Source organism: Drosophila hydei, unplaced genomic scaffold (assembly GCF_003285905.1).
Source record: "Drosophila hydei strain 15085-1641.00,03,60 unplaced genomic scaffold, DhydRS2 tig00000090-arrow-arrow-pilon, whole genome shotgun sequence".
Lineage (NCBI taxonomy): Eukaryota > Metazoa > Arthropoda > Insecta > Diptera > Drosophilidae > Drosophila > Drosophila hydei.
In genome coordinates this window covers 856,616-927,632 of record NW_022045662.1, presented here as the reverse complement: position 1 = coordinate 927,632, position 71,017 = coordinate 856,616, and the positions used below count along the sequence as shown (strand labels likewise).

General features: G+C 42.5%; 4 protein-coding genes across 8 annotated transcripts in view; 2 read left to right on the top strand and 2 right to left on the bottom strand.

Moving 5' to 3' along the window:
- LOC111598117 (nose resistant to fluoxetine protein 6) overlaps positions 1-7,278 on the top strand; it is a 10,443-nt gene extending 3,165 nt beyond the window's left edge. Inside the window, exons 2-9 of one of the 3 annotated variants that reach the window (XM_023313171.2) lie at positions 2,834-2,980; positions 3,719-3,972; positions 4,850-5,138; positions 5,203-5,548; positions 5,714-6,076; positions 6,160-6,476; positions 6,543-6,691; positions 6,765-7,278. In XM_023313171.2, coding sequence (XP_023168939.1) covers positions 2,834-2,980; positions 3,719-3,972; positions 4,850-5,138; positions 5,203-5,548; positions 5,714-6,076; positions 6,160-6,476; positions 6,543-6,691; positions 6,765-6,995 — 2,096 coding nt within the window. In that variant the 3' untranslated portion in view covers positions 6,996-7,278. Of the gene's footprint in view, positions 1-2,833; positions 2,981-3,498; positions 3,652-3,718; positions 3,973-4,369; positions 4,485-4,849; positions 5,139-5,202; positions 5,549-5,713; positions 6,077-6,159; positions 6,477-6,542; positions 6,692-6,764 lie in introns of those variants that run through there. The other 2 variants (XM_023313173.2, XM_023313174.2) reach the window with 2 other exon arrangements.
- Positions 7,279-8,952: 1,674 nt separating this feature from the next.
- Positions 8,953-9,641, bottom strand: LOC111598130 (probable 60S ribosomal protein L37-A). Its single transcript, XM_023313191.1, has 3 exons — positions 9,556-9,641; positions 9,219-9,354; positions 8,953-9,147 (listed from the first exon to the last, which is right to left on the bottom strand). The coding sequence occupies exons 1-3, from the start codon at positions 9,556-9,558 to the stop codon at positions 9,005-9,007; spliced, it is 282 nt and encodes a 93-aa protein (XP_023168959.1). The 5' UTR covers positions 9,559-9,641; the 3' UTR covers positions 8,953-9,004.
- A 1,144-nt stretch (positions 9,642-10,785) lies between these two features.
- Positions 10,786-38,640, bottom strand: LOC111598148. Of its 2 annotated transcripts, XM_030223021.1 has the most exons (10): positions 38,450-38,640; positions 22,569-22,745; positions 17,935-18,147; positions 15,967-16,785; positions 15,702-15,881; positions 15,249-15,641; positions 14,705-15,191; positions 11,770-11,871; positions 11,539-11,697; positions 10,786-11,237 (listed from the first exon to the last, which is right to left on the bottom strand). In XM_030223021.1, exons 1-10 carry the CDS (start codon positions 38,541-38,543, stop codon positions 11,024-11,026), a joined length of 2,838 nt encoding a protein of 945 aa, XP_030078881.1. In that variant the 5' UTR covers positions 38,544-38,640; the 3' UTR covers positions 10,786-11,023. The 2 variants fall into 2 exon arrangements, with proteins under 2 accessions (XP_030078881.1, XP_030078880.1); XM_030223020.1 differs by having other exon boundaries at positions 15,249-15,881.
- Positions 38,641-57,355: 18,715 nt separating this feature from the next.
- LOC111598145 overlaps positions 57,356-71,017 on the top strand; it is a 14,478-nt gene continuing 816 nt past the window's right edge. The window contains exons 1-6 of one of the 2 annotated variants that reach the window (XM_023313216.2): positions 57,356-57,678; positions 58,473-58,625; positions 60,751-64,148; positions 64,221-64,308; positions 67,255-67,336; positions 70,272-71,017. The exon at positions 70,272-71,017 is cut by the window's right edge and continues 816 nt beyond it. In XM_023313216.2, coding sequence (XP_023168984.2) covers positions 61,571-64,148; positions 64,221-64,308; positions 67,255-67,336; positions 70,272-71,017 — 3,494 coding nt within the window. In that variant the 5' untranslated portion in view covers positions 57,356-57,678; positions 58,473-58,625; positions 60,751-61,570. Of the gene's footprint in view, positions 57,679-58,472; positions 58,626-60,747; positions 64,149-64,220; positions 64,309-67,254; positions 67,337-70,271 lie in introns of both variants that reach the window. The other variant, XM_023313217.2, reaches the window with a different exon arrangement.

Below are 71,017 nucleotides of genomic sequence, written 5' to 3'. Positions count from 1 at the left end.
ATGTGCACGATGATGATGGCAATGATGATGTTGCAGAATGGTTACCCAACACTCAGGAGCTCATCAACTGAGGCGGTTATTGGCCATATCAATCAGCATTTAGATAGTGCAAATAGAGTACTCAGAATGTGCATTCACAGTGAATGGAAATTGGATGTATTAGCTTATATATACCCTGTATACTTACTTAGGTTTTCAGTTATGTATTGGATCATTCAGAAACTGAGAAACTTGTTCAGTTAAGCGTATACGAAATTATGACTGAATTGCTCTCATAACTTATATTATTCATATTCTATCCATTTACACAGATTTACAGGGTATCTCAGCAGCTTAAGACTAACTGAAAATTAGTTTAGCAAATATTCTGCACAAATATGAAATTGTGTTTAGGGGTAATGCTAATTGGCAGCCAGAATAACAAAAACACAAGAAAAGAACAAAAAAAAAACAAAATTCATTCATTCGATAAGTCGAAGATCGATAAACAACCAAAAATGCGGCGTCATGATCAGTTGGCTCAAATGCTGAAGAGAACTTGCAATTCTTGTATAATAAATTGTATAATGTGGGATAGAATAGATGATAATCTTGAAGAAAGAGAGAGTTAGTGAGAGCGAGAGAGGCTGAGACAATAGCACACAGAGGTGGACAGAGGGAGAAAGACTGACAGCGTGAGTGCGATTGCTTTTTAGGTGACGTTTTAAATTGAGACTGGATATTTATGGAAAGTTGAACTATATCCATAAGCATTTGCATATATTTGCAAATAAATATATATATTTATTTATTTATTGTTAAAAATGATGCAAATTTCTTAAAATAATAATAATATGCCATCGATAATAATCGATCTATGCTATATTACGCAAGCTCTGCTATGCTCATCTCATTAGCATTTCTTTAAGTACTTTTGTTTCGCCTAAAGTTTCAATTGACTAGACGGCAGTGGAAGAAGCAGAAAAGCTGCTTTCAAATGTTGCTGCGATCGTCGCGATCGCCATTTGTCATGCGAGGCACATCGTTTAGGTTAGCCCAAACTAAAGATTTACGAGTACCGACTGGCCATAGAATGCTGAATTCTTCCTTGTCTATATATATAATATATATATATATATAAATATATATATGTATGTGTGTGTACATATTATATATATACTGTTCACATAGTGCCAAGGGCAAAGAAAAATAGAATTAAAATCGATATATAATATATTTAAATATCGACTGATGTCGCCAATTGAAAATTGGAGCAATCTGATATAGATTCATATATATATATATATATATATATATATATATATATATATATATATATATATATATATATATATATATATATATATAGGAGCGAGCATCCGATGTAAGCTCCTTATAATTAGTATAGCTATTTATCGATAACTCTTATATTTATCGATCACTCTTAGTTTCATAACCACTTGGTAGTCACAGCAATGAGATACAAAATAATAAAATATTTTTCAATCAGTTCTACATTTACCTATTTATCGATAACTTTCACAGTTTGACATCCACAATCTGAGCATAATTTGAAGAGAACTTAATTTATTTGCCGACTTAAAATCTATAACATTTCATCGGTTAAACTCCAAGAAACTATTTCGATATATTTATCGATAACTAGCAGCTTGAGAGCAACTGCATTTTTTTGTTATTCTCTGCAGCTTTCCACTTGTGCCTTTGACAAGGTATCTTGCAGTTGTGTACTCCCGTTTGGTACTCGTCTGTCCGCCTCTCTACGTGGCAGCTGCTATTTTAGATTCCGTTGCGGACTATCGCATATATGCATATAGAATATGACGACAGGGGCTAAATGGCATTCAGCAGTCTGCGCTTGTCGTCGCGTGTCTGACGCATGTTCACTGTTTGGGGACTGCCCAGTTGAGCAACAACGTCACCGCCCCCTGCCCCATGTCGCGGTCTCCTTTAGCTGCCACGCCTGGCGACATCGATAGCCCCAAGACGGATGCAGGCGGGCAAAATAGCTGACAGATTTGTCGAAGCGACTCGCATGGAATGGCAAATGAGTAGATCGCCGCAGATTTTAAGCTTGTAGCATAAAAGCTAAGCAACAACAGCAACAACTGTGCTGAATGAGAAGAAGCAACAGCAGGCGACAGTTCAACAATGATAATGATAATGCTAATAAGAACAAAGCTCAATAATTGCATTCTGCATGCTGATCGAGATCCAACTGGAAGGCGAATTCGGATTCGAATTCGAATTGGAATAAAAATTGGGCTGGGGTCTCTATTTAGCTTTGGCACGCACGCAATGCCATAGACATATATAGAAAAATGAAAACATACAAAATGAATGAAGGCAGTCGCTAGCAACAAAGCAGAGCCGGAGCAGAAGAAGAAGAAGAAGCTTACTGGCATCAAATGTTCGTGGCGCCTCATTAGAAACCATTTCTATGCAGTCAACAGCTGTTGGCCTGCAGTGACTGCGTCGCGTTGGCAACTGATGCTGACATCAGATCGCTTCCTGTTTGCGGGCACGCGTGGCTTTGACCAAAAAGGCTAGCAACGATCAATCAATCAATCAATTTATCAATGAACTAAGCGTTACGCATATAAAAGTAGAATATAAAGAGATCTTAATATTAGTTTTTCAATTTATTCATTCACTTAACTTTCAATTGAAATTTCAACTCCTTGGCGCGCTGTGAGAAAGTTGGCAGCGCCAAGAATTGGCAGTTCCAATGCCTGCCAGTAGAGGGTGCTTGCTAAAATTCGGCTGCATATTTGAATTTGCTTTGAATTTATCTTAAAGTTGGCTTTTTGCTTTATATATTTTATATATTTCACAGTTTATTTGTACAACATTGGCAAACGGTTCTTGGCCATATCGCAGCCTTTTGATGCCGCCCGTAATCCGAATGCCTCGCCGCTCTGCCGCGCCCACATGCGACGCTATTTGAAGGCGTTAAACAATTTTGATCTGTGGGCCTTGAAAAGTGAGTATCCAAGTGCAATGTGAATGCGCGCGTGTGCGTGTGTGTCTGTGTCTGTGGCAGCTCGCCTCAGAATTCGAGTCATTGCCAACCGGGCCAAGAGGCTGGCGAGAATCGCAGACGCGACGACATGAATTGAAAGAGTGCAAAGTCAAATGAATCAAATAATCAAGTTCTGAAATTGCAAACACACACACATACATACATATGTGCATGTGTGTGTGTGTGTGTCGTGCGGCTAAAGTGAAGGTCAAGCGTCGAACTTTACCCACATTTGCGCGAATCAAGCAGCGACTGCCGCCCCAATGCCAAACGCAACAGCTGAATTTAAGCCAACTGCAGCAAATTGCAGCAGCAACAACAACGACTGCAACATAACAACAACAAAGACTGTGCGAACTTGGCCCCAAACTGCGACCAGCTGGCTGCTTAGAACTAGAGCTGAGCGCGTGACACGTGAAAGGCACGAGTGATCATTAAACGACAGAAAAATATGTGCGAAACATAATAATGATTTACAAATTCTATCTGTTAATATTGATTCTAAATAAACATTCATATATTTCATACAAATTACTGCATTGCTTCGAGACTTTCGTGTCAACGGTTCGTGCTGTTGTTCATCTCTAATCAGAACGCGATGCGCGCGCGCTCTCATTGAAATCACAGTCAAGGTTCCAGCTTTGTTGTTGCGGCTGTTGTTTGTGATGGGGCAGTCAACTAATAAGCTATTTCTTGCAGTGCACGATGCTAGCGGCAAATTGAACTCGGGCATTCTCAATGGCAACATCAACCAACCGGGCGACTTCGATCAGTGTATGGGCATACAGCAGGCGTTCGATGACGGCACAGACGACAGCCAGGCGAATTCGCCGCTGCGCGGCCAATACTGTTTAGCCTATGCACAGCCCGTGCTGCCACACAAATCGAAACGTCTGCAGGCGTTTTTCAAGCTGCTCCAATCGCACGGGCCATTCCGAAGCGAATTCAATGACGTAAGTAGAGCGAGCGGGAGAAATATACATACATATGTATGTATGTAAGCGGCAAGCAGTTGAGCGAGTGAAAGCGAGATATGACTGAAGTCGAGCGCGCGTTTTAATTTAATAATAACATGGCTGTCATTTACAGAATCCTATCTTATCTCAAGCTTAACCTAGGTTTTTATAAGTACTTATAAATGTATTTTATGCCTTTTATGTGCAGTGTTCAAGTTCGTTGGCCAATTGCTCGCTTTATGCACTCGAAATGGCGCGCTAAGCACGTGACTGCGATTGCAATTGGATTAAAGCCATAAATGGCGTGTATATACATATGTATACATTTGCATGTATGTATGTATGTACATATATGTGCTTAAGTGCGGCGACATTAATAGAAATTACATCAGGAAAGTTAGCTGCGCTTTCGTTCACCCAATTTCGCCGCGTCGTCTAGTCGCGTTGGCGTGAGTGAGATGGCGTAACCTTTGCGGCTAGTTCGACATTGAACTTGGCGAAAAATGCGGGTAAAACGAACTATTTGATTTGATTTCGATATAAAAAATCAAAATAGAAAATAGTGGAGAAAAAGCTGATTGGCATAATATGCTAATTATTCACCAGTCAAACGGGTTAGGTTCACTGAACCTATCAAAGCGGTTGTTTTTACTATTGCTAATTTGCTGATGCTTTGATTTTGTTAGAAAGATTTTTTGTAAATTTAGCACGAATTCAAAAAAGGCTTATTCAACAAACTTGACAATGCGTAAGACACGCTCTATTTATGTGTCTCACTCGTTCATTCTTATCTTATCATCGAATTGCAAGCGAGATTCTTATGTCAAACAGGATTTCATTTTCTTACTTTTGTCTTTCTTTTACACACTCTTAGCCTGGTCACCGCGTTCCTCGATATTCATTGGTCAATTGGGGCATCTGCGTGCCATCGGGTTGCACACATCGGGACGTTGAGTACAGTGTGGCCGAGTATCTGCGCAACCAGACCGCCGCCACGGGCATCACGTTCAATGTGCGTGTTGAACCGCAGATGTGCCAGGTGCGCGATCCTCAGCCCTGGGACCGCAACACCACCTGGGCGGTGCGCTTCTTCGTGCTGGTCCTCTGCGTGGCCATTCTCTCCACGGTGTACGATCGCAGCACCAAGACGCAGCCAAAGCAGAGTAAGTGCAGCAAACTGCACTTAATTTTGCATAGATACCATATTCTTCTTTGTATACTCTGTAGATGATTGGTGTACGGCCTTCTCGCTGGATAAGAACCTGCGCTGGCTATTCAGCACCCGCAGTTCGCCGGGCGACATTCAGGCCGTGCATGGCATTCGATTCCTGAATGCCGTTATGCTCATTTTCTCGCACAAATCGATGGCCATGTTCTTCAATCCGTACAACAATCGTACGGCCATGTCGGAGAGCCTGGGTCAGCCCTGGACGGTCATCGGACGCGCCGCTTCCCTCTACACGGATCCATTCTTGCTCTTCAGCGGCATGTTGACATCGTATTCGCTGTTTGGACGACTGATGAAGCAGCAGCCCATACGCTTAAAGAACGAGTACATCAGCCGTCTTATGCGGTAAGTTGCGAAAGATAGGGTATTTCACAGTCGACTACTTTGATTCATTTGGCAAAAAATGTATTATTTGTTAGATTTCTCAGTATTTCAGGGTATTTAATGGTCGACTACCCGCTTTTGTTTTCACATATCGTAATTGTTTCCCCCATTTGTATATCCCTTCAGCATTGTGCCGCCTCTGGCTGCTTTGATACTCTTCTGCACCTATGTATTGCCCCTCTGGGGCTCAGGTCCACAGTGGAATCTGGTGGTGGGACATCATGCGGATATTTGCAAGCAGCATTGGTGGCGCAACCTGCTCTTCATCCACAACTACTTTGGGTTCAGCGAGATGTGTCTCACCCACACCCACCATCTGGGCATCGACACGGAACTGTTCGCCGTGGCGCCGCTCTTCATCTTCGTCCTCTGGCGCTGGCCGCGTCGCGGCCTATTCGCCCTGCTGCTCCTCTGCACGGTGGGCACGGCGGCACGATACTATACGACCATTGTGAATCAGCTCTCCAACTATATATACTTTGGCACCAAGTGAGTAACGGCTGGACTCCTTTCCTATACCCTATATATATTGACGATGAACTCCATTCATAATCTCTGTCTCTCTCGTTCAGCATTCAGCGTCTGTTTCGTACCGCCGACTACATGTATTCGTTCCCTCCGCACCGATCGACGGTCTATATCATGGGCATCTTATTGGGCTATGCGCTGCGCAAGTACCAAGGCGCCCAGCTGAGTCGTCTGCAGTTGCGCTTGGGTTGGCTGGCAGCGACGGTCTGTGTGCTCGCTTCCCTGTTGGGGCCCGCTCCGATGGGCCACATTAGCTACGTCTACAACTCGACCCATGCGGCGATCTATGCAGCCTTTGCGCCGATCGCCTGGTGCCTGTTCTTCTCCTGGATCGTCTTCGTTTCACACAATGGCTACACGAGTGAGTGAATAGAAATGCAGCCACTCCACTTGCGCGACTAAACAATACACTGTTTCCTCATTACAGATAAACTAACCAGACTATTCAGCTGGCGCGGCTTTCAGGTATCCACGAAGCTGTCCTACGCCATTTACCTCACGCAATTCCCCGTCTTCTTCTTCAACGTCGGACGAAGGCGTCACATACATCACTATTACAACTTTATCTCGATTATTGTGAGTACATTGGATATACATATATATCCTCTTACGTAATATAACTGTTTTGTTGTCCTCTTCTCTCTTTCAGCTCGATACAAACGAATTTATTTCGATCTTTTTGGCCTCCGTGGCACTAACGGTGCTCTTCGATGCGCCCTTCCAGAACCTCAAAAAGCTGCTTATAAAGCGTCCCGCCAGCCCGGCGATCAAGTCAAAAGCGCCAGCGACGACGCCCAGCACTGCCTCCCAGCTAACGGATACCTTAAAATCACCGGAGCAGCCGCCAACAGATCCGCATTCGCATCCGCATGCCGACTAGCCGGCTGCTGACTGCGTGTATTTGTACTTTGTAAATTTGTCTTAGCATTTAGTCGCAATGTATTTAATTCGCCTAAGCCGACGCCCGTACACCCAACCGCCCATTCCTGTGCGCAAATACCCACTGCCCGAATATCCTACCCTTAGTCGTAGTGAAACGCTTTATACATTGTAAATTGTACTTTTAGTCATTCCGAAAAGAGAGAGAGCGAGAGAGATAGCAATAGCTTGTTGTTCTTTTTCATAGTCATAAATTAACCGATCGCTGCTTTTTTATTGTTTTATCATGCTTTGCTATAGTCTATATATATGCATATATATATATAAATATATATATATATGTACGATATATCTAATTGTAAGACAGGTCGAAAGCGCTTTATTTTAATTTTATGTTAACTTTTACTTATTTGTTTCTCCTACTCTAATAAAATCGTGGAGCACGTAAATATACTGTACTTTTGACTATATCTGAGTTGCTTATTTTATATCGTCTACTTTTGGGCGAATTGTGTAAATCGGGGTTGGGGATTTATATGTGAGATGGCTTTGCCAGGCGTATTAACATATGTTTATTTGGTTCATGTATCCGCTAAAGCCCAAGTGTCAGCTTTTTTAAGCAGAACATTTGATATCACTGTAAAAAAAAGCAGACCCACTAAGTATTTCTGTTGAGAAGCTTATGATAGTTCAACATAAGCTGCAGCTCTGATTGCTTAAGAAAGTTTACAGAACTAATGAATTATATTATTCAAGGTAATGATTTTAGCATCTGCCCACAGCTTCATATAAAAGAAAAGTACATTCCACCCAACACATAGTCATTTATCCAGACTTGACAACAATAACAATTAACGTAGAACTTACTGAAGACGGAAGACAGCAATCAAATCAAAACTTTTCGAAATAAAGCTTCCAAATTGAACATTTCAAATAAAACGATACCTTGCGAAACAGCTAGAGCCTACGGTTATAAGTTACTACATCATAATACAAAGGTTTCAGTCAAACACTGTGCGCAATGGCTATGTTTGTAATCAACTGTAGACAGAGACAACATAATATTTTATGTTACATAATATATCATAAGACATAACATTCAGTTTAAAACAAATAACACATATTAAAAATCGAAACATAATACCAAACAGTAAGCTTCATGTTGTCATCTAGGTAAACTTTACTAAGAAGTAAGTACCAGAGAACTGCCAAATGCAGTGTCAATCATCCTACTGGGTATTGTGTTTGCTTGAAAGCTTGCTCTCGAATCACAATGCAGACAGAAAGAAATCGAACTATTTTAAATACTGACGAAGCTCGTGCTACACCGCTCTATCGCAAATTTATGTTATCCTAGTTGCTGTGGATTGAAGCAAGCCAAAGCAAGGTAGTGCGAGCGAGCAGGCAGCATAATCGTTCTCAACAAACAAGTTCGCTCATGTATTTTGGCAGAATTCGGCGCAATGTGTTTATATATCTTATTGGAATGTACCAAGCATGGAAACACTTGGAAGTTCAATCAATTGGCAATTTGGCTTAACGCGTCACAATTTGCATGCCCTTAAACTCCGACTGCTAATCCAGTGCAGTTGTAAACCAGAGAAGGTTGCACCCCATTCAAATGAAGCACGGCGACAAAAAGGTGCCGCAACAACAAAGCTATTCATTAGGCACATAACCAGACCAACGACATGCCAGTCATGATGTGCAATCGCAGTTCACAATAAAAAAATTAGCAAAAAAAAAACTACAATATAAATCATAAACTAATTAATAAATATCAGCACAATTATATTGAGTTTAACTGTTTGCACTTGTTGTTGCTGCGGCGCCTTTTGCGACTGCCACATTTTTTACACAGAACCACACAAAAAAATAAGCACATATGTTCACTTAATGAAAAAAAAGTTAATTTATTAACTCCAAGCTAATGTTGGATGCATTTTTTGCTGATGCTGTTGCTATTTGTTGGTTGGAGAGCGGTTGCGGAAAGCTGAAATAGCTTTACGCCTATTTGCCGGACTGAGCCTTCTTGGGCTTAGCCTGGGTGCCCTCGCGGAATCCGTTGCGGAAACGACGACGCACAACCTTCAGATGGCTCATGCGGCCGGTGCCAGTGGTCTTCCTCCTCTTGGCCTTTACGGACCAGTTGTCTAATGAAATTTGCACATAATTAGTATCGCCATATCAGAAATATGGTAAGTGGGTTGGGCGGTTGGCTTACATGAACGCAACTTGGCTGCGGGATAGCCGCATTGGGCGCAAGTCGACTTTTGGATGTGGTAGGAGGAGCGGCCACAGCGACGGCACAGGGTGTGCGTCTTATTGTGGCGTTTACCAAAGCTCGAGGTACCTTTCGTCTGTAAACAAAGAGGAGTCGTATTAGTATGTTGCACCACTTCATTTCTAATAGTGCCAATTTGTCAATTTCAATAAAAACACTTTAAACGACACTCGCGCCAAAAATGTATTTGGTTTTCATTAAAAAAATATTGCGGATGTTTAAAGAAATTGACGATTTTATTTTGGCTTTGAACGTGGATAAATTTTTTTCAACGCACCATCTTGTATGGCGAACGCTCGTAGAAGAAAGAGCGAAAGAGAGGCGCAGCGAACAAACGTCAATTTGACATATAGCTGCTGTATAGCAACATGGCGTACTAGCAGGGTTGCAAACGCCGCAGCGCCATCTGTCGGCTAAGCGCACTTATCGACAGTGCGCACGCATAAATGCTCGCTGCCAACTTCAAGTGGGAGCAAACCATGCATATTTCATTTGTTGGAAAATAGATGGCGTTGCGATCTAGGCGCGTAACTTAAATTTTTTCATAATTACAACTGAATTAGTTTGTCGATAAATGGCGTGCTGGCATTGACGCGCGCGATTCAAAATTAATAAAAACAAAGCAATTGATTATTTAGTTAAAATGATCATTGTTTTATTTATGAAATAAATTATTATTATTTACATTGGAAATAATGCACGAAATACAAATAATATTGCATACTCAGCGGCTTTTGCATTTCAATATATAAAAAACACAAATATTTCGCCTAATCCAAAAAAAAAAGTTTTACACACTCAAAACAAAACACGTTAATTACATATATGAAAAAAGTAAACTACATAAAGAAAACTGTGTGTGTTTGTTCGTGTACAATGGAACTAAGTGCAGAGATAAATGTAAGTTCATTTCGAATATATGTTTCGAGTATAGTTTAGTGGGATATTTTTAGTTGTTTGCTTTTGTTGCCTTCGATGGCACGCGTACTACAATATTATTTATTGAACATGATTTGTGAGCTATGGAGTTGGTTTCAGGGTGTATATGGGGTATCTATAGGGTATGCTACGTAACTAAGTAAGAAGTCGCGACTATGCGCAAGTCGATTTGGCCTAATTGCTTTCACGCTTTAGGCTAAACCAAGTTGCACATAATTCCTGCTGTGGGCTAAGGATCGGTTGATTTCTGTATATTATTTGCGGTGCTTCTTCTTACTCTGCTCTTCAACTAATTACTAAGTTATATAAAAAACCGCGTCACGCCTCGCCTCGCCTCGCCTTCATTTACCTTCGCTTTTGTTTTTATCAACTAATTCATAAAAAATTTTAACTAAAAACGAGGGGGGGGGACTCAATCGAAAACTAGTTATGATTATGATATGATATATATATATATATATATATATATATATATATATATATATATATGAATATATATATATATATAGTAGCTATTGACTTTTGCAAAAGTTTAAAGAATTCCTTAGGCTCTAATATGTATCTTCCACTTCTGCTTTTCCTCTCCTTTTTTTTGTTTTTTGTTTTTTTTTTTTTTGCTATAAACAGAAAGTTTTGAACTACAATCTAAAGCTCAATTCGAAATCCGACAAAAAATTACAAGCAAAAAAAAATATAATATTAATAGAAATTTGTTCAGGCTCCGTTCGCTTCGTTTATTGCGATTGCTACGATAGCTTCGATCGCTTCTATTGCTCCTCCACGCTGATGGTGATGATCATGGTTGGTCAATAGTGTCCGCCACCGCCGCCAGCTCCGCCACCGCCGCTGTGTCTGTGGTGCTCGCGCCGTCCGGCGGACTGATCCCTGTCGCGGTAGTCGCCGTTGCGTGAGCTACTCTTGTGATGATGGTGATGATGGCGCTTCTTCTCGCCCTTGAGGCACACATCCGAGACGACCATCTCCGAGTTGTCGCGCATGCCATAGTTGTCCCGGCCGCATCTGTCAATGAAAAGTTATATATAGTGTTAGCATGATAATGAATCGTAGTCTGGCGCTTAACATGCACTGTGACGCACAGTTTGACATTCAGGTTAGCGACCTTTTAGTTTCTCAAGTTTATTTTTGAAAGTAAGATTTAGTTCTTGAATTAAAGCTTGACATGCGCTTTAACATTTAGTTTAACATGTACTTTAACTGCCAGCTTTATATGCAGAGGTAGTTTTTGAAATGAAATTTAATATGCAATCAACTTTGCTTTCACCACCCGATCTGCTTGTCATCCTCTTGTTAGCTTACTCACCTATCCAGATTCTCTCGGGAGCGTTGCATATTGTCGCGCAGATTGTCGCGAGAACGAGTCATGCTGGGCGGATCGAGCGTCTCCTTGCGGCGCAGCGCATTGTGTGAGCTGTTCTTTGAGGCGGATTCGTGCAGGTTCTCCCACGCCTGGCGATAATATCTATAAGAGAGAGAGAGAGAGAGTGAGCAAAAGCTTTAGCTTTGAGCTTTCAGTTTTGTTCAAATGACCTACCTATTGAGGCCATTGCGGGAACCGGAGGTGGAGCTATCGAAGCTGGCGACCGTGTTGCAGTCGGGCGAGGCGCGATGGCGATAATGCTGTGTGGTGCGGTTTCTAAGAGAGCGAGAAAGAGAAAGAGAGACAAAAAAGAGAAAGAGACAAATATTTTGATTAGTTAATGCTTAGAGCTGAGAGACCAGTGCGAGAGGACGCTACGAGGAACACAACTTAAGGATGTTAGTTACACAAAACAGACAAGGAAAGACAGAACACAAAGACAGATAGAGAAAGAGAGAGACAGAGAGAGAGAGAGAGAGGGGAGGCAGAGGGAGAGAAAGAGTGATAGAGAAATAGAGTGTGCAGGAGATTAGATACAAATAACATACAACAAAGTTAAGAATACAAATGAGATGAAAGAGAACGACAGGCAAAACGTGCAGAGTGTGAAAGAGAGAGATAGATAGACGGAGAGAGTGAGAGAGAGATAGAAAATGCAGGCGAGTGTATGAATGTGATTGTGCGTATTGTGTATGTGTGTATGTATGTGTGTGTGGCCCGACAACAGCTTGAGCTTGATTGACTGAGTGATTGATTGATTGATTGATTGATTGATTGATTGATTGATTGATAACAGCAAATAACGAGCAGCCCCCACAGCATTCATTTCCAAAGCTCCAAATAGTTTTGCTATTGTTGAAAATTTGCTTGATTGACTGATTGATTGACTGATTGAGCCTGTTGATTGAGCGTGTTTTGTATATTGTGTGGATAGTATGTGTGTTGTTGTTGTTGTTGTTGGCTGCTTACATTTATGTGTTAATATGGCCGTGTTGCGGTTCGATTGAAGGCACACTGTTTCGTTCTGATTGACTGTTCTGATTGACTGATTGATTGATTGCTTGAATTGCTTTGATTGATTGTAGTTCGTCTTTGGCACACGTTCACATTACGTTCGCAGGTAGTCTTCGGTTTTGGTTGCTTCATTTCACATCGCTTCGTTCGTTTCACTTCGTTTCGTTTCATTTCCATATCATTTCACTTCACTTCTTTGGCTTGAGCTCTCTTCGTCCTGCTCAGTGTTCTTAGGTTGCTTTTCTTTCGTTATGTGGCTCTCTCTCTTTCCTCTGTTTCGCTCTCTCACATGTGACTGTTGCTAAAGAGACCCGCTCGCGCTCTATAGCCACGCCCGTAGGTGCTCAGCTCTCGCCTCGCCAGCTTCTGGTCCTCGAAGGGGAGCGCGAGGACGCTGTACCACAGCGACGGTGCCGCCTCGCACCGCGTGCTCGAGCTAATGCTGCCATAGCCATCGCCAAAGAGCCGCATGTGGTAGCCACCGAGCAGACCGCCAGCTGCACCACCTGCAGCACCCTTGCTGCTGCAGCGCGTCAGCTGCGCTGTCGAGGCATAGCTGGTGGCGCTGGTAGCCGTGGCTGTGGCATAGCTGGGCAGCCGATTGGGTGGTGCAGCACGGTGGTGCGAGTGCTGCAGCTGTTGACGCTTGTGGTGCGGCTGTGATCTCGACTCCTGCTGCTGGTGATGCTGCTGGTGGAGCTGATGGTGCCGCTGGTGGTGGTGGTGGTGGTTGTGTTGATTGTAATTGGTAAAATGTTTGGCTAGGTGGCGCCGTTTGCTGTTCGGGGTGCTGACGAATGATTTTTGCCGAAGAGACAGAAGAGAACGAAAACGAAAACGAAAAAAGAGAGTTGTACAACAAAAGAAAGAGAAAGCGTATCGATGTATGTGTGTGTGAGTGTGAGTGTATGTGTGTGTGTGTGAGTGAGTGTGTGGTGCAAGTGTGTGCTGGACTGAGAGAGAGAAAAAGAGAGAGAGAGAGGGTGAGAGAGAGAGAGAGAGGAACTCTGCTCTTTCTTTGAATATATACAATTATGGAAGATATACAAATGAGAGAGAGTGAAACAGAGAGAGAGAGAGAGAGAGACAGAGAGAGAACAGGGCCAGTTACATTGGGTGGAGAAAACAACATCAACATCAAAGACAACAACAACAAATCGCATTTTAAGTTTGTGAGAAGACAACACTGGAGTGGAAGCAGTTACAATTACAGGGTATACAGTTGGAAATGGGGTATATAGTTTGGTGTCAATTTTTGTGTGTTTTTCTTTGAAGGGCGCTTAAAATTTAAATAAATATGACCTTAAAGTCGGCTTAGACTATCTATTGCTTATGGCTAACTTCCTCTTGTATAATGCAGTTGGTGAAGGCCCTCTGAGTTTGCTTTCATTGACTCAAGCTCTACTCAGATATATCTACACAAAGTTGAATTATATTTCCTTTTCAGTTTCAATTTGAATTTCAATTTCAATATCAATCGAATTTTTTTTTCAATTTTTAATTTTAATTTCAATTTCAATATTGATCGAATTTCATTTCAAAATTTAGCTTTCAATTTCAATTTCACTTTTCATTTCCATTCTAAATTGAATGTCAATTTAAATATTAGATCTTTGCTTTCAATTTCAACTTCAAATTGAAAATTTTGCTTTCAATTTTTAATTTTAATACAGACTTGGCAAAGAATCAATTTTGATTTTCAACTATCTTCAATTAATTCTCTTGGAGAAAAAATAAGTTTCAGCTCAAGAAATTTAATTTAATTTCTATAAAATTATAAATTTTGTGATATGATGCTTCAGATTGTAGTTTCATATATCTTTTCGACTTCAATTTGCTTGCAATTTCAATATCACCCATAAAAAAGTGAATTATTGGAATTTCTGCTTTCAATTTCGGTATTCAATTGCAAATTTAGTTTCGATGTTATGCTCATAGATTCTAATGCCAAATTCTATTTTCAATTTATGCTTTCAACTTAAATTTCTATTCAATTTTGCCTTCAGCTGATTTAATAAAGTTTTTGCAGCTTTTGCTTTTCGACTTCGAATCGAATTTCTATCAAGTTTCAGTTGGCAATATTCTTGGCACTCACCTTCTGACCAGGATGACGATCGTCGTGATGACAGCAGCCAGGAAAACGAAGCCACCGAAAGCACCCAAAGCCACAATTGCGCCAAGATTGAGCTTGGCCTCTTTGGTCTCCTTGCGATCGGGATTGTCGACGGCAAACGGAACGTTGACATTGGGCGACTGATTCTGTCGAATGTTGACGCTGTCCGCAATTTCATTGTCCTGCGGATGCGAATTGAGGATGATCTGCTGGGTGTTGCGCGTGGTCGTCTCCAGTGTGGGTCGTGTACGCGCTGGCGTCGGGGCGTAGGTGGAGATGGGTCCGGGCGCGTGTTGAGTGGTGCTGCTGCTGCTCGAGCTGGAGCTGGAACTGCTGGTGCTGTAGCTGGTCGGTGGCGTGCTGCTGGGCTTCTTGGGTATGAGCACGGGTCGAACGGTGCGGCGGGGCGGAAACTCTTCGCGCACGGTGCCAGGCACGGGCACATTGACAATGTCCTCTTCGGAGTCGGCTGCATCGGAAAGAAGCACTTAGATGTTGCTGTCTTTAGCTCTTCGCTCTTACTCACCTTCCCCATTGATCTCCACCTGTGGCGTGCTCTGTGGATAGCTGGCGGATGTGCTGGGCGTGGCGCTGCTGCTGCTGCTGGTGCCGATGGAGGGACGATAGGCGGGCGTGCGACTCGTGCTGGCTGTAATCTTGGGTCTAAACGGCGGCAGCGAGGATGTGGCAGCCGTCGAGGGCGGCGCAGCAGGCGTGGCCAGCGTGGAAGGCTCCAGCTTGATGCAACGCGGCAGTGCGCTGCTCCACTGACCCGTGGCCAAGCAGCTGAGCACACGCGGACCCTCCATGCGATAGCCAGGCGGGCAGCTGATCTCCGCCTTGGAGCCGTAGTAGGTGCCATTCGGTGCGCTGATGATCGTGCTGTAGTAATTGCCTGGCAGCGTATCGCACTCGACAACTAAGAGAGAGGGAGAGAGAAGGATTAGCTGAGACTTCAGCTTTGCTCGCCAGGACTTACTCTCGCAGCGTGGCGGCGGTCCATTCCAGCGCTCGTCGAAGTCACAGGTGAGCAGCGCACGTCCAATCATCTCGTAGCCCTCATCGCAGGCGTACTTAACCAGGCTCAGGTAGCCGACAGTGCCGTTGAGCAGTCCATAGGAGCCATGCGCTATGCTGGCGGGCAGGCCGCATTCAATGTCTGCAGGGGGGCAAGTCACAGATGTTAGAACAGAGTAATGCGTATGGCCGACAAATGTGGCTCAACTTCGGCTTCGGATACTTACATTTGCAAACAGGTGGAAATTCGTTGTAGAAGCCTGTTTCGAGGCAGGTGCGTGTCGCTGGTCCCACAAGCAAATGATTCGCATCGCAGCTGTATTTGATCTGGGCGCCCACTTCGTAGCCATTGAGTGCAATCATCGTGGAGTTTGGCGGCTGCTCGGGGCGGCCGCAGGTCTTGGGCTGATGCTGACAGATGAAATTGAGCAAAGTGTTGCAGTTGGTGTCGCTCCACAGCCAGCCCTTGGAGCCGTCGAAACGGGCGCAGTCTTCGTCGCCGCCCGGATGATTCCAGAAGGAGACGGTCAGCTCATCGCCGTTAACCCACTTCCAGCTGCTGCGATCGCTGCCATCGCGCACAGCGCCCATCCAGTACTGGGAGCTGACGTCGCTGCGATGACGGCGCCACAGTTCCCAGCTGATGAAGCCCTGCAGGGCTGGATTGCTCTCGCTGATCAGGGTGCCGCCGCGCGAACGACAGAAGGACAATGCATCTAGGAAGTTCAATGGCTGGCGATTGTAGAAGATGTAGCATTTGCCATTGTACGAGGCCAAGGCGCCCGGCGGCTGATCCCGGAATGTGGGACAGCGTTCGATGGGCAGCGCCTGATCCGTGTAGACGAATGCCTCACATATGGACAACGGATTCGGCGTATTGTTTTCCAGGTGCACGCTGACAAAGGCGCCCGGCATGGGCGGATTGCAGGGCAGGAAGAGTGGCTGTCCGGCTTCGAGGAGGCCAGTGAAGCGATTGCATATGGGATTTGTGCCCAAGTCTGGGCGATTGTTGCCAACGCGCACCACAATCGTAGCCGGTTTGTTGCCTGTAGCAAAGAGCAGAGCAGAGCAGAAGACACAATCAGATGGGCAAGTGTGTGGCATGCGGCATGCAGCATGCAGCATGTGGCGGGTCAGCCAAGTTCAGTGCGCAGTGAAAGTAATCATAAATATTCGGCTTGCATTATTCCCTCAACGTCACAGCCGGGCCCTGCCCGCTGCACCACTGAGCCACTGCAAAATCACATAACACATTTTTTTTGTGGCTGCCACAACTTGTTGCAGCCAAGTGAAAGCATTTGCCTGACTTGTTTGTCTACCCTTTCTCCCTGCCACTCTCTCGCTCTCGCTGTCTCTCGCTGTCTCTTGCTGTCTCTTGCTGTCTCTTGCTGTCTCTGCCTCTGACAGTTGTTTGCCTTAGCCATTTGGCTGAGAGCCCAACTGAAATTGGGCAGCTGAGTGAGCTTTCAATCTAGCTGGCTGTGCTCTACTCGAAGTTGATTCAATTTCGCCTTGACTTCAAATTAGAATTCCCTAATTGAGCTAATGCAGTTAATAGAAGCAACATTTATCTAAGCAGCGGCTCTTGGACTGTCTTGAACATTTCTATATAATTTTCTATATATTTTTTCTTCAACTATTCTTTTATATTACGGCAGCTTCTCTCTGTCCCTAATCAACTAAAAAGCTTATATGTGCTCTGCTCTTTTGATAGCTTCTTAATTAACAACTCAAAGTAAAGTCCATAAATCAACTTCTGCTTTATAGCTTCTAATTTCAATCGAAGTCTTTAGCCTGTTATTTTCTCAGTTTAGCTTTAGGCTTAGTATAAATTGTTCTTGGCTTTGTCAAAAGTCCATCAAATAAATCTACTTTTTAGCTTTGAATATATATTAATTTTAATCAAGTTATATATATTTATGCACGCTTGATATAGCTGCTTCGACAGCTTTTAATACTAATGGGAAGCTTTCAAAGCACATGAAAGCTGCAGACAATTCTAGCTGTTGTTGATTTTAATAAGAAAACATGAGCTAAGGCTCATTAAAGCAGCAAAGCTTCTGCCTCTTACTTGTCTAAGCCATAAAGCTCTGCTTTAATCGTGATGCCTGTATTGAGCTTAAAGTTCTTCTAAGCTGCCAGCTTCATTTTGCTGTCAGTCGAGCAATTGTAGTTTAGTTTTTGAGACAACTTACCGCAACAGGATTTGCCAAAGTCCAGGCGCACCAGCTGCACCATGTACGGCTCGAGCAGATTGACATACCACCAGGGCGAGCGTTCCGGCTTGGTTAGTGAACAGGTCTCTGGGGTGAAGAAGGCGGAGGTGGAGCCATCGATGGCCTTCTGCGGTGCACCGGCGCCATCTGTTGATATCTGCATTGGCGCCTTGCCCGCAGCCACGTTTAGCACTAACGAGATGAGAAATAGTTCAAGAGTTAAGATTAAAGCGAATGCGAATTAAGATTTCATACGTTCGAAGAGTGCGTTTGTCTTTTGTCTTATTGTTGAAAGTTCCCAGACCAAAACAAGGTTCGCAGAAGTTTGGCCAGGGCTAACTTTGTGCATGGCCCTGACACGCTTTCTGAACGGCAACAAAAACAAAAATCAGAAAAAAAGGTTCTTTCTGCCTGCAAAATTTGTCAAGTCAAAGTCGCAAACTCGTCAGACCTTCTAGCCGACTAGTAACCAATTAGTCAGTGGGGCCAGAACCCAGCGAGTGTTACAAGGCCCAAAGCTAATTGTCTGCACTTAACAAAGAGATTGACAAACGATAAGAGATGCCCTCTATGAAGTGTGAATCTACTAACTAAACGAGCTTTTGCCCATTAAATTTGATGTGTTGAGTGAGTTATTGATCAGTTGTCATAGGAAGTATTCTTTGCAAATCGATACTTATCGATAGTCTAAAGCTACGCCCAGACACGCTTAGGGTAAATGTAGGGAAACCGCATAATATTGTCATATCTACTGATATTTGTCTTCTCTATAAGCCTTATCAATGCTGGCCTGCCCTCAATCTCTGGCAAAACTCATGCTCAAAATCATTTCATCCACTCTTCAATTAGTTACAGGGTATAACACTTATTTAAGCAAAAGTGAAATTTGGTTTTTTTACCAACTTTTTCTTTCAACTGTTTTTTGTAATTGTTGCTTGGTCTTAATTACATTGCTACGCACTGTGTGTGTGAGCGAGTGAGTGAGTGTGTGTGGCAGCATTGAGAGATTCATTAATCAGATGCATCTGTCGGATAAAAAAGGCACACTGGCTCACTTGGCTCACTTGGCTCTACAGCTAGGCAGGCAGCGGCTCATGACGCGCTCTCAGATCGCAGATCGTAAAAATCTTCTTTAGTTTTTTTTTTTTTATTTTTTATGTTGTTTCAACTGACTTTCTACAGTGAGCAGCAACTGCTTCAAGTTATCTACGCTTATCTGGCTGGCAGGTGCCGCTCTTGGTGGCACTTCCAGCTCCATTTCCATTTCCATTTCCATTTTCATCTCCGTTTTCAGCTTCAAGTTCAAGTTTCAACGTTAATTAAGTTCCCAACTGAAGCGAGTTCTTTATTGTTGACAAATGCATTCGATTTGGTTCAACTATTTCGTTTTAATTTCAATGTGATTTCAGCTATTTTAAGTTTCGATTAGTCAAGTCTGTGATTAGTTTCAATTTTTCTACATTTTTTAAGCCAAATTGAAGACAATTTTTATTCAATTTCAATTAAATTTTTTCTTTAAACTTTAATTTTATATTATTTTAAATCGGGTCATTAATTTGAATTATATACTATTTCTATTTTCAATTTCAATTAAATTTCATTTCAATTTCTATTCAATCTGAATATTTTACTTCAGCTCAATTTTCAACCATTCACAATCAATATTCGAATGAGTTCTTTGCCCATTTTGACTTTCAACTTGAAGTCGATTTAAAATTTAAAGTTCAATTTTTCAATATTTCCATTCAATTTGAGTTTAATTGCAATTAAATTTATATTTTATTCAATTTAATGTTTTTTTTGTTCAACTCAATTAAAAGCTTATTCAATTTCAATATCAAATTTTTACTTCAATCATTCCCTTTCGAGCTCAGGTGTAGCTTCAATTTAACTTCAGTTATCCAATTATTAATTCAATTTCCGCTACATTCTAGTCTAAGCCTATTTCAGCTTTCAGTTTTTATTTCGCATTAATTTGATTTCCATTCAGTTTCATTTCGATTTCGATTTCAACACAGTTCGATCTCAAGCTAAATTGCAATTTAAATTCTATCTACATTTCGATGTTATGAGTTAACCTTTCCAGTTAATGTTTCAACTATAAACTCACTTTTCAGCACTTTCCATCTGTGACAAATGCCCGTCGCAGTGCCCTACTTCTGATTCAATTTCAATTTTCAATTAACCACAATTTCCAATTTGATGTTGGGCTCTAAGCTTTGGAGTTTTGCAGCACCGCCTGCTGTGTCATCTGGTTCCCAATCATTGCGTTTACATTCAATTTGGCGTTATGCTCTTTCAATTCCCATTCAATCCAGCCATTGTTCAATTAATCAATGAAACTGACGATTCGTACCGCCGGCTGTGGGTTGCCATCATTCAGCCGGCTGCCGCGAGCAACGCCAATTTGTCCGCAGGGCGCAATTTACCACTCGAAAATCAGTGACAGCCGTAAATCAACAAAGCAAAACAAAACCGTTAACGCTCTTCGAGCCAGTCTTACGAATCTGGGAAACGTAATGACAACATTTGACACACAGACCCAATCGAAGTTGAGCTAACTGAAAACCGAAGCCAATTGCCTCCATTAACAGTCAACTCAGTCGTTGATCGATAAGCACAGCTCGCTCTTGGCTTGGCTTAAGATATGAATGCGAAAGGCGCAGATGTAGATAGCTACAAAGAGTTTATCCACGCGAACTCTTCTAGCTCATCTGCCTCTCTTGCTTCTCATTCAGCTTGACGCTGTTGCAGCTCGCTTCGAAACTGGTTCGCCTAACGACCGAAAATATGCCTCAAAACAGTTATGTAAACTAATTCATGAAGTGCTACAAAAACTAGTTTCACGTTGCGTGGGCGTAGCTAAACGATGCTGTACGAAGAACTATTTGTCAGAGCACGCAAACAATTGCTGTCTAGCAGCTGGGCTGCTTAAGTAGCCGTTGAAAGGGTCAAGGCTGTCAGACAATTGTTCAATGAATTCAAATTAGATTGAAATTGAAGTGAAGACCTAATGCTAGTTTCAATTGAACTAGTGATGCCAAGAATAGTCTATTCTATTTCAATGTGCTTATTTATTTAGTTTTATTTGTGAAATCTTTAATCTAAATTGGTTCAATTCGAGTTAAGTTCGATTCAAAAAGATTTCACTTTTTATTCAATTTAAATTTAAATTTTTTAAATTTTCATCAATTCATTTTTAATCAAATTTCTATTTAATTTCAGTTCAACTAAATTAATGTATTTGTTCAGCTTTTTAATCTAAATGTTCCTAATTTCATTTAAATTAAATTTCAATTTAAGTTCAATTTCAATTTAGATTTCATTCAATTCAATCCAATTCAACTTATGTTCAATTTCAATTCAATCGGTGTTAAATTTCAATTCAATTCTGTCTCAAGCTCAATTTATTTTGAGCATGATTTCATTTCTCATTCAATCTGATTTCAATTTATATTGTATTCAATTTCATCTGAAGTGCACTTTCAATGAAATCATAATTAAATTGCTATTTAATTTCAATCCAATTCGGTTTCAATTGGATCAAAATTTAATAGAACTTAAACTACAGCTGAAACTAGTTCAATTTAAATTGAAATTTCTATTTTGTATTTCGTTTCAATTTCAGTTCGAATTCGATTTGCGTGAGTCGTTGCCATTGCCGTTGCCGCTGTCAATCAATTTTCACGTTGTTTGCCTAACGGGCGGAAGTTGTTGTCTAGTCTAATTCACTTAGAACATTATTTTTATTGTTGTATTTCTTTTTATAAATTTTTCGTGCCGTTTGAGACGCGCTACAGAAAAAGAGCACGAAACGAACTACTGCAAATGTGGGTCAAATCGTTACGTTCAATGTTCGACTCGCATTTCGATCGGACATGTTGCTGCTGCTGCTGCTGCTGCTGTGTGTTCCGCCTTTCATCGAGAACACACGCACACACACACACACACACACTTATACAGACCAAATTGTGCGTCGTGTTAATCATGTTTCACTTTGCATTTGGAATTGGATTTCGGTTTTTTTGGAAATTGGAATTCCGATGGCGCGTGTATCATTGAGAACGTTGTCGTTGTCGTTGCCATTGCTGTTGCTGTTGCCATTGGTGAAAGTTGTGTGCACATATGGAGAGCACAAGCCTTCGTTTTCGGCAGACAGTAAAGTTGAAGATGTCGAAAAAGAAGATGATGGAGATGTGGAAGGAGAAGAAGGTGCTAATTGAAGCTACAAAATGTTCAACGGGCCAATTGACTGCGGCAAGTTTGTGTCTTAAGTCTTTTGTTTACAGCAGGCACTCCACAATAGCCTTTGGCCAAATTGAAAAGGTTTAGAGGGTGGGGTCATGGAAACGTGTAACATGACTGTGCGCTAATGGCAGTAGCAGACTCCTGTATACCCTATGCATAGTAGAAAGATGGCTATGCTCGACTATGCATCCATATGAGCAGAGAGCTAGAGTATCTAGAGTGTCATTCTACATTCAACTACGCCTGGCAGTTTGTGGTTATGTATGATTATTGGGTATCTGCTTATCAGTGCTTTAAGTGTTGCTAAATGTCATTTGAGTCTTTTGTGTCTTATGCAGGGTAACTGTTAGTCGTGCTGTACTTACCACAGAATGGTATACCCTCTGGCACCCATTGACCTTTGTCGCAGACACGTCGTGCGGGTCCCAACAGCTCAAAGCCGCGCTCACAGCTGTAGGAGGCGACGGTGCCCTGCGTTAGATTCGCGCTCGAGAAGACAACGCTGCTGTGCGCCGGAGAGCCCGGAAAACTGCAGCCTTCATCTATATAAAAGAGAGAGAGAGAGTGAGTGAGATTAGTAAGGTTTAAATATATTCTTGATAATATTTGATTAAGCATTAAAATTTATTTATGCACGAGAACTTTGAGTCGCATATTAAAAGGTCATCAATAATAAAAAGGTCTTGGCCTTTGGGTCTTTTATAGAGTTTCATTTAAGCTTTGCTGATTGATTTCTTAATTTAGCTGATTAGCTGATGGTTTTAACCTCTTTTTGAATTGGTATTTAAATTGAAATTAATATGGTACTCCTAGCGGAGACTTAAGTGAGTTCAAGCTTACGTCAGCTGTCATGTTGCTCAGCTCATTTTGGCTTTAGCCGAAGTAAGTTCGAACTACTTCTAAAATGCATCCTTCTACATTTGATTCTGCAGAATGATCTGAGATAAGAACAAAGCTGAGTGAAGCCTTATTGAATGCCGGGGTTCAAAGGTATTTGTCTTTTATGGTTAAATTTGAAGCTTGATTGCAGCTGTATTCCATGGGTTGAAATGGCGAAATCAATGGAGGCGCAGCTTAGACTCTTGGATTCACAATTCGAGTAGTCAGCTGGATAGAGAAGTCCATTTCAATTAACACTTTAAAGTGGCCCACAAAGAAATCTCTAGTTGCTGGCGGATATTATTTCAACAGGTGTTCAGCATTTAAATGCATTTTCAATGCAGATCCTACGGGCTGCGCAGTTGTGGGTAAATCATAAAATGCGACGATGTCGACATTTGTCGGCCAACAACCTGTCAAATTCCCAAGCTGGCCAAGTGGCTAGCTGGCTAACTTGCTAACTGGCTAACTGGCTAACTGGCTAACTGTGGCCAGCTCCCCAATGGCTTTGCACTGGGCAATTAAGCAAGTTCCGTTCCAGTTTGTATGTTGTTGTTCTTGTTGTTGCTGGGCATTTTGTAGCTTGACTTGCTGGCGTTAGCGAAACGCCTCAAAAATGCCAACAATTCAGCATTGCAAAACGTTCTCAGCTCTCTGCCGCTTGTCCGCTTGCAATTGCTGTCAATGCAAAGCGTGAGAATATAGCTGCAACAACAACAACAACAATAACAGCAGCAGCAGCGACAACAACTGTCAAGCACAAGGCAAAACAAAAATAGAAAAGCTTCTAGCTGCACGATACTCTGTTAGCCAAGATATGAATAGGGCTGCGTTGTGGGCGTGGCTGGAGCGAATTATGATTGCATGTATTCATTGAACATAGCTTGAGCTGGTCTAGTTGCTACCCTGTAGCAGCTCAATGGGCTTTAGCTTACAGTCGAACTTTTTCTTTGACTTTGAGATCTGCTCAGTTAAGCTTCGAATCTTTATTTGAGATTCAGCACAAAAAAACTATAGTTTACTATATCTGAATTAGTCAGATTTGGCCTTATCACATGTTTGCTATTTTCTGAAAAGTTTTCTTGTTGAATCTCACTGAAATATTTGGCGAAAATCTTAAGACTCTAACTAGAATCTTGTCTATAGTCTTGTCTATAACATAAGATACTTTAATAATAATCTAAAATATTCCATCTGCAGTCCACGTTTCTAAGTGGACGTTCGACAAATGAAACGTTCAAAGAGTTTTTATCTCAGCAACTTTTATTGTTGGCAAATTGTGAATTGAATGCTGAATGGCAATTAAGCCGAGTTTCTTATTAAGTGCTAACAATTTATTTGTTGTTGCAGTTTATTTTAATTAAAAAAAACCTTTCTTACTTCATTAACAACAGCAGCAGAACCACCCGCCCGCCTGAATATCTTGAAATCTGTGAAACAACTTAATGTATGCAAAATATCTGACAATTGTTGCTGCTGTTGCTGTTGTGGCTGAGTTGTTACTGCTGCTGCTATTCAGTGATTATATTTTCAATTTAGTCAGTTCCCAGGCGCATTTGCATGTCATGACGTCTGAGGCGTCTGTTCATCATTTGGCTTTGAATTGCTGCTGACCGCTGGCCATAGATCATGATGTTGCTGTTGCTGCTGCTGTTGCTATTGCTGCTCCATATGTGAGTCAGTTAGATGTTGCTGTCGTGTCGACTGCAAATTCCAAGCTAAACATTATCATTCAACCGATGCAGACAGTGAGCTGAAGTTCTGAGCAGTTGTTGCTGCTATTGCAGTTGCTGTTGCTGTTGCTGTTGCTGTTGCTGCTGTTGTGTATGTCATTTCATGCTGCACACAGCTGGCAGCTCATTAGGCAGCGCTTGCTTTATGGACTGTGCACAGTCTTGGGCATTCAGTCATGCCATAAATGCTCGAATAACTGCAGCATCATTTGACCAATGCAACTTTCCAAGCAGCTGCAGCCACAGCAGCAGCAATTGTTGCTGGCGTGTTATGGCCAGTTGCAAGTGGCAGACAGCCGCTGCTTATACAATCAATGTCGAGCAATTTCATCATAACGGTTGCCCGTTGACTGCCCCCTGTTGCCAGTTGCCAGTTGCCAGTTGCCAGTGCCTCTTGCTGTTGCAAGTTGTCTGTAGCTGTTGCTAGTTGCTGGCGGCACTAATCAAATCAGTGCAGCCAAATTTAAATTCATCAAGCAAAAAGCAAAATATAGCGGAAAATGAACAGCGCAAATGGGAGAGAGAGAAAGAGAGAGAGAGAGAAGCTGAGAAAAACAAAAATTAAGAAATCAAGTTCATGAATTAATTTTCAATTTCAGTTTCAGTTACAAAGCCAGGCTTCACTGTAACTCCCACGCTGTGCGCTCAAACGAACAAAAAAAAAACGCAAAGAAATTGGAACTGGAACTCAAGCTGGAGCTGGTGAACTGCTTCCCGATGTGAGCTAGGAAAAAGGTTGAGCCAAGGCGTCAGCCAAGCATGGAAATTGTGAACAGATATACATATACATACATATATATATATAAATATATATATATACTTGCTTTATAGGGCCAGCTGTTGTTGTTGTTACCTGGCGCAACGTGCAACGTTTTGTTGTCAGCTTTTTGTTTGCTTTTCGTTAGTTGGCTTTGCTTTCATTTGGCTTTCTACGTGCGCCAGTCCAGTGAAAGTGATACCCCGCATATAAAGCTATAGCTATATATATATATGCACACAACTCCACACACACACACACACACTTACACGCACACTAGTGGGCAGTGACAACAAGAGCAATTTGTAGAAAACAAAAGACGCAGCTACAAATTTTTTTTTACTTTTTTCTTTCAAGTTTTTCGTAAATGCAATAAAAATCAACGTATATTATTCATAATAAACACAATAAACGTCATAATAATGTTAACAATAATAATGAGCCATAAAAATATAACAGTTAGAGGCAGCTCTTGCCGTTGCTGTGTTGCTGTTGCTGCTGCTACAAATTGGCCATCAGCAACAGTTGCTTTGTTGCTTGAAAAATCGAATTGTTTGCACAAGCCCAAAATAAGTTGTGCGTGTGTGTGTGCCGCGATAGGGGGAGGGTAGTGTTCAAGGGGTGGGGGTGGGGGGTTTTTGGACTTAGGCAGTCAGTCAGGTAAACAAATTACAGATAAAAAGCATTCATCGAGCTAGAGAAACACAAATAAAAAGCGAAAGCTTCGCACCGTCCAGCCGGGTCAGCAAGGCCACAGACAATGAAGAACATGGGCGTAGGGGGAGTGGCTGAAGCGGCGCAGAGGGTGTGCTGTCAGTGTGTATTGTTGTGGCCATTGTTGTTGCAGTTGCTCTTTTCGCAGGTGAAATGTTAATTGCATGTGAATTGAATTGCACGTTGATCAGTCAATTAGTGTGAACTGTGGAACTAGTTCAATGAACTATGCGCACAACTGTGTGAAACGCAACCAGTCGTATGACTCAGCCAGTATATGCAATGAGCTCCAAGTCGTGGCCGTGCCACTCTAAGTTCAGGCTACCAAAACGGAGTTAGAACAATGAACTAGTTTATTTGAACACCTTGATGTTTCGCAAACTGGTTAATTTAGGTAAAAGGTTTTTGGCTAAGGAGTCAAAAGGTTTTGCAAGCATTACGTTCAGCAAGAATACTTGCAAATGAACTAGTTCATGTGTGCAAAAGATTTCAGCTAGCGAGTGCTGCTTTGTTTTTATGGTAAAAATTTGTAAAATAAGAAAAACTGCCAATGAACTAGTTCATTGGCGAAAATGATCTTCAATTCTTGCAAGCTTATATAGATAGAAGTCAATGTCTTGAAAGATAAGATATGAACCAATGAACTAGCTGATTGAAGTCAATGTTCCCGAGGTCTTTTAAGCTTAGATTTTGTAACTAAAGAACTAGGTTTCTTAAGAAAAAAATTTTCAGCTATAAACATCCCAGAATGAGAAAAATGTTCAATTCGGGAAAATGACAAATTGAGCAAAAGAACTAGTTCATTTAAGCATCAAGCTTAAACTGGCGAGGCAACAACCGCTCGTTAGGCTGCATTGCTGAATGTAAATGCTGAACTTTAATAAGCAGCTGTTTGGTTAGAGCCATTTGTCCCCCTATTTGTCTCCCTGCCGCTCACACACCTTGCCTTGCCTTGCGTTCGCTTCATAAGCTAATTGCTGGTTGCACGACGCTTTCTATTTGCAGCCAAATGGGCAATGCAACTTGTGGCAGAGAGTCACAAAACAATTCGCATTCTAAGCGACGACGACAACAATTTGCGTATGGGTCGCTAAATTTCTACAACAACAACAGCAATAAGAGAAATGCAGTCTAATTGCCCGAAGAGTGGATAATGAGCGCGGGGTCGGGGTTATGGCTGGGGGTTAGGGGTAAGTGGAGCTCTCTGCCGTGCAATTAGCATATTTTCTGGCCGCTGTCTTCGGTTTGCGTGTGAATTTGTCAGCTCGTTTGACCACGCCCACCTCTGCACACTGCTCAGGGGCTAACATAATAGGGAGCTACTTACAGAGAGAGAGAGAGAGAGAGAGAGAGAGGGACTGGGCAGGCGGGGCTGGGGGCAACTGCTGTGCGACTTGCAGTAGGTCGCGTCATGCGCTGATTGCTCAACGCCCACGCTTCGGTTGCTGCTGCAGAAGAAGCACAACAAATTTCAGTTCCGCTGCTTCTTCTTCTTCCTCTTCTGCTTCTCTCCATCATCATCGGCTTCATCTTCGTCTTGTTCTTCGGTTTCTTCTCTGCTGGCTTCAATTACGAAATTGAAAAGTGCAAGTGCGGCCAAAGGAAAGCAAACATTTGCCTTGGCTGATGACCCAATTGAGATAGTTCAGCAGCAACAGCCAACAGTCAACAGCAGTAGCAGCAGCAGCAGCAGCCTCAGCAACAGTGGCGGCAAGTGAAAAGCGCAGCCTGTCCAAAAAGATACGCCCATTACAAAGGTTTTCCCTTTTCTTTTCTTGGCTGCCCACAGTTTGTTCTCTGCTTAGCTGAAGCCAGCAACAAATTTTGGCCAGGGGACAGGGGGCGGCGGCAACAGAGCTTTGCTTGTAAGCCACAATGATTCATGGGCCAACTAATTTTAAAGATATCGTGCTGAGCTGCGCGCGCATATTGCCGCTACACAAAAGAGTAGCGACTAGCGGATGCCCTAGAGTTAGACCTGGGTCTAAGGAAATTATCAATTACCAATATTTATAGCATTGTCATTGTCATTGTCATTGTCATTGTCATTGTCATTGTCATTGTCATTGTCATTGTCATTGTCATTGTCATTGTCATTGTCATTGTCATTGTCATTGTCATTGTCATTGTCATTGTCATTGTCATTGTCATTGTCATTGTCATTGTCATTGTCATTGTCATTGTCATTGTCATTGTCATTGTCATTGTCATTGTCATTGTCATTGTCATTGTCATTGTCATTGTCATTGTCATTGTCATTGTCATTGTCATTGTCATTGTCATTGTCATTGTCATTGTCATTGTCATTGTCATTGTCATTGTCATTGTCATTGTCATTGTCATTGTCATTGTCATTGTCATTGTCATTGTCATTGTCATTGTCATTGTCATTGTCATTGTCATTGTCATTGTCATGTCATTGTCATTGTCATTGTCATTGTCATTGTCATTGTCATTGTCATTGTCATTGTCATTGTCATTGTCATTGTCATTGTCATTGTCATTGTCATTGTCATTGTCATTGTCATTGTCATTGTCATTGTCATTGTCATTGTCATTGTCATTGTCATTGTCATTGTCATTGTCATTGTCATTGTCATTGTCATTGTCATTGTCATTGTCATTGTCATTGTCATTGTCATTGTCATTGTCATTGTCATTGTCATTGTCATTGTCATTGTCATTGTCATTGTCATTGTCATTGTCCTTGTTATTGTCATTGTCATTGTCATTGTCATTGTCATTGTCATTGTCCTTGTTATTGTCATTGTCATTGTCATTGTCATTGTCATTGTCATTGGCCTTATCATTAGCATCATCATTATCATTAGCATCATCATTATCATTATCATAATCATATCATTATCATTATAATTACAATTATCATAATCATTATAATTTTCATTATCATTGTTATCCATTTCATTATTATTACCTCAGTCAATGTCAATATCATTGTGCTTCTCATAGTCAAATTCATCATCATTATTATTGCCGAATGCATTATAATTATCATTTCATTATTTTTCTCATCGTTGTCATCGCAATCATTGGCTCTGGCTTTCAATTTATATAATACTAAATCTATATAATGCCTCGCAAACTGGTTTCTTGTTTTTCATTGGCCTAATTATTCATGCAGCTAGGGCAGCTCTTCTTTTTGGCTTGCTAATACAGTTAACACTTGGAATTTTACTTGTGCAGTTTCACGTTTATCTTTCATTAAATGTTAAAATTATATAAGAATATTGTGGCAATGGAGTTTGATCCCATTAAGTCGGTTCACGAACTGAAACACAAGTCGAATGGGTTTGTGGTCACAAAGTCTCCAAGTTAGATAAAGATATGTAAGGCTGCTGCTGTGTTGCATACCCTTGCTGCTTGTCTATAGGGTATATTGAAAACAATTTTTTAAGGCAAAGCCAGCTACGCGCTTCATCTTTGTATTCCACTTCGAATGTTGCTGCTGCTGTTGTTGTTTGTCAAATCAGAAACGGTTTAAACCGTTAGACTATCAGCGCTCATAATGATCATAATGATGACGATGCTGTTGCTGTTGCTGTTGCTGTTGTTGCCGTTTGAGGCTGATTGGTTTTGGATTTACATAAATTGGCGCGTTGCTTCACTTGGCCGGTTTTCGAGAATTTCATTTAACTTGCTTCTTGAAGCAGACGCTGCCTGACCCAGTTAGAAGTTGTTGGTGCTGCTGTTGCAGCTGCATTTGGTTGCTGGTGGGCAAAAAAATTAGCAGCAGCTCGTTAAAAAGCCATTTCGCAATTGCCTTTTGTTTCTCGGTGTGTGTGCAATGCAAGTAATTGCAAGTTCGTTGCCTAAGTCTTCTGATTTGTACTTCCGCTCAAGTTCAGAATTGAGACATCAATCGAGAACAAGGCAGATAGAGAGAGAGAGAGAGAGAGAGTGGGTGAGGGAGAAAGAGAGCTAGAGCGATCTAGTCACTTTGTAGCATGTCTAAGAGTCGTTGTCCGGCTAAAAGCTGTTAAGCGCATTAAATAAACATGCGCTGACTTGTCTTGACTTCTTGCTGTCTTCTTCTTCATTGTTGTTGCTGCTGGCTCTGGGCATTTATGTAACGGTACGCACAACAACAGCAACATAGGCGGCCAGACGCAGACAACAACAATAAACTTTTCATGCTTAAACAGTTATATAAAACGCACAGACTAAGAACCAGCAACAGCAACAGCAACAGCAACAGAAATAGCAATAGCAAAAGCAATAGACAATGACAGCATCGAGCACAGCAGCAACATCTTTCACCTGCGCCACAACTGTTGACAAGGTCTCGCTCGAAAGTAGAGCCCAGACAGAATATGGCAGAGGAAGAGAGAAAGAAAGAGAGAGAGAGAGAGAGAGAGAAAGAGAGGGAGAGGGATATGCATATAACAGGTTCGATACGATTTTGCGGCACTTTTGCCGCCAAAGGAAACGCTTGATTGCCGCTAAAGCAGCTAAGCAAGGCCAAGCAACGGCAACAATTGGCTGCGACATTGACCAAAGCTTGGTGGCTGGCTCTGCTGCCAGTGCTGCCAGTGCTGATGCTGTGAGTTCTGCTCGCAGCCGTTTGCCAGTTGACCGCATTCCAAGTCAAGCCAACAAATCAATGTGCAAGCGCGGAAAGAAAGGTGTTGGCAGCAGCAACTGCTGCCTGCACTCGTCCTTCTCTGACACAAACTGGGTCAAGACGAGCCCAAATGCGCGCGTATATGTGCGCATGTGTGTGTTTGTGTGTGCTTGACAGCAGCAGCTGCGAAAACACCTGCAATTGCAGCCAGGCCAGCAACATGCGGTGCAAGCACAGCAGCAATATCTAAGCTCAGCTCAGCTCGGTTCACTTCATGGCTCGTGCGCTGCGTGTGTGTGTGTGTGTGTGTGTGTGTATGTAGTTGTAGCTGCTGTTGAGAAGCGTTCTCGTTGCAGTTACTGTGTGTGCCGCATTGTTGTTGCTGCTGCTGCGCGCCAGCAATATATCATTAGATGTTGCTGTTATTTTTTGCATTTATTTTTGGTTTGTGCCTAATTTGTTGCACACGCCGCAAAGATTTTTTGTATTGTTGCTGTTGCTGCTGTTGCTTGGATTCTTTTTTTGGTTAGCTCTTGATTTTTGTTGTTTTTTTCTGGATTTTTTATGGCATTTTTGTGGTTTTGTTTTGGCTGCCGCCACAAAACTTTTTTTTTCATTCTTAAATGTGGGAATGAGCAGCCGCAGCAGCAGCAGCCGCAGCATATATGAATTTGTCTGTAGAACTTTCTTAGCTTGGTCAAATAATTTGCATAAGAGTCAAGCAAAAGGCATTAAGTATTACAATAATAAAAGCAGCAACAACAGCAGCAGCAACAACAGCAACAGCAACATAAATATAACAAATGTATTTGTTATTGCTGTTGGCCTTTCTCCTCGGCAAAGTTCATAAAGTAAAAACTTTTTGTCAACGCGCACTATGCAAATGAACAACAGCAACATCATTTACAGCAACAACAACAACAACAGCTGGCAACGCCTGAGTGAAAATTAGAAGCAGTTTAGCAGTCGGCGGGCAGCGTTTCGAATTATTATGAAAATTTCACTTTAGTCGCTGCTGCTGTTGCTGTTGTTGTTGTTGTTGTTGTTGTTGTTGTTGTTGCTGTTCTTGTGTTGCTGGCGTGCCTTGATTATAAAATAAATGTTATTTTGTTGCCTTTGTTGTTGCTGGTTGTTGTTGTTGGCGCTTTAGTTTTTGTGTCCACATGCTGTTGCTGGCATTCCAATCGCTCGCTATTTACCGCTAGACAGTTGCCGCTGGCAGCACCAGCAAAAGCAACAGCAAGCATTATGAAATCAACAACAACAAGCTGTTGGCTGGCTGCAGCTGAACAGACAACAGCATAAACGCCCCATAACAGCAGCAGCAATTGCTCATGTGTGGCAAGTGTTGCTGCCGCGTTTATTGATTGGAAGCGCAGCGTCATCCACACTTCCGATTGCTGTGGATAAGCCAACGGCCATTGAACTTGCTAACAAAATGAACACAACAATCATGATGCTAATGATGATGATGCTGATGATGATGATGATGATGATGATGCTGTTGCGGCGCAAGAGCAATTGCTCAGCATTAGCCATGCATTAGCTGGAGTCCAAGTGCAAGAGCATGTATGCAATTAGCTGGGCACACTCACACACACACACACACACACACACACACATAGACGTATACTCCTATGCACTTTTTAAGGCAACGTCCTATTCAGGCGCTAATCTATGGCAATTGTTATTGTTATTGGCAGAGTTGCTCAAGCAGCTGCTGCTGCTGTTGCACAGTGGTGCAAAATCAATTGGCTTATTCAAGTTATGGCCATGTCTATAATAGCCACATGTGTATGACTCTCTGTGTGCTGCTGTGTGGCATGGGCTTGGCTTTCACCCACAACAAGTGCGGCCCAACATTCTTCTGCCATGTGTGTGTTTGTGTGTGTGTGTATGTGTGGGGGCGCTGCCTTCGCATTGTTTCTATAAAAGATATATATATATATATATATATATATATATATATATATATATATATATATTTGTATGTGTATAAATATATTATATCTTTTTGTTTTTTCGCTACCTGTTGCTGTGAAAGTTGCGATATCGAAAGATCTTAAGCAATGCGCACAAACGAGCGCGCTCAGCCCAACTCTGGCCAAAAAGCTGGCTCGAAATTGCTTTTCAGCAGATATATGTATTGAATATCTGGAATAAAACTAGAGAGGCTGCCATTTAGATAGAGATACTCTTCACAAAACTATGATAGCTGCGATATTGACAAAGTTAAGTAGTAGCTGAGCTAAGCTTAGAGTGGAGCTTGTGATAATAATTGAAGAAAGATTTCTTTCGCTTTGGGCTAATCGTTATATATCGATAATTGTAGGCAGCTGCTGTGCGTCAACTTCGACTTCAAGTTCAATTTTCAGCTGCAATGCATTTGGCAATCGATTTTATGGCAATTGCAACAGCTTTGCTTTGCTTTGCTTTTTAGCTTTTAGTGGGCCAGTGACGAAACGCACACACACACACATACACACACACGCACATCGAGCATTTAAAGTTATTAACAAAAGGCAATTATTTATAACAATTTCGATGGCGTTTGCCTTGTGGCATTGATGGCTGCGAAACGAGTCATGAATCAGGTGCCACTCAGCCAGCGGGCCAATTGTTGCCAGCTCATTTCAAAATGGCAACGGCAACAGTAGCAGCAACAGCGACAGCAACAGCAACAACACACACATTCATTACAATTAATTAAATTAAAAAGCGCATAAATTCTGTCGTCCAGACATTAGCTACACCTTTTTTGCCTTTCAGCTTTCATGTTGCTAGTGCGGCTGGTTGTTGTTGTTGCTGCAGTGGCTGTGGCTGTTGCTGTTGTTGTCATTTAAATGCGCTACTAATAGCAAACAATTTCATTTATTTATTAGATGCTTAGTTTCACTTTCCGCGCATTTCACTGCGACACACATTACAATTTCTTCGCACAGCGCCAAACGAACGACTTAGGCAACGAACGCGAAAGTTTTACTATACATGCGTGTGTGTATGTCGCTGTGTGTGTTCATCAAAATAAATATTCAACTGCAGCTGATATTTCATATGGCTATAATGAGCATTCCATACAAATGAGCTGCACCTCACAAAAAAAAAGAAAAAAAAAAACAAAAACCTAAAACTCAACGGAATTCCAAAGCAAATGCATAAAATCAAGTATATAAATGTATATATATGTATATATATATATATATATATATATATATATATATATATATATATATATATATAAATGTATATACGTGTATTTATAGCTATATATGCATTACAGCTTCTTCTTTTGTGGGCTGACGCAAGTGCAGCTTTATAGAAATTTATTATCTTCAAGCTAGAAATTTCTACAAATCTGTCTATAAATATTTTATGATCATTGAGTCTATACTTTAAGCAAGTCGCGTAATTGTTTTCACTAATGAAAGCTTTTTCTTTTTATAAGTTTTATTTACACTCTTCTTTTCATAAGATTCTTATCAGATCTACATCAAGCTACAAACTTTTTCTCGTCAAAACTATAATTAAATCATTTATTAAAGTTTTCAAATCTAGATATATTAAGTTTCACATATAAGTGGCTATAATTCAGCTTGCAAAATCTTATTATACAATCTTCTTGAGGCTGAAAACTTACACATTCGATTGTTATAGATCGTTGCATAAGATTGATCGTTACTGATCTTTGATCTGCATGAACAAAGACAACTTTTGTATAACTGCTCAAGTTATCATTTGTTGAAGCATTTCTATGTATGGCTTTTGTTTAGCTTTCAGACTGATCGTGATTCTTTTGATCAAAGCGATCAAAGTTTCATTATGTCCAGCGTTGATTTTTACAACTTCTATAGGCTTTGATCGTTGATTGTCTCACTTTTATCTCTCTTTCTTGCATATGCTCAGGTGTGAAAAGATATCTAAGGAAAGCTAATGTTACCTTTTTGCCGATCTTTTGATCTTCAAATCTTCTGATCTTTGATTTCTCGATCGATTGCTCGACTTTTTGTGAGCCAGTTCTCTATGGAATGTCAGACTGAAATGTATTTCAATCGAGCAGAGTGTTTTGCTAATCCTCTATCGAAACCTGCTGGCATCTCATGCATTTATCGGTAAGCCCATATACAACTAAGCCCACTCACTCTCTCCCGCTAAGAGCTCGGATCAATCAGCGACCCACACAGACTGTCAGCTAAATCAGTAACGTCTTTTTCACTTGTGGAGTATCTGGCAAGGCCATTTTGCAGCTTGCGCAAGTTGTGCAGTGCCTCATTTCCATTTTCATTCCACACTTGCCTCTTTCCACACTCCACAGACATAGAGCGTGCCCCACTCCCGCGCTACGTGCCAAGGCGTCTGAAGATTGCACCTGAAATTTATTCAAAAGCCCAAAAATATAAAACCAACTCGAATTGCGTAAACTTGCGCGACTATTGAGAGCCAGTCCATGGAGCAAGTGCGCGACAATTGCGCAAAGCTTTTGCCCTCGACACTTTGTCGCACTCCCCAAATGAGCTCATTATCAATGAAAACACTAATCAAATTCATTAAGCGCTGATTAACGTAACTCCCGAAAGCAAAACATTGAAACGTTGTGCAAGGTAAACGATCAAAGCGAACTAAACGCAAGTTCATTCTCATGGAACTGAGGATCTGTTACACTTAGAGCTATCAAATTTGGTGGGTAAATAGCATATAAACCGATATAGTTAACTAGTGCTATAAGCGTGGTGGAGCACTTATAATACCCCTGATTATCAAAAATGTTCTCGAGGAACTCTGCATCTGTTTGAGCTTGAGTTATAAGAGCTAAACAATTTGATATGTGTATACAATGTGCAAAAATATAGCCAAGTTATTAATATTTGGCTTATGATAAAGAACATCATTTACTTAATTTTCACTAAAAGCTGTTACTCAAGGAACTCAGGATCTGTTCGTGCTATGAAAATTATTATGTGCACACTCATTGAAGTGATATAGTTAAATTTGACTATCAACAAAGAGATAGTTAATACTTCTGCCTATATTAAGTTAGTTTGTGCATTGCATAATGTTTGGCTTATGCAAGCAACTAGTTGGTAATGGATGAGAGGTAAAGGATACTTTAACATCTGGTCTGAGGCTTATCCCCACTCTCGACTGTTTTGCGGTTGCTGCGAGAGAAAGAGAGAGAGAGAGAGAGCGAGCGAGAGAGAGGGGGGAGGGGGAGCCAGCGAGAGTGAGACGCGAGTGCGGTTTGTCTGGCTGAAGTGCGTGATACACGCCTACGGCAGCCGCCTTTTTGGCTTCCTCAACTCTGTTAGTTTTGACTTCCTTGTTGGGCCAGTTTGTTGTTTGGCAGCGCTTATGTAAGGGCAAACGGGCAGCCGCCGCCTCGTTTGGGGGATTTTTGCTACAGACCGCAAAACTAATATTAATAATATGATGAAAAGAAAAAACTGATGTTTGCACGCATGCGCGCACAATGTGCCACGCCTCGAAAAAGACTGTGTGTGTGTGTGTGGTGCACAAATGAGCCGTGGCATCGACATGGGGCATCAACATAATAGCTCTTGTGAGTTATGTATCTTTGCATTGGTTAGATGCGAGCTTCGCTTTTCGCATTGCAATTAAAATCGCACAGCTTCCGCAATGCAATTTAATGATCATTACGTTAATGATCAGCATGAGCAGTAGTACAACAGCCCTGGCCATTATCGTATAGACCCACAGCAGCCAGTCATCCCATCATCTAATGTGGAAGGTACGTAATGCGCCGCCTCAGCTGCAGCTTCTTCCACAATGTTTTTTCCCCTTGTTTTGTTTTTGCCTTTTCACTTCGCTCTGTTTGCACTTTTACTTTTCTTATTGTCAACAATATCAACTACAATTGTGCTGAGAAAAAACTAGATATATATATAAGCATAACTATATGTATATATATTAAAAACTTTCCCATTTCAGGCAAATACAAAAACAACAAACTTGAAACCTTTTGTCCCTCCTTTTGTTGTTGTTGTTGTGAAATTTTTGGCTGGCCGTAAATTTTATTTTAATATCTTGTACGATTTGTTATTGTTGTTGTTATTAACGCCGCTAACCTCACTTTTTTCCTATCTATCTTTCTTTCATTTCTTCTTTTCTTGATTGCTTTAGTATTTTCTTGCGGGTTTTTCCGTCTCTTGTTTTTGATTTGTAATTTAAATTAATCTCTTTCAAAGCATTTCCCACAGTTTCAGTTTTTGTTTTTCACTGGCTCTAACGGGTTTCTGCTACGCTGATAAGACTCGAGTGTTTGGGACAGTTTTGTCAAAGCTTTTCGTTCCTTGGCAGGCAAAGTGCTTTCCTTTTATGCTGCGACAGCTATTGAGTTATGTCTTAATGGACTCGTTACGAACTTCCAAAACAAAACAAAAGAAAAGAAAAGAAAAGAAAAACGTTTTTGTTTTTGGAATAACAGTAAAAGTTAAAGCCACTTGTAAGCTGTTCTTTGTTCTCAAGTTCAAGGCGTCTCTACACCCTCTTTAGCGCTCTGTGTTTAACTGTAACTCAATCTGTTGCCACGTGCAGCAGCCCGGTTTGGTAATTGGAGATGAGAACGGCACAACAGGCTGCGCTGGTTGCCTTTCAGGCAGGTGACGCTGCCACGTGCAGCACCAACAGCGGCAGCAGCAGCAGCAAATTTGTTGCCTAAGTCTTTTGTTTTTTCCTTCGCTATTTCTTGTGACACATTTGGTTGTTCAGCGCAGTTGTTGCTGTTGCTGCTATTTCTGCTTGCTGACCCAAACAAACATCCGTTTCCTGCGGTCAACATTGCCGGACACGCCCACTAGCCAAATAGACTCGCATGCCCAGTATGCACAGTGTGCACTGGCTAAGGCGAACATGTGAGTCACATGGCTAGGAGGCTGAGGCAGCAAAAGTAATTAGACATATACTTTCAAGAAAGAGAGAGACATAAAGAGAGAGAGAGAGAGAGAGAGGTAGAAGGCTTTGTGTTCAATCGATTCAGATTTAAAGATATAAAGATTTGAGGGAATAGTAAGAACTATCTATGGAAGCTCTATATGTTTCATAGTTTCTCTTTAGAGTTGCTTTGTAATTAAAGTCGGTTCATGCTAGTGTGTGCTCACTGTACTTGCAATATGCATACTTGGACTTGGGGCCGTTTCTTCGTTTCATTTGTCGCGCGTATCCCACGAAACAATTAACGACCACAAAAGCTGACCGATATAAAGCGAGCCACAACAACAAGTTGACCAGTTGCCGGCACTTGACTGGACTCTGCTGCTGCTGCTGGCTTTATGAACGTGGGAAAAAAAGGTGCACAAATCTTTTGTTTCAAACAGAACCGGAAATCAAAAAAGTCAGCGACAAAAGTGTATGCAAAAAATTGACTTTAAAAACCCCTCCAAAAAAAATTAAAAATAAAATAAAAAAAAGATGAAGCCAAAGGCAGCAAGCAGAAGTAGCAGCAAGAGAAAATTTGTTTGGAATTTTTTTTTGCTTTTTTGTTTTTGTTATTTTGCGTCTTGGCAGCTGCTTCTCGGTTTCGCCGCTTCTCGGCTTTTCGTCTGTTCGTCTTTCGCTTGACACACTCACCTATATTCTGCGCCTGCGCCTGCGTCTGAGTCTGCGCTGACGTTAGCAGCAGCAGCAGCAGCAGCGGCAGCGACTGCGACTGCGTGCGTTGCATTTTGTCGCTCACTTGTTGATCTTCAGCTAGTGCCGCCTCGTCGTCTTCTTCTTCTACTGCTTATGTTTGTTTTCTTTCGTTGTATTTGTTTTTTTTTTTGTATTTTTTTTTTGGCAACTTTTCTTCTTCCAATTGGTTTTCACACTAATTTGTTATTATTGTATTTCTTGCAAAATTTTGTTTTCGTTGCTTTGTTTACACGAAACTTGTTGCTTGCTGTGCAGAAGTTACAAATGTTTCAACATGCCTGGACAGATAAAATCGTATATAGAAAAAGAACGGGAATTAGTCGAAGTTGAGTGCGAATTGGGCAAACAGGTGCGCGCCTGGAAAGTGTGTCAGTTCGCGCTCGACTCGTTTATCCTTGGCACACAATAAAAAAAAAAGAATTTAAAAAAATATTCAAAAAAAAAAAACGAAAACAAAATTGAAATAGCAATTAAATGAGCACAATTGGTAGATCACTAGGCGCGTACCGTTAGGCGCGTCAGACCGTTAGACGCGTTTTAAAATCGTGGTAGAAATGAGAAAACAACAAAAAAAAAATGAAAATTGTGATCGAACAGCCGCGATGTTCCGTTCGCTACGCGTTCTGCACGGCAACTGAAATCGTGGCCGAAGTCGAAGTCGAGCTTAAAGCGACTTAAAGTGCCGCAGCTCTCAGCGCACTCGCTCTCCCCCTCTTTCACTCTTCCAAGACGAAGCAGCGCACGCGCAACCGCAGCTAACCCGAAGCTGAAGACGATTTCTTTCACTTTTCACGTTTCGCTCTCTCGACTCTCTCGCTCGCTCGCTCTCTCTAATTTGGCAACTGTGTTCGCTGTGCGCGGTGCTTAATGGTAAAAAAAACCAACCGTCGTCTTGTGCAGCTCGAAAGCAACTGAAAGTTTGTGCTGTCGCGTTGTGCGTCTTGTAAGCTGTAAGCTGTAAGCTGTAAGCGTCGCACCGACTGCAGGCGCGGCGCTGCCAGCTGCGCTGCCACTTGCTGCGCTTTTTCCTTTTTTGTTTTGTTTTTGCTTTTGTTTTTGGCAAGTGGCAAAGCTTGCGAGCGCGAAGCTTAGGGCTTTCGATGCGCTTGCTCTATCGATCAATGGCAAATTGTTGGCAATTCGCTGGCCAAGAAAGTTGCCGTGGATGCCACAAAACGGTAATAACAACTAATACAGGTTATGCAACTGAGGCAACTGTGGCAACTGTGGCAACAGCTCGCCAAGTGCACCAAATTGCAGCCGCAGCTCGAATAATTCTTGGACTCTTGCAGATGCTGCATGCCGCATGCCGCATGCCGCATGCTGTGATGCCGTTGCACAAGCATTTGCATGCCACAACAACCGCTTTAAGTATGCCAAATGGTCAGCAAATTGGAGCAGCCGCCATCGATGCCACAAATTGGATCGTGCCACAAATCCCGGTTCAGCCAACGCACAATTTTTTCGTATGTGGGACAGCTGCCCTCCCCGCTCCCCCCTCTCCCTGCCTGTCCGCAAGCCAATGTGGATGCCCCCGCCACGCAGTCCAAAAACATAAAACCAAAACATGTTGCCAAACATGTTGCATGGCCATATATAAACTTATTTTTGTGGCTGTTGTCTGTGGCGCCTTTTGAGGCTAAAATGTGGCAATGGAAGCTGCTTAGAACTCTAAGCGAACTGATTAAGATATAACACAACTAGAGCTTACCAAGATTAGAGCACTTCTATTGCCTAGCAGCCTCAGCACTATATATATAACTAGAGGCAGACGAGCTGCAGTGCATGTTTAGCAGAATATGAGCTGAAAAAGTCTTAACTCTTTTGGTTTCAAATTTTGTAAATATGCTTGGCCATTAAGTGGGAGCTGAGCCTTATAAAATACTATAGGGCTATTTGCAATGAACTTTACCAGGTACTACGCACATATAAATATATATTAGTCAGTAATCCTTTCCAAGTATTTCTTTTTTCCAAGTTCAAGCATCTTCATTAATTTGCAATGAACCTTTGCCAAGCAGTTTACAAGGAAGATACAGATGTAAGTTTTTTCTGTTTATAGTCAAGCTTTAGATAACGGTTTCTTTTTCGTTAAATGCAAGTCTATAAAAAATTATGTGATATAAATATTAACCATTTACCACGAGTTTTACTAGCTACTATAAACTACTACAAGGTAGATCTATTTAGCTGTTAGGCTTACTTGTTTTTGTGTTGTTTTCATGCTCTAAGACATTAATAGTTACTATATTGGCAAAATCATTTACAATCAAGCTTGTCAGATAGTTTACAAGGCAGTTGCACATGTTTTCTCTTCATTTCATTGTAATCTTCTTTTAGCCAGAGCATTTAATTTGCAATTTAGCTTGCCAGTTAGCTTACAAGACAAGCATCTACAGGTTGAGGGGCTCAAATATTGTAGTAATTGTTTGAAATGAGCTTTGTCTGGTAGTTCACCAGGCAGATATATATCTATATTTATATATCTATTTTACAGTCAAGCAGTTCATCTTCTTCGCCAGCTCATAGAGAATACATAATTCCAGCTACTTCATATATGAGACTCTTTAATGTACCCGAACTTCTTCTGCTGTCAAAGCGCCGACTCATTCCCCCTTCAGAGATCATCTGGCATTTGATTGAGCTAATGTGCCAAGTAGCTTAGCTTAGTTTAGCTTATGGGCTGCTCTGTTCTGTTCTGTTCTGTTTTGCTGGATCTGTTCTAATAACTGGAATGAACCACATCATGCTTTGAGCTGAGTAAGTGAGTTTGGCCCCGCTTGGCTGTGTCTCTTGCTCAGCTCTCAGCTCTCGAGTCGTTCGCTTGGCGAATTGTCATCACATTTTTGCGTGTCGTTTGTGCTTTTAACCCAGTTTAAAATGCTGCTGCTGCTGCAGCGAGACAAAAATATAAAAAAAACATAGACAATGACAACGTTGCCGCAAGTGATGACAACAACTGCCTCGTTGATTGCAACATTTTGTTTAGCCAGCAGCCACTCATCAAGTTGTCCAACTGCCAATAGAACTGGGCGCAGCAGCTGCTCCAATTCAGTATTAAAGTTCGACAAAAAAACAAACAAACAAAGGAAAAAACTATTCTTCATTCGATTCTAACCTCATTCTGCGCAGTGGCGCCACCTGCAGCATGTTCTGCTGAGCTATATTGGAGAAGGTTAAGTTTCTTGAGTTTACTTTAAAAGCTTACTAATCTCATTTTTAGGCTGACTATTATTTACTAGAAGTTCCTGATTCCATTCGTTTCTAACCTAAACAGGCAAGTGGCGCCACCTGTCGTACATTTTGCTGAACATTCAATGATAAGATAAAAGGTTTCTTAATTGAATGTTTATTAAGAAACCTTTTATCTTATCATACCACGTACCAAAGTTAGTCTTGAAGAAATTTAGCCAAATACATGTTCGATTCCATGCATTCCCAGCATCAAGCGGGCAAAGTGTTTCAATTCCAATCATTCCTAACTTGAATACTTGTGTGGACCCGTCTGTTTTGGAAAACTCATTCCTATAAGCTCTGCTTATTTATGTTCTTAAGTAGACCGATTCCGCTCATTCCTAACCTCAGTTATTGTGTGGCGCCACCTATCGCGCACTTTACCTATTCCTAGTCCTTACAGATTCAGCTTGAGTTTTCACAAAAACTACAATTATTTAATGGTATTTCAATTCCAATCGTTCCCTCCTTTATACACAACATCAGTTTATTCTTCTTCCTCTTCTTTCGTATGTTTAAAATCCGCTTTTGTGCATTTTGCTGTAAGTGTTCATGGAATTGAGCAATAGAATAGGCTTGCATTCAATTTGGAACTGATTCTAGTGCGTGGCGCCATCTGTTGTTGGCCGGCAGAGGCTGAGGTGAAGCACACTGAATGCGCAGTTAACAGTTAACTAATCAAACTGTGTCTATCACTGCAGATCCATTTAATTAGACAATGAGGAAACGTCTTGTAACAGGCAAGTGGAAGGGGAGCTATAGGCGGGTACTGTTGATGGGCTGGTGGTGCCACCGCCCAATTGTTACGCTTGGTATATTGTTGATGGTGCTGGTGGTGCTGCTCAGTGCCCAGTGGTCAGTGGTCAGTGGTCAGTGGTCACTGTGCTTGTCTGTAGTTCGCCACGTGCGCCCATCGACGCCCACCCAGGAAATCAGCTGAACTGCGCACGCAACATCTTTGGGCCAAGAATGTTAACCAAGACCCACTACAACCACTCGCCATACCTCTGCCCCAGCCCCTGCCCCACCACGTGCCACTCGACTTCGCCGCAGCCGGCCAAGCACAACGAATTGCTGCATTTGCGTTCACGATGCTCAATTAAGAGTAAGCCCCGTTTTTGACTTCACTTCTCTACGCTCGCTCTCTCTCGCTCTTCTCATTGGCGGAGAGAGAGACAGAGAGAGATAGGGAGTCTACAGCCCCCCCTCTTTCATCCAATCCTCGCTTCATTTTCTATTTAGTGCTTTATTATTTTTAATTTCGAGCAAAGTCTGAAGATTAATGTTCTGAGTCGCTGCCTAACAGCTCCCAACTCCAGCTACCATATGTAGCATTGCTGCTGCTTCTAGATCTGCTTCTGCTTCTTCTTCTTGACTGTTTTCTTCTTCTTCTGCCATGGCTGCATGTGCAGCAGCTGCCTTGTAGCTGCACTGACTGCATTGCCACGAGCCAAATGCTTTGGGAAAAATGGGCTTACAATGTCTGCTCCATTTACATTTCCACTTCGAGGAGGGCAAGGGGAAGGGGTAAAGCAATCATCGAAACTATTGTGAATTGTTTTGTGGTGCGTTCAGAATAGATAGCAGATTAAACTGGAGGTAGCTTATTTCATTGCCTTTAGCATATAGTATGTTTATTGAGAAAGCTCTATTCATAATCACAAAAATAGCAAAGTCTTAGTGTTGAACAATGCTCAACAGACAGGGGCTGCTTAAAGACAGTGTTGAGAATATAATAGAAAAATAAAATGAATTTTGATTAGTTTTGTTTAATTCAATTACTCAATAAGAAGCAGAAAAGGAGATGACATGAGAGTGGCCCAGCTGTAGGTGCAAGACTAGAGGATACCCTGAACTGCTTGATAGGCCAAGAGAGAGAGAGAGAAAGGGCGAGAGGTAAGGACAGACAGACAGATATATAAACAGGCAGATAAGACAGAATACAAATACTTAGATGAAGAGAGGGACAGGAAGACAGACAGAGAGACAAGCAAAAGGAAATGGAGCATGGCAGATCTGTATGGACAAGCAGACAACAGACGGAACGGACGGACAAGTTTAGATTGACGTCCTGATAAAGAAGGATCGGTTACGACTCCCTCCATTTACGAATTCTTTTTAGGAAAGTGTAAGTTACGTTAACTCTACGTTTAACCTTAAGCTTAAGACAGTCTTCGCATCGAATTTGCTGTTGAGTCCGGATTTTGCACCACGGTGCGCCCACAATGTGTGGCAAGCGTTTTGGCCAAGCTGCGGTTGCGTTACCAAATTCCAAATGCCAAAATCCAAATTGAAAATTGAAATTCACAGCCACAGCTTCCCAGTGGCTGGGCGTGCGCTAAAGTGGGGCCAGCTCAATGTGGTTATTACTTAAGCAGCTTTGGAAAAAAGTGGGGCTAAAGCCCAAAAAGTGACTGCACTTTAAAGAGCAATTGTTGCACAAAGCACATTCAAGTGAAATGAAACGAAAGTAAAAATTGTATTATTGCTTTTGGCTAGGCCCTTAATAGCAACAACAACCACTGCACCGCTGAACCACTCAAGCTGCCTGCTGCCTGTTACATTTGTAAGTATTTGCAAACATTTTCAGCTTTTGGACAGCGGCACTCGAGCAGGCAAACCACCCAAGTGAAATGCCTGCCCAGTGCAGAATTCAACAGTGTTACATAAACAACCACAGTGGCAGCGGCAGCGGCAACAATTGCGTGTGACAGCGACAACAATAAACAAAACATTGCAAAAACATCATAAAATAAAGTAGGCAACAAGTGGTGCCACCGGCCGGCTGGACAAATCTAAAAGCTGCGTTGGAGTCTAGATTGACTTAAATTTGCAGTGGTTGTTGTTGTCGTTGTCTCTGTCGTTGTCGTTGTTGCTGGTTGTGTCATACTTAATAATGGGCCAAGCAACTGTAACAGCAACTCATTTCATTTCGAACAAAAAGATGACATTTTTTAGTTTTCTTTTCTTTCAGTTCGGTTTGCTTTTGTTTTTCTTACACAAACAACAAAAAAAAAACATAAATCACATTTAAGAATCGAAGACAACGCATTGTGTATGCCCTAACCCAGAAATAAGCGAAGCCAGATGTAATATATAGTATATATATAATATAATAATGCACAGAAATTTATGACTTTATTATGAATTTGCAAAATTTTATTTTGCCTCATTGCCATGCATCTTATGTAATCAGCTTCTATATATTGTTAGTGAAATCTGAATAGGTTTTGAATTTATATATTTACTCTAGGGAAAGTGGAAAGATGAAACTGAATCTAAGTTTCAAAGAGAATTTGATTTCGCTCATTGATTTTTCAATATTTATCGATAGTTTTTATCGTCACTTAATAAATATTTACATTTATTTTAGCGAATAAATATTTGACAATTTTATTAGAATTTTTTTTAAACTAAAAAAAAATAGTTGAAGTTCAGACTATCAAAATAAAACTATCGATAACTCCAATTTGTATTATGCGATTTCGATTTTGTGTCATTTGTTAACTTTTGTGGCTTTGTTGATAATTTAATAAGAAACTCTACCAATATTTGTCCAATATCTATATATTTTGGCAGCATCGATAGTTATCGATAAGCATGTGCTCTCTAGCTACAGTAAGTTCATCTTTATGACTTACCAAATATATAGTCTATATAGTTTATATATATATTCATCTATAAACACTTTATCTCTCTGACCATTCGTTCGTAATTCATGCAACTTCAACGCTCACTCTACTTGCAATAAGTTGCGGCATTAGCTAAGAGCAGTGATTAGGGATTTAGCTCTGGCTGTGGCCTTAATCATTTCTGCAGTTCTTCGGCTGGTCAGGAAACTAGCTAGCAGTTTTGAGTAGGTTCTGCGCAAGTTCGTTGCCTCAGTCTTTTGTTTTCCTATTTTCATATCATTTTTTCTTTTCGCTTTTTTGCCTTGTGACGCGTCTAGCTCGTTGTGCATGCCGGGCACGTGGGCCACGCCCCAAAAAGTGCCAGCCAGCCGTTTAACCCCTATGTGCGCCACGGCTTTTGCCAATTTGACAATTTTATTGATGTTGGCTACGTGCTGATCGGCCGACTCGATGCCAAACTTTCATTTCGTTTAATTCAATTTGGTCGAATGAAAATATTTTTCCCTCATTTTAGAAATTTTTCGTGCAATTTTTGTAAGCACTTTCGTTGCCAAATTGTTGTTGTTGCTGCCGTTGCCGTAGCTGTTGCTGTGCCTAGTTAGAATTTATGGTTCGTTAGGCTGGTAAGTGCTTGGGCCCAGAGCTGAGTTATTGGACTGCCAACACCTGATGCGATCTGACCGAGCTTCAAGCTCTGCAGCCTAACTGTTTGTATTTCTTTTCTTTTCATTTCATTTCGTTTTTGTAATATTTCTTTTCTGGCTTGGTTTCTGGCCAACTGGCCGGGCAATTAACGCATTCCACGCATTGCCCAGTGACCCGTGCCCCCATATGGCTTCCCGGCACGCCCCCCGTCCATGTTTCCCTTGTGCGTTCAGCGTTGCTTGAAAAATGTATGAAATCAAAGCAAGTGCACGCCTTGCAGTGTGCTCGACGAGGCGCTACCCTGTAGCGAGCAGAGCTTGGCAGATAGTTTGAATTTTGAATCAAGCGCTCGCCAGTTATTACAAATATCTTTCTTACGGATTATGCACGACTAACTAATACCCTATAATGAGCATCAGGACTGATGATTGAGAATTGACAAGTTAAAACGGTGTGGGCAGACTTCATTGTTGCCATATATTTACTCTTTAGTGAACTGAGAGATCTGTAGCTGAGAATATCTGCATATGCATATGTATACCCTGTAAAGTTTCCAAAATATTGCGCATAGCAACTCAGAAGCATGTGAAGTATGCCCTATGCAGCTCTATGTTTACGGGGTATAGAAAGAAATATGCAAATAAATTTGGTAAATTTTGTGTGTGTGTGTGGTGAGTATTCAAGCTAAGCTTGGCTGCTTGCTGCCTACTTGGAACTTATGATTATGGCTTGGCCAAAAAGCTACAGCAACAACATACGCAAAAGAGTTTCTAAAATCTGTTTTTTCGGCGCTGTTGTTGCTGCGGGTCAATAGACGCACGTCAAGCGACAGCCACAACAGCAACATCAACATCAACATCGACAGCGACAGCGACAACGACAACAATTTGTGTGTCAATAATTTATTTTAGGAATCGGAATCGGAATCGCGTCGAACTAAACGAGGTCGGGAGAAAGTCACTGCACAGCAGCAACAGCAACAGCAACAGAAGACACTTGTCGCTTGTTGCTAAATTGGCTAAAATTATGATTAGCTGCTGTTGCTGCTGCTGCGGCGAGGATTGCAAGTTGTCAGCGAATCGAGACGTGTGACGAATGGCCTGGAAGTGCAGCCAGTGCAGCCAGCTGGAGGAGCAGTAACTGCAGCAGCACCAGCAACTGCAGCAGCCGCAGCAACAGCAGCGATTGCCACATTTCCGCATCGGCAGCCGTGAAAGCTGCAGCTGAAGATGGGCCGCAAGGTCAGATGCAAAATATCCCGTTGCCAAAATGTCAACTTGTATTGGCCCAGCCTCGCCCAGGCCTCGCCTAGCCCCTGCTCTCAGCCAGTCCATTCCCAGCTGCAATCACAGCTCGGCAATTGCGCATACGTTCGTTGCAAAGGCCCTAAATGCTGGGAAAGACAAACAGGCGACAGCGACAACAATGCAGCAACAGCAACAGCAACAGCAACAGCAACGGCAACAGCAACGGCAACAACAATTGCACTAACTAGCAGCAACTCTTATCATTGCAATATCAATAAAAGCCGAATTGGAGATGTAAATGAAAAACGAAAATTTGCTAATGCAACGTACAGTGGATGCTCTACACAGATGACTTTATATCTCAGTGGCATATGTCCTCGAGGCATCTGTCTATGAGATGATCTTTGAGATTTGTGCTACAACACGAAACAAATTGAGAAAGAAAAATCAAACTAACATAACTCTAAATAAGCTCCTCTTCAGACCATTCCATACATACATCGATAAACTCTTGATGCAGACAATCGATAACTACGAAGTATCAGTAAGATGCAATAGAAAATAAATGCATTTATCTCAATATATTCATAAATATTCAATTCACAAGTTGGTCATTAAAGATCTTTCCGTCTATTGTATTTCAATAAGCTGCCGTCATGGACTAGCGATAGAAAGAAATTCCAAAAATGAATCGCCTAATGTTAGATATTGATAATATATGCATTGCTAGACCTCAGATCTAAGCATCCATGACTGAGATTACTGATTCTCAAATCCAGTTTATCGATCTGTTACGCCTCGAGTCGAAAGATATCAATTGCTGTTAGATTAGCATTTTGTTCGATAAACGAGTTTGGTCTTTAGCAGTTAAAGATTTCGCCGCTATATGTTAGCTCCCTGACACTGCAAACTGCACGTGAAAATTGGACTAGCCCGATTTTGAAGGGCTCGTTGGCGCTGTGGAGCAATATACAAAAGCTGCAAATGCCACAAAATACACATGTGAAAAATGAAAATGAAAATGAAACCTGAAAAAAACATTTTGCAAGTGACAATTGCTAAGTGTGTGTGTGTGTGTGTGTGTGTGTGTGTGTGTGTGTGCGTGTGTGCATGTGTGTGTTGGTGTTCATATGCGAAATGCAGTAAATATAATTTACGACATGGCCAAATGTCGCCTTGATGACCCGCTCATTAAAACTGAGGCAAAAACAAGCCGAACAAGTGGAAACAACTGGCAACTGGAAAACTGAAAGGGGCAGCAGCACAGCAAAAACAAAAATGAAAACAAACAACAAAAAAATCATCATCATGACAAATGCGTGAGAAAAATAACTTTTTCATGGGGTCCCAACGTAATATGCTCCATAAATTATGACCGAATGGTGAAAAGCTAAATCTACAATTAGCTAAAAGAAATTTGTCTGCGTTTTTCTTGCTGCATAAAGGCCCCAAATGGTAGATCAAAGAATTTCAATTTTTGAAGATCTCATTAGATGGTTTACATTCTGCAAGGTACTTTAGATGAGAGGAAGAAACAAGGAGTGGAATCAGAGCTTTCCAGCTTCCTCTCCCTCTCTCTCAGAATACCTTTCCAATTAGAGCTCTATAAGCAAAGTTTCTTGTTCAACTGAAGATATTTAAGGATTCTGACCCAAGTGCATCTTGTATACTCTAGGGCACACATCTATAGCGCTTTTCTTTCTGTAAAAGAAAAAGTTTAGTGTAATTTTACTATAGATTAAATGTTTAGATATTTCGCTTATAATGTGCGCAAAAATGATTCCATTATGCTCTATAAATTACGACTCGAGTGGGCTTTAAAAATTACAAAAAAAAACTTTCGCTTAGAATACCGAAAAAAATGTGATTGCAGATCGAAGAGTTAAGATTGGGCTCTTGATGACGCTGAAAGAAAGTGCTGGAAAACGAGAGTTGCTTTGATGTGGTTCGCGGCGTAGCTGTGACAAGAGCTGAGAGGAAGAGAGAGGCAGAGCATGGGCCAGGGGCAAGTGAGTGCGCAGGGGAAAGACACATAGAAATTTACTCTGGCCTGAAATTGGTTCAATCTATGCTGATGATATTCATCTGTACTGCACGTACACTTAATGGCTCTATAACTGCCACTCCCCATCCCCCTGAGTCTCAGAGGCCCCTTGCCCTAGTCAGCTATGCGGCTGGCTCAGCCTCAGCGCGTTGTTGCCCTGATTAAAATGCGATGGCATTTTTTTGTGTGCCAAATGTGCAGCCATGAGGCTTACGTTCTTTTTGACTAACACACACACACATACGCAGGCAGGTGCCCGCCCCCTTTGACAGAGAGACTTGCCCGCGTCTCTGCGTCGCTTTGTGGCCAACGTTTAATTGTTTCATTTGCCATTTGCCGCATGCTTTCTTCAATTGTTGCCGTATCTTTGACAGCATTCCGCATCCGCGTATCTGCTGTATCTCTCTACATATACATATGTATAAATATATCTATATATACTTATATCTGTTTCTCTGAGCAATTGACAAGTGCCGCCGCTGCGGTTGCCGCTCGTTCAAATTACTTAATAAAAGTGAAACTAACTGTCAGAGCGGACCGCAAAACTAGTTTCCGTTCAATTCCGACAATTCGACGATGCGAGTTGAGTCTTTCAGCTGAAGAAATGCTTCTCTTCATCAGCTTCTTCAGCTCGTTTTTCATTTCTTTTCAGCCTCTTTTCGAAACGGAAAACGAGAGTGAAATCTTTAACTGCAGATTACGACGGACAATGTGATTTAGTTTATTTTTATTTTCTGTCAGCAGTGAGAACAAGCGAGCGGCGATTTATTGCCAAACACGTATGACGCTGAAAGAGCTTAAAAATTGATCAACTTGCGTATACCCTGTAAGCTTATTCTGCAATCAATCTACTATATCTACCCTGAAAGCCTGAAACAATCTATTTTATGATATTTTAAGTGATTATACTTGACTGTGTATTGGGCTGTGAGCATGCTGGACTAGAGTATACCCTGCATTATATCAGTACAGTGTCCAGTCGATTACTAGATAGAGTGTTTCCTAATGCTATTCCGAACACGATCTATTGAGCAATAGCAGAAGCAGAAGAACGTGTGATACAGCCTAAAGAATGAGCATGCCCGACTAGAGTACACCCAGCAGCCCAATGTGATCAGCCAAGCTTGATATGTGAGCCCAATAGCTAGCCGTAGTCTGTCATTAAAGAGTCCATTCCAATTTCCACGAAGTTGAAGCAACATCTATGACCAAGTACCTATGCGCACTCAAACCCTAATAGATCTCGTGCTCGTTGGGCAAGTGCTAAGTGCTAACGGAAGAGCTTATATATAGATAAATACGTTGGCGTGCCTAAAAGGCTGATGTATGCTGCTTTTTATGAGCACAACAAATCAACGAGCGGAAATGCCAATATCAACAGTAAGTTTGTGTTCTAAGTCTTTTGTTTTGCTCCGCTCATCTTCATTTTTTGCGGCTGTTCGGAAAAGGTAACTGACCAGCTCAGCTTTCGGCGCCTTGTTCACAGCGTTTGGCACCATTGTAAGAGGGCTGAGCGCGCACGGTGTAGGGATCGTGCTAGGGATGGGCAAGAGGGGGGCGGATGACGGAGGGGCCTTTGGCTTACGAACTTTCACTTTACAAAAATGAAGACGACGACGCGACATGGAAATGAAATTTATTAGCAAATTATGATTTCTGTGGCAAGGCAGGCGGCCGGTTAACCACTTGACCACTTGCTCGGACAACAACAACAACAACAACAACAACATTACCAATTGAACGGCGAATGAACTCGGGGCGGAACAACAATTCAGGGCAGCCAAGGAACGTGACTGTCGCCAGAATTGAGCCCACGGATGAAAGAAAGTTATTTGTTGTTTCTCATTTCTAAATTTCGCTGCCGCCATCGAACGCGAAAACGCAGCCGAATACAAAAAAAACTTTGTTTACAATACCCTGTAAATAATGCAAGGGAGAGGCGAGCATACAGCAAGCTTCAACTTATTTTCGTGAAACTGCAAACCATTTCAATATTTTACTATGAAGCGTAAAACAGAAACAATGAAGCTATAACATTCCAGCTCAAATTGTTCTATTTCTTAAGAAAATTTTACTAAGATTGGAAATCTTTTAAGGCAGAGCCAACTAAACAGAATCATTGCAGCTCTCAAGTCCCTGCTCACTAGCCAATCATATTCCGTAGATTCAAGCTCAAGAGTTCTGCACATAATATATGCATATATATTTAATATATCATATCTTGGACATATATAATTTCATGTGTGAAAATAAAGCTTCGCTCTATGAAGTTGCAGCATTTTAAGCTCTGAGCTCAAGGCTCGTATTTTTTTTATTATTTTTACCTTATTTAATTGTAAAAATATCACAATTTTTGTATATTTTGGATGTAGCTGGACTTTCGTGTTAATTAGGTACAGAAATGCTTAGGCCTTGCACTCGACTACACTCTGTAGAGCAGTTGTCAGTGCTGTACAGGGTATTTGTTAGTCGTTCTCATTGAGCTGACGTATGCTATGCATTGAGCTTTTTGTTTTTGGCTTTGGCCTTTGAGTCATGCGCTGGCAATGCGAACGCGAACCATAATGAAAACGAAAACATTGCCCAGCAGCAGCAGCAGCAACAACAGCAACAACAACAACAACAACTGTGCAAATACACACAGCCCAAAAAAAAAAGCAGCCCAAACACAATTTTCTCAATTTCACGACAGGTTTTTGTCTTCGTTGTTGTTGTTGTATTTTCCTTTCATTTCTTTTGCCCAGGCAAAATATTTGCTCAACAATTTCTACTGTAACAGCTCAAAAGAAATACATATCTATTTACTCTTCTGCTTGCTTGTCTTTAGATATGTTTTTACCGCTTCGTTTTTTTTTTTTTTTTGGGTCGACAATAATGCACATTAATTGTGTATTGAGGGAGTGGGGTAGATGGTTGAGGGGCGAGCGGATGTCCAACAGCTGGCAGATGATGAAATCGATATAGAGTTAGGTAGAAAAAGTAGAAGTAGGCACAGTGCCCAGGCATTGTCTACAAGAGTTGCGTCGCTCTCTGCGCTTCTCACTCTAGCTCACTCGATCTCTGCGGATGTTGTCACCCACGCAAATGAAGCAGAGGCGCTGCATGAGTCAAAAGAAAGTGAAACAAGGGGCGTGGCGGCTGTCCATGAAAAGAAATTGAGCAACGCATAAGAAGAAGAAGAAGAAGAAGAAGAAGAAGTGACAACAGCCGAAATGAAAGTGAAATTGATGCCGCTTGCTAAACGATGATTCAATCAACTATGCGAACAGCTCAACACGCCACGCCTCCCCGCCCCGGCATCGAGGCAGTGGTCAAAGCTTAGTCATAAACTTTATTGAGCCACAGCAACGGCAGCAACAACAACAACAACAACAACAAAGACTCACAAACAACCAATTCGCTTGTTGCACTTCGACAAAAAATCCCAAAAATGCGAAAGTTTCTTATCGCATATGCCATAAATTGACCAAAATCTCCCCCCGGAGGCCAAAGCCCAAAGCCCACCTCGGTCAAGCACACAGAAATTCATCTCATCACATCTCATCGTAAGCATAAGTGCGCCATAAAACTAAATGCTAACGATCCCAATCGCATTTCTCACACGTTTCTTCAGGCTTGTTGTGCATGGAAATTGATGAAATAACCCGATTTTTACATATATCGAAACCACTCTGGCTCCAGCTGCAAGCAAGTGGTGCGCGCTCGAAATGGCAGATGAGTTAGAAATATGATATATGGAAAATATTCAAATCCAAGTAGGAACTTTTAATTGTCCAGCGGCGAGTGAAGAGCGTGAAACGGGTGAAAATGTAATTGAAAAAGGAAAGTGATAAATGGGCGAGAAGAATATTATATATGATTTGTATAAGGCATTTAGTATATATATGGAATGCTTATAATTAAATAGAAAATGTGTTGAAGTGTGTGTGGGAGACGGGGGAGGGAGTGAGAGGGGAGAAAGAAAAGAAAGAGAGAGAGAGGGAGAAATAGATTTAATAGAGAGAGAGACTGAAAAAGTGTGAGCAGAACATAGAGAGAGAGAGAGAGCAACAAATGTATAAGAGAGAGAGAGAGTGTGAGAGAGAAACAGAGAGAGAAAGAGTGAGAGAGAGATATAATATCGAAAGAAATATCGGGAGGAAGTGTCAGATCTAGCGAGAGGGCGCGAGAGATGAAGATGGTGAGATAGGGAGTATAAAAGAGTGCAAGGAACAGAGTGTGTGTTAGAGAGAAAAAGAGTGAGAGTGAGAGTGAGAGAGATGAAGATAATGAAAAGCGATAAAGGTCAGTAAGAGAGAAAAGAGGCGAAGAAAGAGGTTGACTTTCAGAGAGGGGCTGAATAAGAGATAGACAGGGAGGTAATAATAAACAAGGTAAGAGAGGGAGAGTGAGAGAGAAAGGGAAAGAGCGTTAGAAATAGAAAGAGAAAGAGATAAAGCAATACAGAGAGACTTAGAGATTGACAAAGGGATATTGCAAGAGAGACAAAGAAAGAAAGAGAGAAGCAAAGTTGTAAAGGCATAAAGTGAGACAAGAAACTGAAATATATCTGTAACCGGAAATATATTGCATATATACTTCAATTAGAGACATTTTCAAAAGTAAAAAAAATACTGCAGAGCAAAAATACAGAAGATAAGTGCAGAGTTGACGTGAAAAGGAAAGAGAGAAAGAATGTGAAACAAAAGATGGATTCAAAATAAAAGTTTTCACAGAGTATTTAAGCTTACGTAGGACATATAAAGCTTATAAAAGGACTCGCCTGTTCAGGCTGGCCAAGAATGGAATGAAGTTGCTCTCTTTAATCTATAGATAAGTTCTTTTAGTTCCTTACACATTTCGCGCTTTGTGCCTTACTGAATTTTTTTTGCTATTGTTCTTTGGGGCATATTCGGAAAGGTTTCCACTGGCACTGCCACTAGGTGCATTCCAAGTGGAACTTGCTGCAGCAGCCGTTTAGGCAGTTGCTTGACCTAGTCGAGCTGCCGAACTGGATGATTGGTCAACTGGGCTGCGTTCTGGCCTCAAAGTTGGCTTGGCATAGAGCTAGCAGCTGTGGAGCTGCGGCTGTTGCCCAAGCAAATGCTGATGGATGAGCCTTGACAACGGCATCCCAGTTGGACTTTGACTGGCCTGTCGATGTCGGAGTCGTTGGACGGCGACTGCGGGCCGCGTTTACCGTTTCGGTTTCGATTGGCGATCGCCGATCGACGATCGGCAAATGGCAAATGGCAAATGAAGAGAGAATTTACAGCATGGCATTTGGCATGGCAGGCACGCGCAGCGGGAAAACTCGTGGAAAAGCTTGGCGCATAAATCGACGCCAGTTGTCAACGCGTCGCCCCAACCAATTGGCTCCTCTCAGCGATGCATGCCAAAGCGTGGCAAATGCCTGAGGAGTGGCTGCAGCCAGGGGAAACTGAAACAGCTATGGAGAGTTGGAGCTCGGCCAAGCTGTGCGTCAAGTGTGCGGCTCACATTAAAATGAGCCGTTACGCAGCAAAGTGCTCGCTTGGTGGTGCGCTGGCCAGTGGTGTGTGATCGATGGCGCCTCTGGCTATGCGGCACACAATGAGAGCAGCTAGCCTAAGTCTCTGTGTCAGCTGCCGCTGTCAATGGCTCAGCCACTGGCTTTTGGTCTTAACGTCAGCCGCAGCCTCTGGTCATAGCTTCAGCCTCTTGGCTACTGCGCCGCCTCCCTGTTTGCCTTTGCTGGGCAATTAGCTCTCCGGCTTAGCCTTATACTACACTTGAGTCTCCAGCTTGGCTTGGAACGGTTACTGGCCTCAGCTTAAACCACTAGGCTTATGCGCCGCCTTAGCCTGGGGCTACGCTTATGCATTAGCTTCTAAAATAGTCTCCTCCTTAGTCATTACAACAGCCTCTGCCTCAGCTAAGACTTCACATTAGTTTTCATCTTAGTCTCAGTCTTAGCCTCTGTCTCTGGTCTTTGCCCACGCTTTAGTTTCCTTCTTATGCTGCGCCTAAGCTTCTGTCTTAGCCACCACCACAACCTCTCTTAGTTCTTAAACTCAGCTCCTGCTTGATCTTCTCTGTGAGCTCCACTTTTGGCATTAATCAAAGTTCTCTCTCTTTGCCTTAGTCTTTGTCTTTGTCTTTGTCTTCTACAGAAGATGCGCTCTTTGGCTATGTCAGAGAAAGACCTTTAGTTGTGGCCCTAAATTGCCTTTATCTAGGTCGGAGGCCTGCGGTTGCCATAGCTGTTAGTCTTAGTTTTAGTCTTTAGAAAGAAAGAGAGATACAAAGGGAGAGAGAGAGAAGTAATCCAGAGGCATCTTAGTTAAAAAATAGGATGGACTTAGCTATTAGTTGTAGACTCTCAGCCTTTAGGACTTGTCTTAGCTTCAGCTGAACTGAATTTTCCTCTACGAAGCAAACGTTGACTCCAATCGGAATGCTTTGCATGTGTGCAAGTGTTTGGCTGGCATTTTAACGGCTTCTCTGTTTACTGGTCATTACGCTCCATAAATGCGAGCGGCCTCGACCAGGTCTAACGGCAGCTGCAGAAGAAAGCGTTGCGCCAAAAAAGAAAAAACTAAAACTGAAACTAAAAAATTCAAATAATAAAAAATATGAAATGATATAAAATGAATCCAATGGAAGTGCCTTGAGGTCATACTCCATCCATTATAAATAATATATATATATATATTGTGTAAAAAGTCAATTAAGCGGGCAGCCATATGCACAGCGCTGCGCAGGTGGTGTGGAGGTGGTGCCAAGCCAATGCGTTGCCAAGCATATGCCAAATTGCTGAAGCAAAGGCTGTCAACCACACACGCACACAATAGTTGACAGACAAGAAGAAGAAGAAGAAGCATTAGTCGGTGGTGCGGTGTGGTTTCTGGAGATGGAGACGTTGCCACCGGCGCTCGACAGTTGATGTCGATGTTGCTCGTGTTGGGAGTGTCGCCTCTGGCGGCTGCCTCGAATTCCACAGCGTAGACAACAACAGCAACGACAAAAGCAACAACCACGCTCAGCGCTACGCAAAAGAGCGGCCCGAAAGAGGTTTACATAATCCAAACGCGAATTATTTATGGGAATTATCGTGCGGGCTGCATTATCAAATGGATCAAGCGGATCAACAACAGAATGAATGACAGCTACAAAGACTGCGAGAGAGCGAGGGAGAATTGAGTATACCTGTAACAGGTAGAAGCGACAGGCTTCGCGCCAGACAACGGGAATCCATGCGGAATTTTGCCAATATAAAGAGATTCCATTCGACTGCTGAATGATGTTGAATAACAGAAATCTATGATTACGAATGCTAAAAGGTAGAAAGAAACAGAGGTAGAGAGAGAAAGAGAGAGAGAGAGAGAGAGTGAATGAGTGAGAGATAGAGAGAGAGAGAGCGAAAGAGAAAGAGAAAAAATTAGTCACACAGCAAGAGAGAGAGGGAACTACAGAAGTATAGAGACAGCTATATATACTGAAGGAAATATGGAGTGAGAGAGAAAGAGCGAAAGTTTGATATGTTGAGAGGGACTAGAGAGAGAGAGAGAGAGATAAAGCCAGCAGACGTATAGCGTGTAGAGAGGAGCACATACACCAAAAAATAAATAAAATATAAATAATAAATACATAAATATGTAGGTCTCTAATAATTACTCGAATCATGATCTAATCCACCTTTCAACTCAACTGCTTTCAATCTGATATGGTTAAAAGCTTTGCCTAAGTAAATTACACATATTGTCTTAGTGCCGCCTTTTAGGCTTAAAGCTTAAGCATGCACAGCTTTCATACGGAAAGATTTACTTTAGCGAAGACACAACCAAAGCTGAGCTTAATTTGTCGCTAGCTTTTCACCACGCTACCAGCTTACGAAACTCTACAGCAAGTGTAATGTGTAGACTGGAAGTGAATTGAGCTTGGCACAAGCCAAAAAGTAGAGTGTTGCCAGACTGATTAGAATTTCAAATAAAGCAACAAATTTAAGTTAGTTTTAAAAAAATCAAAAATTAAATAAAACCAAACGCATTGTTTTTGTTAGGCAATTTCCCATTTTTTCGTAAGGAAATTTGAGTTTGATATAGCATCTTCAATTGCAGGCAATGTCTAGAGTCTGGCCACACTGCGCTTAGCGAAGACAGCAACCCGGCAGCGCGTGCGCAGCTGCCAAACGATGCTTCGCTGCCGACGTCGAACGTCGCCGTCAACAGCTGTGAATCGGCGAAGGCGGCGAATCGCTCGTCCAGTCGTCCTTTTAGACCAAAGGATGCGATGCGATTTGCGCAGTTTGCGTGCGGTTTTCGGAGCTAAAGGACGCAGCAGCGGCAACGCCAACGGATAAGCCAAGCGCCAACAAATCATTCAAAAAACAAAAAAACAACAGCCGTGAGATAAAACTCCTCAACCACAGCACCACCAACCCGCACTTACCTACCCCACCTTAACCCGTTCCACTCCTCCTATTATTATTTTTTGTTTTTTTTCTTCTCTGTTTTAACAACAAGCAAACAAAATAAAGCCGCAAAAATAAATATGAAAAACTTTTTGAAATGTCCAACGTATAAAAAATTTAATTAACAGTTTGAGAACTTTAATTAATTAAAAAAATTGAAAAAATATTTTGAGAAGCCAAAAGAAAGTTTTGATAAATTCTGCAAACAATTTGAAACGTTTAAAATAGATTGAAAACAATTTTCGAAAAAAATTCTTGTGAAGACTTTAATTAAATTAAGAAAGTTTTAAATATTTCAAAATATATTGAACTAATTTAATATTTTGACTTATTTGAGAAAAAGTTTAAAAAAAACTTTATTAAATTTGAGCTAAGAAAACATTTGTTAAGAAAAGGTTCAAAGAATTGAGAAAATATTTTAAATATTTTTGAAAAATATTGAAAGCATTTGAGATGCAGTTGAAAGCTTGAAAAAAATTTCAAATTCAAAAATATTTGAAAAACTTACAAAAGTTTATTTTATTTATTTTTTTAAATAAATTTGTTATTTTGCGCGCGCGTTTTGTGCTTTGTTGTTGCTGTTGCGGCAGTTGCTGCTGCTGCTGCAGCACCAACAATAGTTGGCGTTGGCGCGTGCTTGTCTTGCCGGGCGTGTCGCGTGTTGCAGCTGGCCAAAAGCCAAGTCTGAGTCAGTTTTCACACCAGCAATTACTTATTTTTGTTCCAGTGCTAAGCAAAACTATTGTGAACTGAGTGTGTGATTGTGGTTGGCACGCAAGCGAGACTCGAAGGCTGCGCAAGGACCCTTGGATTACCTTGCGGGGCCCAAAAGCGAAAATAGAAGTAGAAGAAGAAGAAGGCGCAGCAGCATCTCTTGCCGGTAAGTAAAACAGACTTCATCTTCACCTTCTTATCAAATGAACATTTAAAGAACATTTTCGTTGCTGCTGTTGTTGCTCTCGTCGTTGTTGTCGCTTTGCAGTTGATTTTGCGGTTTTGTAAATGGACAAAGTGCATAGCGTTGGGCAGCTGGCTGGCATTTGCTTAGGCTGCCAATGCTGACCCCAACATTGTTTTTCGCCCAACAGGCAGCGTGATGATGGGGCGGCTGTTTGGGTCCAGAGCAAAGAGCTAACCGCAACCTTTTGCTTGAGGTTGCCTCTGATGGCCGGGGCCAAGGGTTGAAGCTTGAAATCGAATCATTTGGCAGGCTTTATATTTAATTTGCATCGCATTTTCGGGTTTACAACCAAAGACAAAAAGCAATAAAAAGTTCCCTCGCTCCACTTGCGCCACACAAACGACAACAGGAACGAGACCGAAAACGAGAAAATTGGAAAATTGGAAAATTCGTATTTCTATGGCATATTTTGTTTTCATTTTCAATTTCTCTCCCCACTCTCTGCTGCTCTGCCGTTCTGCCTTGCTGTCTCCCTCGCTCGCCTTGGCTCCATCGTCATTTTGCTCTAAACAAATAACTTCACACACTCAGAGCCTCTCGCATTTCATATTCTACTTTCCTTTATCCATTTTTCCTGAAATTGTGAAAATGCGAATTTCCTTTGTTGCGGCATTAAACATTATCGCTTCAGGCCTAACGGCACATAAATCAAAAATTCTCATCAGCTCCTTATTGCCAGCTCAGAACTCAGCTTGACTTTAGTTTGCGTTTCATTTGGCTAATAAAAAAATGCATTTTATTTCGTATATTTTATAGAAGTTTCCGTTTGATTTACCATTTGTTTTTCAAAGACTCATCTGGGCTGAGCCTCTGCGATGAAAGGCAAGCAACAGTTAACGACTTTCGGACTTTCAGGCCACACTTGAGATATTTTCTATTTCATGGAAATATTTATAAAATAAATTTTTTAATTTGAAAACTTGTTTGCTCAAGTGCCAGCCATTTCTCGCCTTTTATTATCTTTATGCTGGCTGCCACTCGCATTGTGTGGAGCATCAAAAAGCAGCTTTAGAGCAAACAAACTTTCGTGTAATTGCTATGGCAACTAATCTTTATTTTCGCTCACATTTTCACGGGCTTTCAATCAGAAGTCCTCAAGTTCTATTCAGTGCACTCTTTCGCTTCAATCAAGAATTGTCGTCCTTTCGAGGCTTAAGCGTTAAAATCTGAATGGGCATTTCAGTATTTAGTGTCCATTTAGGTCTTAAACGGTCAAACCGTTATTTTAATAGGGGCATTCCGTTTTACGTTTGCCACGAGTCAATTATGAAACTCAAATTTTGGGTGAAGAATGAAGAATATAAAACTAAATAATATAATAATAAATTAATAAATATATTCAAAGAATAAATTAATAAAAGTAAAATACATAATAAAATTAATAGAATGATAATAAAAAATATTAAAAAATATATTACAAAGATTAATAAATATTAAATAAAATAGCTTTTTTTTTAAATACATTTAAAGTAATTGAATAAATAAAATAATACAAAAATTAAGTAAAAAAATAAAATAATAAAAATAAAAATACATAAAATAATAAATTTAAGTAATTTCTTAAAATATATATATATATATATATATATATATATATATATATATATATATATTTGTATGAAAAAAATATGAAGTCTTAAGACGAGATTCTGACAGCAGACAGATGATGCAGATACCTTGAAGAGAAACTAAATTGATGCGAGAGCAGCTTATGACTTGATTGTGGATGCTGTTAGAACACTATATTAGATATACTTCATGAGTGGAAACACATTCGTTGGCGAAATGGGAGCGAAAAGGTTTTGTGGAGCTTGCAACTCAATTTACAGGCTTTATTTATGGTCGTTATTTTAACTTCGCTTTGTGCTCTGCACTCGACTTTTCTTCGTCTTCGTCTTGGTCTTCTTTTCATAGCATACTTTGGCGCGTCGTTGCATTACTTTTTATTGCATTGCCCGCAACTGCAACAGCAGCAGCAGCAGCAGCAACTCTCTAGTTGTTGCAGCATATTTCGTTATTTTAAATTTCATTTCCACTCAAGCAGAACTCATTCGAAGCGAAGCGCAGAGGCAAAGGCGAGAACAGAGAAAATAAAATAAAAAAGCAAAAAAGAGAAACGAAAAAAAAAAGGAAAAAGGAGAAAGCAAAATACGAAGCAGCAGGCGAAACGCGCCGCGTTAAGTGCTAAAAGCAGCAGACCATTTTTTATTTTATGCCTTTATTTCCTTATATATATATTTTATTTGTATCTTGAAATTTGTGTGCCAACAAAGAGAACGACGCCCGCCGGCAGCAGCAGCAGCAGCAGCAGCAGCAGCAGCAGCAGCAGCGATAGCAACAGCAACAACAGCAACCGCAGCAGTTGTAGCAGAGTCCAAAGTAAAGCCGCGGCGCTGCAGCCGCAGAAAATGGCCGCAGCAGCTACAGCAGCAGCAGCAACAACAGCGACAGCAGCAACAACACTCACAGCCACAGCAACCACTCAAGCCTGAGCAACTGCAACAGCATATTGAGCGAATGAATGAAAGCGGCGACAGCTGCGACGGCTGCGCGGATTGCTGAAGATGTTGATGAAGACGAAGACGAAGATGCCGAGCAGCCTGAAGTGCAACATGACAATGCCAAGTGCCAACAGCAACAGCAATAGTAAAGGGGGAAATTAAGTGCCAAAGGCAACAGCAACAGCAGCAACAGTTGCAGCCGCAACAGTAGCAGCGAAATCAAAACTAAATTTACATAAGAAAACAAGAGAGCACAAGCAAAGGACGAAGCATAATCAAAATAACAGCAGCAGCAGCAGCAACAGCAACAACAGCAACAGCAGCAACAACAGCAACAACAGCAACAGCAGCAGCAACCGCAACATGGCAGTTGCTACACGTAGCTGTTGTGGGCGTGGCCAGGCTGCCATTGTCCTGTGGTTTATATTGCTGCTGGTCGGCGACAGCAGCAATGGCCAAACGCGAGCGGCATCAATTGCCGCTACAGCGAGTGCAGCAGCAACACAACGTTTGCAATTTGGTGTTGCGGGCGATACGCCCACACTGATTGCAACTACAAAGCATGAGCAACAGCTGCATCAGCACAGCAGCAATACAACAGCAAGGACTGCAACAGCAGCAACAATTACCAGCACAGCAGCAACAGTTGCTAATGCAAACAGCCAGTCAATAACCACAGCAGCGCCAACCACAACAACAACAGCAGCAGCAGCAGCAACAACATTAGCAAATATTGCTAACAGCAACACTTTGAGCACTCACCAGCCGACACAGTCGGTGGATGCGGTGGTGCGGCTGCTGGACTTGGAAATGACGGCTGCACCACCAATTGGCAGTGGACACGATGGACTCAAGCTGACCAAGAAGAAGCAGCTGCAACAGCAACACTTTGCAACGGCAGCAACAACCACCAAGAATATGGAAATAGACACCACCAGCACTACCAGTACCACGAGCAGCACCACCACCCCCACCACCACTCTAGGCAGCAGCACAGAGCCTGAGCTGCTGCCCGTACCGAATGGCTATTTGGGACCCATTTTTATGGGCGAGAAAACGTTTAGTGTGGTTCATCCATTAAAGAAACCACTGGCGCCCAACCACCAGGAGCAGCCACAGCGGCTGGGACATGACGAGACCATTGAGCAGCAGCTGCGTGAGGGACGCATCGTGGAGATTCTGGCACCAACAGCTCTGCTCGAACCGAATGTGGAGAGCACTTCGCAGCGACCGGCAACCACCACCACAACCACCCAGCCGGCTGCACCACACACGCAGTCTGTGTTGTCAACAACAGTCTTTCAGGTGCCCGAACTGCAGAGCAGCACCACCCGACTGCCCATGGCAGCGGCTGAGATTACCGTGGCAGGCCCAGCGGTGCTGGCGGCACCACCGCGCACCGAATCCAAAATATCCGATATACAAATCGAGGTCTATGACTCGACAGTCGATTCGATAGTGGCCTCCACGAATTTCCGTGACACGCAGGGCTACTATCCGCTGCCACAGGAACCAGCGGTGGGCACCACCAAACCGCCCAGCTCGCCCATGACTCAGGAACGCTTTACCCAATACGTAATCGATCGCGCCGATGTCTCCACCCAACCTGCAGCTGGCATGGGCGGTGGCGCTGGCGTGGGTGCCGGGGTGGGCAGACCCGAGCCAGCGGCTATTGAGATCCACATCAACGTGTCGGAGGCCTTCGGCAATGAGAGCGAAGACCTGGAGTTCTCCTATCGGCAGCCAGCGATCAGCGACGTGAAGGGCAACAAGCCCAACGATGAGATACTCGTTGTGGAGATCATTGACAACAGCACCGAGAACATTTCCAGCGCTAGCGCAGAGCACTTGAATCTCAGCTCGATGCTCAGCTATCCGTATCACTCGGATGCCCCACCGCCGGCTGTGCGTCCGCCACAGGATGCCGCCGACGAGCTGTTCATGGCGGATACGAAGGGTGTCGATCGCGGTGGCTTGCCAAGGCCACCACCACCGCCACCGCCACCGCCGCTGCCACGCAAGCCGAGCATCGATCGCGACTCCGATACCATCTTCTATATATCGAATACGGAGGTCAAGGTGGGCGAGTCCCTGCCCACAGCCAGCTCTAACAGCGAGCAACAGCAGCGCAAGCTTCAGTTTGAGAATCAATTCTTTCCCGCCAGCTACAGGCAGGATCAGTCGCAATCGCAGACCCTCTCAGCAGCTACAGCCCGCTATGAGGAGGACATCATACTCTCGCCGCAGCATCACACGGCCGATGCGCTGAAGATCTTGCGCAGTCCCAGCTCTAGTTCGGATGGCGCACCACCGCTCGATGTGACCTATGTAGGTGAATCGGTGATTGAAGTGGAGCAGCAATCGGTGCCACCACAAGTCCCCCTAAGCTCCCAGCAGCCGGACATAATCATACAACCAGCGGTGCTGCCTGATCTGGCAATTGGAGTGCCTGTTATTGGGGAGCTGCCGCCGCAGATAGAGCTAAAGGAAATCGACTATATGCCAGGCGAGCTGATCGGCCAGGGTCGCAGCATCTATGAGAACGACATTGAGAGCAACGGCCTGGGTCTGTCCAATGATCCGGACATCATTGAGAGCTCCATTCAGTATGGCGGCGATCTGATTGATGATGGCGCTGGCGGCGGCTTCGATGGCGTCGAGGGTTCCTATCCATTTGAGAGTCCGACGCATCGACTACAGCAGCAGGATGCAGAGCAGGCGCAACACGGACTCAGCCATCAGTCGCTGAATCATGGCTTCAGTCATTTGCATCGCGAGGAACTGCCCATTGCAGAACTCCTCAATGCCACGCTACAGCAGCACAATGAGAGCATCAAGGGCACAAAGTCTGGTGGTGCATCTGCCATGGCACCACTGCTGCATGGCGAGCGCATGGGCAATGCCACGGCCCTATCCGAGGATCCTCTGGCCAACTACGATGGTGAGCAGAATCTGATGTAGCTGCTGCCACGGCTATCTAACTCAACTTCTTCTTTACTTTACATCTTTACAGGCTTCTTAAATCTCTTTGCCGTTTCGATGGGTCTCATCATAGTCGTTCTGCCCGCCGGACTACTGACGTCCATGTATTGCGCCGTTCGGTAAGTGAATGATTCCTTTGTGCGTTCTGATATGTGAGCTCTATGGCTCAGCTTAGGGGCAAAGTACTTTGGGCATTTCAGCTTCAGCTGCTGCCGCATGTAAGAACTCTTTATGGCAATGCCAAGCAATGTCAGACGGATTAGCTTTTCGAGGGATCCCTCGGCATGCTCAGGCATTGCTCAGCTGCAATGTGCATGAAACTCGAAAATAATTGCGAATGCTCAATGAAGCTGAAAGCACTGACAGGCAGACGGGGCTGGCGGGGCAGATATTGAGAGCCAAATGGTGGCAATTGCTGCAGTAAGCACGCGCAGCAAAGACAACGTAAAGCAAGATGAAACCAGCTCCTAAGCCAAAGCACTGTTTATTTTACAAAAAAGGAGGAAGGCGGACAGCAGGAGGCAAGGCTGAAGGCAAGCCAGCTGCAGTTGCTTTCAAAGCGCCAAAAGGGTTACCTGGTAGCAGCAGCAACAGCAGCTTGGCTTGACTAATACCCACATGTCTTGCACCCACACACACGCTGGCGCAGTCACCATAGAAATAAGCATAATACACATGGGAGACGACTCGGCTGGGTAGGCGTGGCAAATCGCATTTATCAGCTTCATTCTGGCATTTTATTTCTCGCAGCAAATCTGTGACTTAGCCAGAACTTGGGTGTGACGCAATGTCAGCACGCAACATCCTTTCAAGCGAGACCTGCCTCTGCTTCTACTGCCCCCGCAGTTGCTGCTGCCACCCAGCCGCGCACAGCCTCCTGCGATACACATAAATCTCGAGCTTGCCACGTAAATGGGAATTTGTTGCCGTTGCTTTTTATATGCGGGCACTAAATGCCAAACAAAATGAAGGCCATGCAAGGCAAAAGGAAGAGAAACAGAAGCAGAAGCAGAAGCTGAAACAGTAACAGTAACAGGAACAGGAACTGAGTGAAGGGCGGCATGGGCAGGGCGTTAAGATGAAAGCTGCCCCGAAAATCTAAAGGCGCCACAAATCAACGGCGGGCGCGTCGACAGACAGCGCCGGAAGCGGAAGCAGCCCACAGCCCAACAAGGATGGGCTGCGACTGAGTGAGAGGGCAATAGAGACAAGTGAAGATGATGAAGATGGCAAGTGGCATTGAAGCTAACAAGGCGAGAGGCGCCGCCGCCGTCGCCGCCTTCGTCGCCTTGTTGCAAGCCCCAAAGCAAACGCATAAAACGTCAAAATGGCAACCGCAAACCAGTTGCCAGTTGCCAGTTGCCAGTTTCCACAAAAAGGTGCCATACGAGATGAAAGTCGACAAATGCGCAGCGGAAATAAATTTTCGCCTGCCTTTTTATGCCTTGAACACATTGAATATGATGGTGCAGGCAGGGTATATAGGTTGGATTAGCCACCTGAAAGCAGCTCATAGATCAATCTTGGACGTGAGACTTGCACCGTCATCTTGGCTCTGTCGCTTATGCCTTTATATTTTTGTTTTGCACAAAACAGCTGACATAAGTTCAAGCTAACATTTAAGAAGAAAGCTAAAACAAAAAGGGTAGAACAGGGCAGGGTATCTGCTAGTCGAGCAAGGGCGAATGAGGTCCGCATATTTTTTCAAGTTTCCAACTGTGGTCACACACTAGGACCCGGGAGCTGAGGTACGCATGTGTTTGGTTGAGAAAGGAAATTGCACAATAAACTGTCGAGACGAGAAATTAGTTGTGCGTGAGTGTGCGTGCGTGCGTGCGTCCGTGCGTGCGTGTGTGCGTGTGTGTGTGTGCGACAATTTGTACAAATGTTTGCGAAGAAAAAAAATGAAAGAAAAAAAAAACGCACTAAAAACGAGAGTAAAATGCGAAGGTCTCTCAAGTATGCCAAGGGTTGAAGGATGCCTGAGCAGGGGGTAGCCTAAGCAGGGGTAAGGTAGGGGTATAGCGGGTTCGGGGACGCAGATTAGGGATGTAAACAACATTTGCTATTACTCATATGCAACACACCTTCAGTGGCGCTTGTTTTTCATGCATTTGCCAAAGCACTTAGCTCTAAAGAGTGTCATAAGCTCGTTCTTTTCCTGCGTCTGCTACCTTAAGCTCTCTGTGTTGGCTGTCAGCACTTCTAGGGCAGATGGGCAGCACTTAAGTGGGATATCGTAGATGTTGTGGATAGCAATAAACTGCTGTAAATTAGGAAGCTTCAAATAGTTTGCATACAATCGATTTACAAATCCCTACGCATTTCTTAACGCAAGCAGCTTGAGCTGAGTGTTGCATCGTAGCTTTTTACAGCGAATGGGCAGTCCTTTTTTGCATCCTTGGCTTTTCGTTTTTCTTTTTTGTGCACATGGTAATCTGGACTGAAAGGTTTCCTGAGTGGCAGCTTTTCGAGCATTAATCTCTCTTTCATGTTTCTTCTTTACTTCTTGTAAATGTTTCATATTAGATGAGCTGCACTCTGTAGTCCACGTGATTGTTCTTATTGTATGCGATCATAATCTCTTCCCTCGCTCTACTATGGGCCACAATAGTCTCTATAGCTCAAGTAACGAGAATAGAAGTAGAGCTGAGGTGCAGCACTGAAAGGTGACAGTTAGGCTGCCTCTGCACTGATTTACTGATTTACCTAGCTTCAATCTTTTATAAATTACTGGTCTCATTTACAACTGTAAAAATTACCTATTTTATAATATTTATAAGCAACAAACGAGCTGCGCGTCTTAGTGTGGCATCTCTATCTGAAAGGCAAAATAAATACAGCTGGGCAGCACTGCCGCTCTGGCTGCTAAAGCAAATTGGCAGCACTAAGGCAAACATTTATGATTGCCCCACAAAGTAGGCAACAAATTTTGTTGTGCCACCCGACTGCAAATGCTATATGCATAGGATTTTACTTACTTATCTTTAGCTCTTACTCATATTAACTTTCTCTCTCTCTTTCTCTCTTCCTGGCGTTCTCTGTGTTGTCTTTTCTCTTCGCAGTTATTTGCTGAACAAAAATGCGAATTCGAGTGCCGCTGGCGATGACAGCGAGCAGGGCCACGGCCAGGACTCAAAGCATGAGGTAAGTGCCCAACTAGCTGCTGTTGATGATGATGAAGGCAGCACAACAACATATAGTTCACGATGATGACGATGACGATGATGATGACGATGATGAAGATGATGATGAAGGCACAACAGCGAGCAAATGATGAAGTGGTAGAAGAAAGAAGAAACGCGACGAAAAACTTCAAATTTGAAATTCGGAGGCAAATGGCGTCAAGTGTTGGCAACTTTTTGCTGCTTGCCAGGCGGGGTGGCAGCGCCACGCCCACCGCCCATTTGCTGCAAACCTTTAAACAATGGCAAAAATGTTGCGTAAATTTGTGAACATTTCCAGAACGTAATTGAAATGCATTCAAATAGTTGCGGCAACTCGTAAAACTAATTCAAGTTTCTGCATTCTGCTCAGTTGCTTCGTGTGTGTGTGTGGGCGTGTGTGTGGGCGTGTGTGTGTGTGGGAGCGTGCACCTAAAGAAATAAAAACCCTGTGCAATCTGTTACTTTGCAGTCGTTGTCGTCGTCCTCGTCAGTCGCCACCTTCTCGTCGCCATCCCAGCTGAGCAATCAACAGGCGGCAGCTGCCGCAACTCGAAATTCGAGTCCGGAACTGAATCTCAGGCCGAATGCATCACTCATTCGTTCCATGTCCCTGGCGCTGGCCAGCGGGGTGCAGTGCATTGAGTTTCAATTTGAGACGAGCCCCGATATTTTGACGCCCCCATCTACGGGCGCTACCACGCCCACAATCTCTGGCGCCGCCTTCGCGTTCAGCGGTTCCGTCACAAAGATGACGCTCAAAGATAATCATCTAATTGTTGTCACCGAAGAGCGCCATGTAAGTTCAACTGTGAGCAGCCTGAGCAGCTGTTAGTTAACATCTGTCGTCTGTCGTCGAGCTGTTACTTAACAGCTGTTAAGCTGCTTAACTGTTTGTCTTGTCTTGCCTGTTGTCGTCTCCTTACTCGCACTGCCATAAGACTAGTGACGGATACACACTTGATCGCAGCAAGAGTTGTTACCAAATGAACTAGTTCTTTCGAAACTATAGACTAGCTCATTGAACTTTTTTAATATACTACTTTTAAGTGAGCCTTGTGAGCTCAATATTAATCGATAAAAAAGCTGAAACACTTCTTATGAATTTGAACTAGTTCACTAGACTAGTTCAAATGAACGTTCTTTTTAAATTATGATTTTCGTAACATTTGAATGTAAAGTAGAAGCTTACAAATTTACTTTGACTTTAGTGTCTTGAACTAGTTCACTTTTACATTTTGTAGGCATTTGAATATATGACGTAACTTTTTACCAAACTACTTCATTGCTATATACTAGTTATTAGAAACATAGTTTGAAATCGCTCAAAACTTTCGTTGTTAACTTTCCGTAGATTAATACAGCTCACATGAACTAGTGGAACGCATTGCTATAGTTCCGGAACAGAAATGAAACTCTTTCTATGGATTTTGTGTGCATCTCCAGAACTGCATCTACTATTTGAATATCTTTGTTGTCTCTGTCTCTCTTCTTTCTGTGTGTCTTAAACTGCGTCTTTGTCGTAGTATTGAATGCTCGATTGATTGACTGATTGATTGGTTGATGTTGTTGTTGATGTTGTTGTTGTTGTTGATGTTGATGTTGTATTGTTGATATTGCCTGCCTGAACGTCTCTTAATGTTGTACTTTAGCTGGTAACTAGATATAGTTGTCCGTCTCTTTAGCTCTTGAGTACTTTTTGCATATATAGCTGTCTCTTTCGCTTAGTTCTATAGCTGTCCCTTCCTCTGTTCCCGTAAATCTCTTAGCTGTATCTTTGTCGTTGTGGAGTGCGCCAGAGACAGCTGCATTCCATATGTGTTCCGTCTTCATCCCTGTCACTTGATGCATGAGCAGCCTAACATCTTTGGCTGATTATCAGGCTAACCTAGATCTAGTTCTTGTCTCATCAATCAATCTTTGACTAGACCAGAAACTGGGCATCAATCAGACAGCTCTGTCTATAGCATTAGCAAGTGAGCTAAGCGTATGTTTACCCCTCTTCAACATAAAAACTTAAACTCTTCATGTCCGCCCCATACCCTCCCTCCCCTGCGCCCTTCCGACTTGACTGTGATCGATCCTGCGCAAGTGCAGCAGGTACATCTGCTGGGAGTTCCTTTGGCTGGCATCGTTTTATACGAACCTGTCCCTGTGCCTCCCACTCCTGTTTGGTTTGTATGCCAATGAAAATCGGCTGAGAGGTGTTTTGAAGAGGAAATAAAATGTATGTGAAGAGCCGAGCTATCTTTTTCAGCTTTAATTCATAGAGTTTACTTGTAAGATACAAGATTATTATGATGCCGACATTGCTATATATCTCAGCTTTTTACAGGGTATTTTTGACACAGGCTCATAATCAGAATATCAAATTTGAAATAAAAGTTTCCTTTAACACAATTTGATAAACACTTATCGTTTGTACAGGGTAACCACTAGTCGAACAGGCTTTTACAGTTACTTCCAAGTTGTTGACTTGTCGTCCTTTGGGCTTCTTTGCCACACTCTGGCAGCAGTCGAGTGCTAGTTATTTGTCAAGCAGCCCAGCTCGGTCACACCTGTGCACTGTCTCTCTCTCTCTCTCTACACTTACTCTCTCATACACCTTGTGTCTCTCTCACTCTCTCACTGTCTCTCTCTCTCTCTTGTTCTGTATAAGGTGTAAATTTGTTATGGGGCAAAGCATATGCAAATGCAATTTTCGGCACTTTCCGCTTGGCAGCCACTCGATTTGTCTCCTGGCCACTGCTGTCAAGCATTTAGCACTCCTTCCATCTTCAGCTCCAACACTTCTACTCTTCCCTTTTGCCTTGCTCACTCACACTGTGTCTGTATCCGTTGCAAGTGTTGTCCAACTGTTGGCGCTCCGTAGCTGATTTGTCGCTGTTTTCTCTCTGTCTCTTTTTGCCGAAATCCAGGACATTTCGCGCAACGCCCGCGAGACGAAGATGCACACGGACAAGGATGGGGTCTTTGTGGTGGAGGTAGCACGCGGCATTGACTCGAAACAGCCGCCGGACAGCCCCGCCGCTGGCATAGACATCACTGAGCTGCCCTTCGACACTAGCAACAAGCTGTCAACGCTCGAGGAGCGCAGCCTGCCACCCAGCCATGAACAGGTCCAGATCCATGCACCGCCCAGTGATTTTGCCAATCAGCCAGCTGCAGTTGGAGTTGGAGCAGCTGTCGGCTTGCAGCTCATCGAAGAGGAGCAGCTGGTGCCAGATGAGGATCACGATATTGACCGCGAACAGCCCATACAGTCCCAAACCGGTCTCTCCCAGTCTGACTTAAGCTCCACCTCCTCGAGCGACTCGAACAAACGCTACTCCTATGGCAACCAGGAGCTCTATGTCATCGAACAGCCTGGCTATGCCAGCAGCTTGCCTGTGGTGCTTAGCTCACAGCTAGAACTTGGAACTGACAATGTACCGCAAGTGCAGCCGGAACGAATTGTTGAGCAGCAGGAGAAACAGGAGCAGAAAGACCAGCAGGAGCCAAAGAAGGAACAGGAACAGGAGGAGCAGGAGCAGGAGGAGCAGGAGCAGGAGCCGGTGCCAGCACCAGCCGCCTTTGGAAATGTAAACGAAACAGCAGCTGAGCAGGTGACTGTGAATGTCGAGGAGGCTAAGGAGCCGCAGATGAAGGAGGAAGCAGAGAATAG

Bases quoted from the DNA above. Each gene is read 5' to 3' on its own strand.
- LOC111598130 (XM_023313191.1), bottom strand. The intron at 9,148-9,218 runs GTAAGCCAACCG...AAATTTCATTAG, and splicing joins CGCAGCCAAGTTGCGTTCAT to ACAACTGGTCCGTAAAGGCC.
- LOC111598148 (XM_030223020.1), bottom strand. From the start codon at position 38,543: ATGCAACGCACGCAGTCGCAGTCGCTGCCGCTGCTGCTGCTGCTGCTG. The intron at 11,698-11,769 runs GTAGGTCATTTG...TCTCTCTTATAG, and splicing joins TCCCGCAATGGCCTCAATAG to ATATTATCGCCAGGCGTGGG. The intron at 11,238-11,538 runs GTGAGTAAGCTA...TTTCATTGACAG, and splicing joins TCCCGAGAGAATCTGGATAG to ATGCGGCCGGGACAACTATG.